The sequence below is a fragment of the Halictus rubicundus genome, chromosome 11 (genome assembly GCF_050948215.1).
Source record: "Halictus rubicundus isolate RS-2024b chromosome 11, iyHalRubi1_principal, whole genome shotgun sequence".
NCBI lineage: Eukaryota > Metazoa > Arthropoda > Insecta > Hymenoptera > Halictidae > Halictus > Halictus rubicundus.
The window spans coordinates 1,266,745-1,338,833 of record NC_135159.1 but is presented as its reverse complement, the minus strand read 5'-3'; positions in this window follow the sequence as shown (position 1 = coordinate 1,338,833).

The following is a 72,089-nucleotide window of genomic DNA, read 5'->3' as shown; positions in this document are numbered from 1 at the left end:
TTGTGTAGAATCACTTGAAGAAGCCACAACATTGCATATTGTTACACCCTGTACACATCGTCGTGTCATGTACTGAGATAAGTCATTGAAAGCAGTAGATCATTAATGGACAGAGGATTTGATATAAGAAATAGTCGACGATTATGCGAAATGGAAATTTTAATCAGCATTTAAACGATGTATTATATGCATGGAACTCATTATGTCAAAGAAAGTCTTAACAGTAATGTAGCGTAGTGAAAATTTTAGATGAGGGAAGCTGTTTATTTAAATATTATTGTCAGTAAATGCTTACACAAGCTTTGTAAGATTATTTATGTATGTATTATAGACATATATACATCTATACATATAGCAGTAACATAAAGTTTAGTAAAATATAATACTGCTAACTATCTATAACTTAAAGGAGCATAACCACTTACGATATGCTACTTAGGCTAGTTCTTAGGAATAAGGAGTATGAAGAATGTTTCCTATTTCTGAAACGTAAATGTATATACCAATAATTAAGACATGCCTACAAGAGTAGCACTAACCATACAAAAATATTATTATTACTGCCTAAAGAATTTTCACTGCTTTGGTAATCTAGAAGTCATTTTTTCGCATACATACATATTACAAGACATAATCTATGCAATCTGACAAGGATAATGAAAACACACTTCAGCTTTCAAATTTCAGAAAAAATTTGTTGATTTTTTTCCGAAATTTTTCTCAATTTTTTCGAAAACCGTTTGTTTTACGAAAAAAAGTAATAAGACATAAAAGACGCAGCCTGTCCAGATCCACAAGTTTTGTTAAACATATTTTTCGATATAGTCAATAATTTAGAAAATATTCGAGAAAAACGATTTTATGATTATGTAATTAACTATTTTAACATTTAAGGGTCCGGGGGCATGTTTTCCTGTTATTCGATCAAGCTTAGACTTTGCACAGATGTTTTTTAGTAATTGCAACAATCCTGGGGGGTGCCATAAAAAATTCAAAAGTCGAATATAAGAGCCACCCTATAGTCTTTCGATATTAATATCGAATATTAATATATAGTATAGTCTCTCTTTCGATATTAATACGTTTAATTTCATAACAAGTTTGTTATAATAACTTGACATTACAGTTATCATGTAATTTGATTAGAATCTTAATTGAAATGTTTTAGTACATTTTCACACATCATTTCGATTATTTTTTGCGACTTTGGTCCAATTTCTAAATAAAATGAGAGTTTCTCTTATTATATCAAGAAATGTGTTATCGCATTACCGAATACTGCTTCGGCTAATGATAAAATAATTTCTGTAGTGATGCTTTGAAATGTCTTCAGAAATATGCTTTATATGATCGAAAACAATAAAATATGTGCTTTTGCTGTAAATGATTTGAACGTAGAGAACTACAACACGCAGACGTTTACATGTTTCAAGTAAAACTGAATTCAAAAATCGTTTTACGCTTATTGTTAGAGATATGCGATGTATGTGTAAATTGTTTGGTCCAATACAATTTATATAAAAATCAAAGTTGATTTTTACTCTTATGCTTCGTCTGTTCCTTATTTTAAAAAAGTAGTAGTTTAACATTTGTTAAATGTTTCGATTCTTCACTGTTGGACACTAGATATATGTATGTATATATGCATGTACGCATTTTCACGATATTTAACTGTATACATAGGCTACAATATTATAAAACAAATGTGGTACAATTTCGTATTATTTTAACGTCCTTTATAGTAAAATTCTTTATAGTGAAAACAAGTTCTATTTCATACCGACATTTGAAATACTCTTTTTAGCTAAAAATTTAAAATTAACATGAACATTCCCACTCCATTATAATAGTTATGTATAAAGTTATTCTTTTCCCGAAATAACTAATTATCTGATACGGAAAGTAATTTTAAGTTTTCGGGTTATTTCACTTTAGTTAATCGAGGTTGTGAAATTTATGAAATACGTTATTTTATACTAACGGCTTAATGGTGTATGAAATTAATGATATCACATTTTGCTTGCAAATAATGTTTGCGGTGATCATGCGGTAAAATGTTCAAGTTGGAATATACATCTTTATGCAGAGAGATGATTATAAAGCATGTTGGAAGATTAACGATCCTCTGACGGAAAGATTCGATAAATCACTTTAGAGACATTGTCATCATCTACAGTTGAACTTTATTGACATAACCTCACCACTAATAGTTTTCAGTTTCATATTTACATGCAATACGCTACAGAACTATATGATCTCGAAGTAGATTTGTAGATTATTTATTAAAATAAAGTTTTTACGCTTTTCTTGTTTGGTACTTACTCTGCTGGTTAAAAGATAATCGCGCGTGTATCATTCATACATGTCGAGATATTTAAGTGCTTTGTTTCGAACCGAATATCCTTTATGTATAATATATAGAACTTTCTTTCTAAAATTGGATATTAACTTCGACAGCATTTTCATTGCATAACAAAAATGTTAAGTTTGTTTATAGCGAAGAAAGAAAACTTTGTTTATCTAATTTGTTCTATTTGTAGCACATTTTATAACATATTACGGATAACACATTTTAAATAAAATAGTATTTTAGCGTTGTATTTACATTCGGACACGCGAATGATTATCGATATTGTTAAAATGTAGTAAAACGCCAACAAAATATAAAACGTTATTTATCGAGTATAAATTTGTTGCGCAGTAATCGGACTCTGTAAACATATCCGAGAAATAAACCATTAAAAAAAATCAAATTCAGGCCAATTCTTGATCTCAATTTTAATAATAGAAAATATAAGTACTAACACTGTTATTAGTACTATATTCGATGTTTATTATTTTAAATAAATAACTAATAAATTATTTTAAATAATATATATATATAAATATATAAATTTTTTACACGTATTTAAAAAATAAAAATAAAATTTTTATGAAAAGTAACTGTACAAGCTTTTTGTAAAACGTCACATCTACTTGGCTCACCCTTACTTTGACGTACGAACTGAACTTGATGTTAGAATTCCGGATATGAAAGATGTACTGTGAGCGCATATACGTTTGATATGTGACTGTAACCTTGAACTTATTATTATAACTCTGGATCTAATGCAACCTTACTTTGAACCGAGGGAGAGCAGCAGTACTTTGTGCAATGTAGGTCTTACTTGTACTTTTTACTTTTCCAAATGTAGAATCTCAAAAATACTTTCCCGAAATATTATGTTTAAAATCATCGAAATAGCAAAGTTATGACGATTTCAGGAAAACAATGCTTCTGAATAGTGATGTCCCAGCACAGGGTGTATAAAAAATAAGTATCGTGATTCCACAATTATGAATCGGTGGGGATTTCTATAAAATTTTTGTCACAAAAATTACTGACCTAGATTTTTACGATTAAAATTCTTTATTGCGTCGTATAGTAATCGTCGCGGGGAACAAAAGTCTCAAAGGAACCATAAGTTGCAAATGAACGGTTCTCTTGAAAAACGACTTTAAAGTTTCGTAAACTGTTTTATTTCATATGTCTACAGGGTGTCTCAGTATTCAGTGAAACCATGGAGGGGAAAACTGCATGGGAAAATTAGTCGAAAGTTCGGAATGAATTTTTTTTTGAGGCTTTGTTTTCAAGAAAATCGACTTTGAAAATCAGTCAAGTTCGCGTGCCTAGCATTTGGATGAAGTAGAACCGGTAGGTTCATGATCAGACACATCAGACAAATCCTATTCAATAGCATACGCATTTGCCGAATTTATCATACTTTTTAATTAAATAATTGTCGAAAAAAGAGTGAAATTTCAGCATATGCAATTTAAGCATTCGCTATTTTGCCAATTTTCAATATTAATTATTCATTTTGGGAGGGACAAACATACTGATTAAGATTCATCTTGATATTTTGTTGAAGTCTTCCCTAAGATTTCTAATCGTCTACGCTAGTAAGATGCGATTTTTAACACGTTGACTGCCACGTCACCCATATGTGGATGACGGAATTATTTGTGCAGGTTTTAAAATGAATTTTTACGTTGATATATTCATTGTGCCAAACTCGATTAGGATCTGTAACATTCAAGAAAGTTGGAGGACTACTCAGTATCATACATTTAACTTTTTAAAATTTTTATTCCATTAAATAACTTACTTTGATTTTATGGAATTTTTGGGGTTTCTAGTTTGGTGGTGAAAGCGTTAAACATGTAGTTTTTACAAGCGAGATAGAACGAAGAAACAAGCAATTAAGACTGTATCAAAAATTGTTCTGCGTGGTGAAAGGGTAGCTAAATCAATTGCAATAAAAAAATATTACAATGTAAAACATACCATCACTTTGAAAGAAACTCATGAAAAGTGCGGTGAATTTTGCAGCGTTTCCACGAGATTGCCACCTAGAATGCACTAGCTTCGGACATCCACAAAGTTTCGCACTTTTGTCCTTTTCTTAGGACATGGCAGTAAGTAGAATGTTTGTATAGTAACTGCACTGCATATACAGTTTTATTATAGATATTTCAATCCCTGTAACACACGGGGTAGAAACTATAAAGCGTTACAGACGAATATCTCCAAAAATATTGATTATATGCAAAAATGTTTCAGATCAAAGTTGTTGAGTATCGAGGGGAACATCATGTGGTGGGACTTTTATTTTTCCCAGTGGGCACCCCAAGGTGAGATGAAGGTCAACTTTCTCTTTTTTAAACGAAATTATATGTTTTTTTATCCACCATCAAATAATGCGTTTTAAGATCACTTCTTAAACTTGCAGGGAAATGCAGAAAAAGTGTGATCGTTTTATATGTACTTTAGTTCGTGCCTTCGAACATTCACACCAAAAAAATAACATGTGTTCAATATCAGCATTACTCAGGACAACATCAAAGTCATGATCAATGAAATGAAAAAAAAAACGTATTTATGTAATTACTGTGCTCTTCTGCAAGATAGTCAGTTTACTTTCATTACTATTCGTGCTAAGGTATCCTTCGCTGAACGATAGTACTGAAATAAGTGGTGAAAATGGAAATGTATGAAAATTGTTTGATATGTTTATGCTACACAAAAAAATATGTTTATGGTACATGAAAAATTACTGCTAACTTGTATGTACTACGCTACCGAGATCGACCATCAAAATCATATATGGCATTTAAAAGACCAGAACAACGTTTTCTCCGTTCAGGTTCTGTGCAGGTGACAAGAAATCGACCTCGAACACTGGCTAATGATAACGTCGTTACTGATGTATTGACACGGGTTAACGTGGATCCTCATTCAAGCATTAGACAAATTGCAAGAGAACGTGGAATTAGTTATACAACTGTATTGAACATTTTATATTCCAACAAGTTCCATCCATACCACATAACATTGCATCGGGATTTGTACGGATCGTCAAACGATCGAAGAAGATAGTTGAAGATGTTTCGTTTTTACCGTTACATTTTACTTTTCGTTTTAATTTTCTGATGAAGCAACATTTACAAATACTGAAAATGTAAAAAGGCATAATATGCACTACTGGGCAGCTCAAAATCCGATTTGGATGAGAACAACGACGTTTCAAAATGGACCCTGAACGTATTGTGCGGCATTATCGAAAATTTTGTCATTGGCCCGCACTTTTCCGAAGGACATTTAAGTGGGCAAGTTTATGTTAACTTCCTAGACAACGTACTACCCCAATTATGTGAAGAAGTACCTTTGAATAAAAGGCGTATTATGTGGATGTAATATAACGGTGCGCCTTCGCATTATGCACTGTGCTCTTGAACAGCAACGAATGAAATCTTTGCAGAATGGTGGATAGATGGTCCTGTAGCCTGTCCGTCCCGTTCGCCGGATTTAGCACCACACGACTACTTTCAATGGGGTCACAATAAAAACTGCGTAATGTCCATTAAGCCTATGACGCGTGAAAACATGAAAGTCAGAATACGCGAAGCTTGTGCTAATATAGTTGTTGAAATGTTGAGCAAAGTTGGAGAATCATTTAAACAAAGAATTGTTAAGAGCATTGAAGTAAGAGGTAATCATTTTGAACACATACGAAACAAAAGTACATTTGACCTTGAATGACCTTGAGTCATTGAACTCGTTTTAAAACGCACTATTTGATGGTAGATACAAAGACATATCATTTCATTTAAAAAAAAGAAAGTTGACCTTCACCTCACCTTGGAGTGTCCACCGGGAAAAATAAAAGTCCCACCACATGATTTCCTCTTGGGTACTGAACAACTTTCATCTGAAACATTTTTGCGTATAATCAATATTTTTGGAGACATTCGTCTGTAACGCTTTATAATTTCCACCCTGTATTTGGAATATCCATTGTCTTAAAACAGTGACCATCGTTGGAAACGTACTTCAATTCTTTTTTAAAAATTTGTCAGGCATGGACATGATATAATAACTGTATGGATCATTACAATAAAAAGTTCTTGTTTGCCTTAACGTAAGTCGAAACTGGACTTTATACTGTTTTTACTTTTCACGCGATACCTCATTTTTCAATAAGATCACAAATTTTTGCAAGAGTTCTGTTTTTTTACTGTGAGAGTGATAGAACAATTTTACGTCGGGTTCGTGCTTCAAGAAAGAAACTCTATTAGGATTATCTAGTTGATATTAAAGATTAAAATTCATGTTGGAAAGTGTTATCAGTTAATTAAACATTCAAGTAATAGAACTTGAAGAAGTATAATGGGATTTGCTTCGACCTACGGCGCAATCTAACGGCAGAGTTTTCCTCGTTTCTAGGTTAGCGGACGACTAGAAATCTTTGCCTTCCTAGATAGATAATACATTTCTACATTGTATAAGTTGTCTTCAAAATAGAAAATTATAAATATAGTTATCACTTTTACTTCTAAGGAGTAGTTACGTTTTCCATAAGGAAATATCAATAAAAGGAAAGTGTCTCAATAATTATCTAGAAAAAAAACTTCAAGGACACTGTCTTGGGTGACGAATAAAAGGTTTTAGTCGTCGTACGTTTTTCATACAAAAGTTATTAACAAAAGAAATCCCAAAGAGAAGGTATAGTTGAAGTTGGTTGGGGTTAGTGTAGCGAGGGGGTGACTACGCTTGCAATGTTCCGCATTTTGACCTAATAGCAACCTACCCTAATAGCAACCAACTCTCCAAGTCGGTGACGTTGTATTGGGTTGTCCAGAAAGTTCGTGCCGTTTTTCTGTAGTTGGCATTATGATAGGTCTGAATATGTCAGAATGATTGAAAACAAATGGTACGTGTACACAGTCTAAAAAGGTGATATTTCAGGCATTTTTAGAAAAAAGTTTGATTAGGATACATTAATTTTTGTTAGTTTTATACACTCTTAAATATAGAAGGAAACAGAGTGAATTATAGGCATTTGATGTTTTTTTCTTCCGAAAGCTGTTGGAGCTTGGTTGGGATGTGCTACCCCATTCGCCCTATTAACCAGACATTACACCCTCAGATTTTCGTCTCTAAAGAGACCTAAAGGTAAATACAAAATTCCCATAATGACAAAAACTTTCACTCTTTGGTCGACATAAAAAATCATATTTAAAAATGTTTCGCCGAAAAACGCAAGTTGCGTGAAAGATGGAGAAAGATTATGGAACAAAATGGCACTTTTAATAATTCAATAAATGTATATCAAAATTTAAATGTACTGCGTTTGAGTTTCCCTTAAAAATCGGCACGAACATTCCGGACAACCCAATAGCTTTTCTATAAGTTCACCATGTACAACACGTATACACCACATGCTGACTCTTAAATGTGTACCCAGTGTTGATAAAGTATGTTCTATATATAAAAATTATTTTGTTAATAACTGTTTACGGAACAATGAACCACGGCTAAAACTTTTCGGAGGTTACTTTGAAAAGTGTCCTTGATACCATAATGTCAAAGTCAAGATCACATACCCATATGTATCTACAGGAAAATTGCAATGTCGTCGCATTGATATATTTCTGTTAGTAACCTTTTCAAAACATTCTGAAGGTCATTCCGGAGGGTGAGCTTGACAACATATGTGAAGGTCGAGGTCAACAGAGATGCTTCCTCTAAATTAAACATTTATCTTTCCTGCTCATGTATGAGCCATTACGCACTGTCAACCGGTATACGAGATCTTTCACATCCGATCGCGGCGACCATAAAAACGCAAATGACACACAAGTGATACACTTGTCCCCGCGCCATGACAATTAGAGTGTATTGAATCAAATGTAAGTGTTCACGCGATATGCGATAGATGATAGACTGTTCTGGCAGACCAGACGTAATAACTTACTCATATTCCTATTCTTGCTATGTTTTTATTACACACGACAGCTCGTCAAATTATCTGATCAACAGTTTTACAAAATGCCACAAATAGTCCTTTATTGCAGCGTTCTTATAACACAGAATACACCCAATACCTCCTTTTCTTTCTTGTTTTTCGAAAGTAATTTCATAATTATAATCATTCCTTTAATACCTGTTCTGGCCAATAGTTCTAAGTACATATTGCGTTTTCATCTTCTGTAATTCGTTATACGAATTACGCGGAGTTGGAAATCATGTTACTTAATAATTAAATTAATCGAAACGCCTTATTGCAAAGAATTAAAACGTAAATTTGGTCAACTGTATATGTATATATACGGTTTCCTTTATCAGCAGTTTATAAAAATGTAAATGGTACATTTTCTTTTTTCATAAAACAAATTTCTTTTTCGCGTATTTTTTCGTATCTCTAGGAACGACCGTTATATTAAGGTAGCGAATATAAACGAAATACATATTCCGTGCGTGCTGTAGGTTTTACTAAAAAAATACTAAGATTGGTAATCATAGTCTGAAATTAAAAGTTTACTGTCGTCCCCTATATGGCTGGTAGTATAAATGGAAAACAACACGTCCAGCAAATTATGCAGCGGACGTGTGTGTAAAGCATAGTTCTACATGTTCCGTCAGTATTAAGTAATTAGCGAGACGGCGTGGTTGGAACACTTGTTACGTTACTCCCGTTGATGCTCGAGCACATCTCCCGTATTATAATCATCACAGAGCACAAAAGTGAAATTAACATCTATGGAACGAAATTATTAGTATGTGATAGACCTGTTTTTGAAAGAAACGGAATACAAATCGAAGCTTAACCATTACTAAAAATGATACAATAATTATTCTTACTACGACTTTTAGATAACCTTTCAATGATGTTTTATCTATCAGAACATCAGCCTTCACAATGGAGAGACAAAATTTTAAAATACGATTTCTTGTTATTGAAAAACAGATGGTAAGCACATAATATTTAAATATTATACATTAGTTGTACGTGGTTCTATATAACTTAATGGTATTTATTTACAAGAGGGGATTCCCTACTGACTTCCACGACCTTGAAATATGTTGTTGCGGGCATAATTCTGAACAACTGTTTCCTATACATGTTACCACCAGATGACCTTCGTTTCCGAGATATAATTTTGAATTTCATCTACTTAATTTTGCTATAAATACATAAAGATCCACAGTCTAGTTAATAGCTTTTGTAGCCGCGTGGTCGGCAGCGTATTCTTTATATTATAAACTAAAGCTAATTCTTGTCATATATAGCAGTGGATTTATATAATCTTACACTATTAAATGATAAGTAAAGTAGTAGAAGCTTATGAATGGGAACAACATTGCATGGCAGTATTCATACTTCGACCTTATCTAGTATAAAGGACCATTTAAAAGATCCATATAATATACAGGGTGTCTCAGCTGAAGGAGGCCACCTAAATATGTCCATTATTTCTAATGGCACAACAAATATTTATGGCATAATTTAAATGGTATCGAAAGAGGGATATCATAGAAGAATAATTTTTTTGTCTGGTTATTTTTTCATAGTTTTTCAAGGTCATTGTTATTTCTTATCGGGAGAACTTATTTTTTTTTAATCCATCTTGTAGCGGCTGAAAAAATTCATTTGAATATGCTTAAGTCATTACCTTCAGGTGACCTTGAGTACTAAAAAATGTGATAAAATTGTAGGATAATATTAGGATTACATTTGAACTTACTGTTTATGCTATAAGTGCTCAAAGTGGTTTCCGTCGGCAGCGATGCAGGCGACAGCAACAAATGATATGTTTATCAATTGTTAAGACCTAAGTCTGTCTCTTAGTTAAGTGTAGAGAGCTCGTTAGTAATACGTAAACGCGTCCCACGGCTTATTATATACGGCTCTACACAGAACGATTCCCTGATCGTAAGTGCCCATCCCGTTCGTCGTTTTCTAAAATAATTGAAAAGTTCGAGCAAACTGGTCCTTTTGACAATAAGAAACCTCAGAGATCTAAAACTGTTACGCATGAGACAAATGTTCGAAGAGTTGTTGCTGCTGTAAACCAAAATCCACGCATTAGTATTAGGCAACTGGAGCGGGACATTAATATTAACAAATCAAGCATATCACGTATACTAAAGATACAGAAACTTCACCCATTTCACTTATCGCTTCATCAGGATCTTCACGGCAGAGATTTTGAAAACCGCCTCTTCTTCTGTCGATGGGCGTTACAAAAATTGGAAGATGAAACGTTTTCTCAAAGAAGTCCTATTTACTGACGAAGCATCTTTTACCAATCACGGCCAGGTAAATCTTAGAAATATGCACTACTGGTTCGTAGAAAACCCACGGTGGATGAGACAAGTAGATAGACAAAGACCGTAAGCAGTGAATGTGTGGTGTAGGATTTTAAATAACAAAATCATTGGCCCTTATATTATTAACGGAATACTAAACGGAGATGGTTACGCAGCATTTTTATCCGGTGATCTGGATAACTTGATGGAAGATGTGATATTAAGTGTTCGTGCGATTATGTGGTAATCATGTTCGTGCGGTTATGTATGTATCATGATTATCCGGCTCATTACTTACGAGCAGCGGTTCAAGTATTAAATAGAAAATTGCCCAATCGTTGGATTGGACGTAATGGTCCCACACTTTGGCCAGCACGTTCACCGGATTTTACTCCATTAGATTTCTTTCTCTAGGGAAAACTAAAAGAAGTTTACCAACAGCAACCTACCACTCCAGAGGACATGAGAAGACTGATGGAATACAAACTGAAGACTAAAGACTCGCACGCAAAGATGGGTATTTAAGAGATGTGAAATTAGTGGTGGAGGTGGTAAATGGTAGAGGGAGAAAATTGGGGGTGAGTAGTTAGAAGTTATCCAGACGCTGTCTTAGATTGTTACGTGCCGGAAACTCGCGGAGAAAATGGGACGAGTCCCGTCGTTTGGGTCTCAAGAGTCTTGGACCCTTAGGTTAATTTATTGCCTCTAGCAAGGGTGATCGAAGTGGTTGGGACTCGGTGTCAGGTTCGAGAGACCCTTTCGTGGGTCCCGCATTGCGTTGCGTCTCAACAGAAAGTGTATTGCTGCCGACGGATATAAAGTAATAAAGTCCAAATGTAATCCTAATGTTATCCTACAATTTTATCACATTTTTTGGTACTCAAGGTCACCTGACTTAAGCATATTCAAATGTATTTTTTCAGCCGCTGCAAGATGGAATAATAAAAAATAAATTTTCCCGATAAAAAATAACGACGGCCTTAAAAAAACTATGAAAAAATAACCGGACAAAAAATTGTTCTTCTATGATATTCCTCCATTTAAATTATGCCATAAAAAATATAAAAGGTAATACTGCAGCTTTACTGCTGTATATATACAGTAAGGAGCAAAACTGAGCCCACACTATTTGAAACAACATAACTTTTTTAAAATTAGATCAAATGACTTGAATGTTATTGAGAAGTTAGAAGGATTAGTTAATTAGACGAGGTGTAAAAAGTTTTTGAAAAAAATTTGAATTGGTCGGAATCGCAAAAGAAATAGTAAAAGTTGGTTTTTTCAGCTTTTTTATCTAAGCCTCTATTGAAAATTTAAAGAATGTGTTTGATTCGCTCGAATAAATTATATCCATGCTAAAAATTCCATCGATATTGGTTAATTCGTTTACGAGTTATAAGCGATTTTAAGTCGAAAATCGTGAAAAATGGTAATTTTCCCACTTTTAAGCGTTTATAACTCGTAAACGAATTAACCAATATCGGTGAAATTTTCAGCATAGATATAATTTATTCGAGCGAATCAAACACATTCTTTAAATTTTCAATACAGGGTCAAATAAAAAAGCTGAAAAAACCAACTTTTGTCATCCAAAATCGTTGCCCGTCCGAGCAGACACTGAACAGTTCTGCTTTAAAGTTAGAGATTTCAATTTAAAAATTCATTATGTCGTCGCTGATTTTCCAAATGCAATATGTATATAATCATTTATAATACTTTCATTGCAGGCACACCAATTACAAACATATTTCCAACGGTAACTGGAAACCTTTGCAAATGATGCGGAAATTCTCATATTAAATGAAAATCTCGAAACTACAACAAAAAAAAACCTATAAACGTACACGTCAATATTGTTAAATTATATTTAGACACTGAACAAATGTAGCAGATATCTATAAGATAAAATTATTTTTCTATAAGATAAATGTCTTTTGGTGTATTAGCCACGAGGACATTTTTACGAACTTAAAAATAACTCTAATACTAATCCAGACTTAACATTTAAAATGAAAACGTTTAAAATGAAAATATTTATTAAAATCATTCTGTTTATATACTTATTGTCATTCTTCGACAGATTATTAATAATACAAAATTTAAATCAAGCGACTAAAAACAACTTAAATTGACAACTTTCGTGATGAAAAAAAGTTATATATGAAACTTTACGCGCAAAAATAAATCATCCCGCAACGTATTTTTACCTACAGATTTTTCAAATACTCAGAGTTGTGCAAAATTAAAGAGAAATTGGCGCACATTCCAGACAGTAATTCAATGAAATTTTATTTAAACGGCAACACAACCTTTTTCAACAATAACTTCACATCTAACTCAATCGTACGTAACACGTGCTAGAGACACTTACACGTGTAGTCGCAGTTACACACAGTAGCTCATTTCTTACAATATAAGTTCTAGTTACTACCATTATAAAAATTATATGGATGTTATTCGCATTATTCGTCATGATCACATTCAATTGATTGAAGAGCCCAAGAGGAAGAGACTAAACAAACGAAGAACTGTAAATGTATTGGAATGTAGGTAGCATTAAATTGTATGAAACATATTACAATAATCATATTTGTACGTATTATTTAAAAAAATCTTCGAAAAATAACGGAAACCTTGATAATTACTAATTTTAGATTTATTTCATGTAAAGTGATTTATATAATTTCTGTTTTCATTAATTCAATTATACTTCAACTTTTTCATATTACGTTCATAATTTTCTCTACGTGGTAGTGAGCTCCTTAGAAAATATATTCATCGATAGAAACTTTTCGTTTGTATAGTTTAATGTTCTTTCTGGGCAAGGTGAACCTTTCTCAAGAAAAGAACAAAGGAATTCGTAATTCATGTTGGGCGCCCTGCACTCACTATGGCACCGGCTTCCGGACACTCCCACCTATCATTCAACATGAACTTTTACGCGGGGCGCGGGCATCCGCTTTAAAAGCAACTATACTTCCGAGTTTCGATACAAGGTACGCTTTATGGTTCATATATTAAAAGAACGTTCCTAGATGATTGGCACGATAACTTACACTGAGGGAGACATAAAAATCCTTTATTTATATCCTGTCTGACCTAATGTTGCATTAATCTTCTAGTTCCAATAAAATAAAACTATTGCATCTCTTAGTTAGTGATATATCTACAGCCACTGGCATTAATATTCGGACACCCATAAAAAGACAATCACTTTTTTAATATTGGACCGTACGACTTGGGTTTTTATGAGAAGTTAGAACAATTAGTTTACTACATGACGTGAAAAAAATTTTGAAGAATTTGCAGTTGGTCGGAATTGCAGAGAAAACACTAAATGTTGCTTTTTGCAACTTTTTAGTTATAGTAAATTATCATTAGTGCGGTCAACCTTTTGAACGTACCATCACATGTTTGTACACTTATTTATCTACTCTCTAAAAAAATTTATTTTTAAAAAATTTGATGTATGTAATGCCACGTATGCTTGGTAGTAAGTTATAATTCTGTACCTGTGAAAAAATTTCGTTTATAATATATAATACGGACCGTTTACTTTGAAAATGGCGTAAATCTAGTTTGTGAAAAACTTGAGGAAATGAAAAATTTAGATATGCATTAATGTAAACTTCTTATTGATAAACATTGTATCTTAAATCGTACATTATTCCTTTATTTTAACCAATTGAAATTTGGTTAAGCCCTCATCTTGAAATGTTTATTGCTCATAGCAACGTTGACCGATTTGCATGGAATTTTCACCGTATATACATAATTCATGTAGATGTACAAAACGTTGTAGCGGCCAGCTGCATATAATAAAGTTGACACGTACAATGCAGTTGCTGGAGAGGTTTTAGGACTCAGGCGACAATTGAAGCTATTTTTGAGGAAACTGTCAGGTAGAGTCATTAAGACGCCCTCTAGGGTAGCAATTAGATTTTATTAGAGACAGCCTCAATAGCCCTCGCAAAGAGTCATAAAAAACCCCGAATTTCTAACGGCCCAAGCCAATGGTACGGGAACCCCGCGAAGACAAAGGGCCCGTTACCTGCGATGCACACAGCATGTTGAGGGTGTGCGGCCGATGGAAATTCCGTTACAGTGCGATTCACCAGGGTGGGGGTGCAAAGACACCCCCACCTATGAAAGACCAAAATGTTGTATAAAAGAGGAGATCGACTTCAGTCAACAGCTCACTCTCGTCAAAATAGTCAGCCAGTAGGCCCGTGATAATAAACAGATTGCAAGTCCGTCCGGGATTCCATTGATGACTACCGAACACCAAGCATCCTTCCTAAAACGTATTTATTAAAGTTTCATTACAGGCTCAGATAAAGAAGTTGAAAAAATTGACATTAACTTTTTTGTTCGCAATTCCGACCAATAACATTTGCTCATAATTTCTTTTACCCGTTACTTAGTAAACTAAGTCTTCTAACATGTCAGGAAATCTGAACTCATTTGGTTCAATTTCAAGGAACTCATGCGATTTTTAAATGTGGTCTCATACTTTTGGCTGGTAGTGTATTTGGAAAGTAGTGTAAGTCCACGTTCTGCAACTTTGTAGTCTGTCCAAACAGTCGTAGCACGAGTAATCAAAAACACATATTACCAAGTATAGTTCTCACCTCTTGTATCTGACATAATATTGTATGTACGAATGTGAAAAAGTTTAACAACTTCTATATCGCGTGAATCACATACGCCCCGTTATGAACTTTCTGTTCGAGACATTTGAAATTTTCGCTATTAAGTGATAGGGAACCTGTTGGACTGTGTTTCGACAATAATTTGGTAGAACAAAAACTTTTAATTGATTCCATACTGAATTTAAACTCCACACTTTTTTATAATTATGACTTCTGCGATATTATAAATATTGTGACACATGTGTCATAGAGCAAAACTAATAACAAATTCTAATAACGTGAGGCATATACGACAATTTCACATTTTTCGAATGCGATTAAATATTACTTTTACATTTATGTCGGATCGGATCGAAGTGCAAACCTAAGATTGAAGAAAATGTGACATTACGTGAGGGAGCCTGAATTGTAAATTGCAAATTTAATGTCAACAGGACAAAGGCGATTGCGAAAATTTGACAACCCCATATTAAATGTAATTATAATTATATTTCATAAAACAACATGCTGCAGTTATACAGTTGTATTATGACTATTTTAAAACACTTCCACGTAATATTGCTACAATATGCGTACAAGCATATTGTAGCATTAAATGAATATAATATTGAAACTAAACAGCAGTGATTTGTTTTTCCTGCTATAATTTATAAACAAGGGTGGACCAAAACATATATTTTATATAAATAAAATTCAATGACCATTCTAAAAAAAGAGGTAGAAATACATTTACGATTCTGAGAACAAATACATATCAGTCTAGTTCCAGATTTAAAAAAAAACTATTTGTACAACTTTACGTTTATTGAAATACATGAAAACGCGGATATAACCTAAATAGACCCATCAGGATTTTACAAGGCAACATTTTTAATGGCAAACAGTGCGAAGCAGAATTAAACCATTGTAATCATTTCTCCAGAAAAGACATAATTCATTACAGTGTTTACTCTATATATGTCCCAAATATCTAGCCGATGAAAGTCCCAGAACTAACCCTACTGCCGCGGAGTATATCCCGTGAGAAACCATGAACCGAGGCCTTTAGAGCTTCGTTGTCCTTTTCTACGTTCGGCGTGGATCAAAGAATAGTATCTCCTGGCCGATATATGTCCCTGGCTAGATTCGTGTTTTGGACATATATCGAGTAAACACAGTATTCGTTTATTAAAACAAAGTGATACGAAAATTCAAGGAACATATGATTTTACATTTATTTCCGCTGGCAAATGATTAATATTTTCATTGTTTTCCACTGATCTAAAACACTAATAGAAAGATATTGTTACGAGCCAGAAAGGATTAGTGTAGTGAATTAATCACTGATAATAGTAACACAGTTTCCTGGTTTCCAACAAACTTAAGCCCCATCTTACTGGAATTGACTACGCGTGAACCGCATTCTGAACCGACGAGAGTAAAAATGAATGGATTTAGATGCCTTCAAAATGAAAGAGGTTACTGTTTAGAGTACTTAGGTTGGGTAGGATCACGTTTCCATTTTTTGTCGTTTCACATGAACCCAAACAGTAGATCAATTTTTATATGAAGGGTTAAGCTGAGGTATTCTAGGGCGTTTCCTGCCAGAGAGAATCTTGTATATAACAATATATTTAATATTTCGTCCAAAGATCTTTGCTTCAGGTGTCAGCAATAAGAAGACCAAAAGTGTTTACCTGCATCTGCGAGCCATAAGGTACCAGAAGTGCAGTCAGTAACTCTTTTTTGTAGAAAGCACTAAACAAAACACCTTAGAGCAGTGCTGAACACATTTTCCTCAATTGTGGCAAAATCGCCCCCAGTTTAGCGTTCATTGTCCCTTCCAGAAGCGATGTTATCATGGAGAAAGGATGCGTTTCGCCTGTCGCGAGTAGCCATGAAGCTACGTACGGTGGGGCAACGAAGATATGAAACATCAGCGAACACGACGAAGATGTGCGTTGGAAAGGTTGGTGGGGGAAGCAAGCGTTCGAGAGGCCCCAACCTTGTCCAGGTCTGCCTTAGAGTATTACAATGAAACCCGTTCAAAGAATGTTAAAAGTGAGGTACTTGTTATATTGAGACATAGTATGTCAATCCGTAAAGTGGCGAAAATGTGTGCAATATCAGAATATAGTGTACAAAAACTTCCAGGGAGTTCCGGAGATAGATTAAAAGTTTGAAATGACTACTTGAAAGATGGTGTTTCGCTCATGGGGGTGTTTTACAAGTATGGCGTTGGATCACTGTGTTATATTAAGGAACGAAGAAACCAGTAGTCGTGTAAAGAAATATTACAAACACAACTGACAGAGGCAACTGAAAGTATGCCAGTCAAAGAAAATTACATTGATTTCCAGCAAAACTGGGATCCGAAACACGTATCAAGAACAGTCCAAAGATGGTTCAATTTTCAGCTACTTAAAGTTCTAGATTTTCCAGAACAAAGCCCAGACTTAAACTAAATCGAAAATTTATGATCTCTCTTGAAGAGGCAATTAAAGCAAGAATATTATTCACCGCCATCTTTACTGAAATATTAGTGGGACCAAGTAGTGGAACAATGAGGGTCAATATCTCGTAAATATTGTAAGAATCCAGTAGCAAGTATGCCAAGCTGACTCACACAAGTCAGAGTAATTAAAATTTCTTTGACAAAATATCAAGTATATTTTTCTGTTTTCTCCAAATGTAAAAAAATTTAAGAAATATTAATCGTTTCTTAAGCTGAAATAAATGTAAAACCACATACTTCTTGATTTTATCGTTATCGTGCTTTAACAAATAAATTAATAAAGATTTTCTGAAAAATGGTTTCATTGAATCAATTTCGTTTTCCACCGTATATATTTATTAGATTTATTGATAAAGCTTACGTATATGGAGGATGCTCCAATAGCCACGGCATATATTGGCAAAGACACAGTCTTGATAAGTAACAAAAGGTTTTAGCTGTCACTCGTGTTTTTATTAAAATCTTATCACAGAAAGAAATTTATTGACGAAAGTCAGATTGTCTTTCTTGCTAGTTTGACTCGCGTGTGGAGTTAATATTGGTAGACAGCTTGGGAATTACGCTGATCCGAAAAATGCGAAAATAAAATATAGAACATTCTTTGAGCGGTCGAAATTGCAGTGACAGATATTGCTTTTGTATTCTGCAGATCCTAGAAAAGCAGTAAATCGACTTTCAGTTGTTTGTTAATAAGTTTTAAGGGTAATCATTTAGAAAGCTGACACCATTCTGGATTTCGATGATTTCGATGATTAACAGAGGAAGAGATAATGTACGAACGTACGACAGCGTGGATAGCGCTGTCGTAGCTTTGTTCGAATAGCCGTGCCGCGGCACACTAACACACCGCCTGGTCGGCGTGCACGTGTGCCTACGCGGATCGCAAGGGTCCGGTATGCCTCGAAAAATTTCCCAATAGTGCAGAGACGAAGGAGAGGGTAGTTCTAGGAGAGAGAGAGAGAGAGAGAGAGAGAGAGAGAGAGAGAGAGAGAGAGAGAGTGAGAGAGAGGCAATTTTCACTTCTGCTCATTGCAATATCGAAGCTTACAGACAAATTTTGTGATCGGATTTGAAGTCAGCGTGATCAAATCTACGATAAAATATGTACAGAATGTCAAGAAAAATCTAACCGTGCATGGCATTGGATAAATCACAATTTTGTTTAAATATTCCAAGTTTATTTTCATAGTTAAAACATGTTTGTACCATAGTCTCTCTATTTTTCCCTTATTTGGCAATATTTTAACTTCTAAAAAAAATCATAGCTCTATCTCATTTCTATCGAAAGTTCTTTGATTTTGACAGAAACTTCGTCACTTTGTCAAATATAGTGTTACGAGTATCGATATGTTACGATATCGAGACATCGCGTCGAATGGTCTTCGTTGTATCGTCGTCACTAAGACGACGCGGCTAACTTCTCGGTTTTATATATTGTATACATATATAAAACTTTGGAAAATGCTATAAACTTTTATATATATATATATGATATTATTCAAGTTTATTTTACGTTTAGTCTATAGTTGTAAATTTGTATTTGTTTGTTTCTTGACTTCAGATTTTATATCTAAAGTAAAAAAAATATGATAATTGTTGTTTAATTTTTTATGCGCTTCGTGGCATAAAAATTTCATTTTGAATAAAATTTTATTTCTGACAGGAAGTAAATTCCGGCTCATTTTCTTTTTAAAAGAAGTCCTGGTAATATATGTATAAAATTATTTTAATGTTTAGAATAAACTGATTCAATATAAATCAAATGATTTCCTTAGCTTTTGTATACACGTGACCGCCGTTCGAGTTTCATTTCAGAGATATTAGCGAAAAACTGCAAAAGTAATGTGACAACGAGTCCTGCATACATCTACACGCCCGTAGCAATGTACGTGTTAGCATGTGTTGGTCGGCTGAATCGGGCTCATGCAGATATCAGTTTCACGAGACGCTTGTACATTTACGGGTTTGATGACATGGCAACAGTGAGGCGATGATATGTGGCAACCATGTCTAGTCGCTAGCTTTCTCTTTCAATTTTCGTTTCTCTCTTCCGCTACTACTCAAGTCGGCATTTCATATATTTTTTTTTACCGCTATGTCGTAGACGCGACGCAGTTCCACAAAAAAAATTGTTAACCATTCTATAATCAGTTTTCCCTACTGAAAACTGACAAAAAAAAAGGAAAAAGAAAAAAAAACAAGTCAAAATTGATTTTCCTGATGAATATGAGGTCAAATTCGAGTGTAATCGAACAAGTTTCACTGATACGTAATGTTGCGATAAAAATTACAATTCCAAATGATGTCGTGTTTGGACTCATTTTGATCGGGATAAGCTCTACAACTCATTCGTACTAACAATATTGTTCTGATGAAAAACATAAAAGCGTAAATTGCCAATAATGCACGATTCTCCATCTGCATTGTAAGCTGTTAGTAGGTCGCTGGTCTTTGAAGTTCCGAGCTCGTAGAGTCACGAGATATCGGTGTGAAACAACTACCAATCCAATTGCAAAACTTCTTTATTTTTCATTATTTTTTTATCGGACTTGCGCCAACTAATTCGTGGCATTCTCCTGATTAAAATGACACTAAACGCGGTACAAATTGGACTGCATTTAGTATTTTGCCAGCTCGACAAATAAACGGCGACGACGCCCGACGAGCGCCAAACGTCGAAGACCCAGCGACTGCCAAACGGCATACAATGTAAGCGGATGGAGAATCGTGCATTATCGGCAATTTACGCTTTTATGTTTTTCATCAGGACAATATTGTTAATACGAATGAGTTGTAGAGCTTATCCCGATCAAAATGAGTCCAAACACGACATCATTTGGATTGTCTTTGTAATGTTTATCGTAACATTACGTATCAGTAAAACATGTTCGATTACACTCGAATTTGACCTCATTTTCATCAGGAAAATCCCCTCCATTCGCTCGTCAAAATTTGATGAGGATATATTGAAAAAACTAAAAGTTTAAACTTTCATTCGTGCGCGATTCTCCATCCGCTTACATTGTATGTCGTCTGTCGTCGCTGGGTCTTTGATGCTCGGCGCTCGGCAAAAGTTATTCGAAGATTTATTCGAACCTTCGAATAACGAATAAAAAATTTTTTATCTTTTATTCGTTATTCGAAATTTTTATTTAGATAAATATTTTGCCCAACTCTGGCCTCCATGGCCAAATTTTTCTACAAAAATCTAAATTTGGTTACTAATGCATATGCAATGGTAATTAGTCACAAAAAATTAAATTTAACAATAAAATTAATAAGTTGAAAAAAAAATTATTTTTATGCATAAAAAAAATTGTTAAATGATTTTTAAATGAATAATAATATGCATTTCCTGCTAATAAAGAGTTCTGCCAAAGGAAATTTTCGTGCATCGTCAAATAAAAATGTAGTGAGATGTGTCGACTTGTCCGCACTGTGTGCCCTGCCGTGAGGGCTGTCCTCGCTATTTCCGTATCCGAACCCCCGACCCCTTTCGCGCCTCTCGTTCTTCTCGCGGTTTTCGAAGGTTCGACTCTCGCCCTCAGACTCGGCCGAGGGCAAATTTCTTCCGTGTTTCGCGTGGCACCCTTCCGGTGCCTGGCGCCCGAGCAGAAGGCTCTTTTTCGGCTTAGGAAAATCTTCGAGAACACGTTAGTACCGGGAGGACCGCGTATTCGCGGCCGTACACGGCCCGGCCTCAGTGCTCATAAATTCCCGGAGTTGGCCCCGTTCCCGTCTCACTACGCGCCGAAAAGGGCCAACGTTACAATACGTAATTGAACTATACTGAATTATAGTATACCTCTTCAGTTGAGCTCTCCTTCTGCTATAGCGTCTCGTAGAAATTCGAAGTCTCTTGATTCCTGTGCCTCCTTTGGCCGAACGCTTCTTCTCCATTCGTCCCGTGTCCACCGACGAAATGGTTGGCTTCATTTTCAATACAAAATACACTTTCACAATACACTTTCCAATAGTAGTTATTCTTATGACGCAGGAACGAACGCGAATCTACGAACTAACTAACGTCGCTTTCATCAGAGTCTGGCATCGTTCAGAAACCAATTTACGTTCGTTCTGCGCATCTTCGCTCTTATTGGCTCCCTTCCCAATGCACTACGCATGCGCGGAGCGGACTGATGTGACGCCATGTCCGGCAGCGGCATTCGCAACCAAATACGCGGTGTGTCAAAGTATTTCGAATTTAAATAGCGAAAGGTTCTGGCAATCGTCACTTAAATGACCTGGCCCTCAACCCGACCTCCTATGGCATGCACTTGGGAAGGATGGAATTTCCGCGTCCGAAAATTCCCTCGTTCCCACACACCATGGTCGCTTCATTTACATTTTTCAACTAAAAACGTAAAGAAAGAATTCATTTACATTTTCCGACATTATACAGTTAATTATCGAGGTTGAAAAAATTATATTACTATAGTCCAATCCTTTCTAAATAAAACAAAAAAAAATTTAGCGCAATCGGACAAACAGTTCCTAAGATAAAAATTCGTAAATGAAGCCCATTTTCGCCACTCATTTCCTACCCACTTCTTCTGCCTATTAATCTGTACTTTTGTTCTACCGCGTATATTAATCTCGCAGTCTACAAAGTGGGGACTGAGTAGTGGAGTAGGGAGTCTGAGGAGCTCGCAGCGCCCCCAACGTCTTCCGGGCTGCGCGAAATAGTGCCAGACTCTGATGAACGCGACTTTAACGCGTTCCTGGTCATGAGTAAACTGAAGAACGACACCAATGTTGGCAGATTTCTCGCCAGCATCCACCCCCACCACCGCAAAATGTGTCAGCTAAAGGCTCGTACAGACCTGAACATTTCACAGTGCAACATTGCACTGTGTGTGTAATTGTTTTTATTGTGTGTGTGTGTGCTTATGTGTGTATGTATGGAAGAATCTAGAAGAAATAATTGGGAGTATGGGAGAGAGATGGAATGAGTGAGGAGTGGGAAGAACGGACAAAAGAAAATCGAGGAATCATCGTTCGTGGGTTTTTCGGGAGATTGAATGTGACCACAGAAGACTGTGCACGTGCAATGGAGTGTGAAAAGCAAGTAGAAGAAGTGGCCGTGGTGCAGCATGAGACGGCGGCGGCGGCCTCCAAGGCCGTCGTCGAAGCCAGGGTTGCCTTAGCTAGGGCTAAAGAGGCGGAGGCGGCCGCGAAATCGGCATTGCAGGCGGCAGGGGTGGAAACGCAGACGAACGTATGGGAGCGCCTGGGACCGGTGAGTAAACGTTCCAGAAATCGGACACTTTTTGGAAGAATGTTTCGGATTTTGTTCAAATTTGAATATATTGTAGTCTTCAGTGACCTACAAAGGAATCTCGAAGGATTTTTTGATATCTTAAAAATTGTTCGACTACGACATATTCAAATTTGAACAATATCCGGAACATTACACCAAGAACTGTTTGATTTCGCGTGAAATGACCCCAGTACATTAGTACATTTTTAACCATTCGTACTAAAATCTATTATTCCCATTGTCCCAAATATAGCGTCCAAAAAAAAAGCGGAAATGTAGAAACGGGAAAAGTGTACACGGAACATGAGATGGTGAGTTTCCGAATATGATTTTACTAAATCTCTAAATGTCTATCATTTGTAGGCTCTATTGTACTAATTCACTTCTCATATGTTACAGAGGATAATGTTGCGGAACCAAAAAAACAAAATGTATGGACGGCACCAGTACGACGGCAGTCGGAGAGGCAACCCGCGGGGAGGCCGCTGGAGAAGAAACCATTATAAAATAACAAAACTATTAAAATTTATAAAATGTATTGAAAAATTTAATAAAAAATAAAATCTTTATTTATGAAAATTGAAGTGATTAGTTGTGGTCTCTCTCTCTCTCTCTGTCTCTCCTAAAACTACCCTCTCCTTTGTCTCTGCATTATTGGGAAATTTTTCGAGGCATACCGGACCCTTGCGATCCGCGTAGGCACACGTACACGCCGACCAGGCGGTGTGTGAGTGTGCCGCGGCACGGCTATTCGAATGAAGCTACGACAGCGCCATCCACGCTGTCGCGCCGCGCATGCTCCTATAGGCCTCTGTTTTACCGATACAGTAACTGCTGACGATGAGAGAGATCGGGAACAGAGTACAGCGCTCGTAGCGAAAAATGCCGGAACTATATTTTGCTGAAATATCCAATTTTCCTCAATGATGCAATGTTTGTGGGTTCCCGCAATTATTTGATTAATACGTAAGCATTCAACGTGATTGGCGTTGCATTGAGATCCTATATGTTCCCGCTAGGCGGGAAAGGTACTACGAACTCCATACGAGCTCTAAATCTCTCGATATTTACGATAATGTCACTCGACAACACACGAAATCAGCATGCTGCTGATATTGCAAATTACGACAAAAAACGCAAAAGTAGGACTTATGAGGACCTTTGCCGCCTAGATTGAACCTTTATCTAACGCTTTTGACTACAAAACAGTATTATCTTTGCATTATTAAGAAATGAGAGCGGGCCTCCCGTACCCTTGCAAATCTCGTGTACGCGTACGGAGTTAGGGAGGGGATACACGGCGGGGCCACATCCTTTTAATAGGAGTTTAAAATTTATGCGATTCCTTTAACTGTCTCGGAACTGCTCTGGCAGTTCGAACTGCGCCACGAAGTAAGGAAAGTCATAAATAAAGTATTAAGAATCAGTATCGATTCATACGGCAGCATTTGTTTTGACGTCTTCAGCTCTGTAGTCCAGTTTCGACGCACAGCGCCTATCTATGCTTCGTGCTTAACATTTTTACGACTGCTTTAAATCTCCCGTGTACCGTTCGCGGCACCACATGCTCTTACATCTGTCTCGAACACGTTAAATCGAACTGAGAATATCATTCTAGGGGAATGAAATTTTGACATACATTAACTGATAGAAATACATATTAGAAAATTATATATACGACAACGGTACTACGTACAGTGTTCCGTCGCAAGGAACGATTCAATTGGTGCTTGCCTTCGGACAATTATTTGTGATACGCTCGTGACTAAGTGATCACTTTCCACGATTAGGTACGGCGCAACATGTGGCGACCAGTCACAACCTGCCTTTCGTTTGTTTTCACTTCCTATGGTCACGGGACATCATAAATTAGGTCCTACGAAGGACCACCCAATCAAAAAGGCACTGTTCTGCAGTGTCAAGGGTCAGTCTTGTTGAGAGACCGGCATCAGCTTACGCTCTCCAGGGCAAGGCCCATCCAGCTCATCCAAACAGGGTGACAATCAGTCAACGATGCGCTGATTGGGTAACGCAACATTCAGCAGGACCAATCAGTGCACTTCCTCTTCCATGAGGACTACCCTCTCAATACATAGAGGAGTCTCACGAGACGGAAGAACTAAAAATCAAACGCTCTCACTAGTTTGATTCAGACATGAAACATTCAGTTCCAAGTCTTTTTCGAACATTCAGTTCCAAGTCTTCAAACGTGAAACATTCAGTTTTGCTAAGACGGGGTTCCGTCGTCGTGCTATGCGAGCCAGGCGAGCGATCAGCTTTTGTCCGAAACGATTCTCGTGAGGACGAGCGGTTTGTGTCAAAAACGATGCTCGTGAGGACCGCTCGATCTGAGCCCTCTTCTGTTCTTGATCGCATTGCGATAACATCGTGCGTCGCGCGTGTATCCAGAGTTCGACATATTTAAACAAGCAGGGCCCGCTCTAGCGGTTACGACGCCCCGGGCAAAAAAACAAATTGCCGACCCTTTTTAAGCACTAAGCACCGCGCTGAACAAAATGACCTTTTTTTTAGCAAAATTGTCTGGCAAGGGTAGTCTGAAATTTTCTATTAATTGAATATTTAAAACATCAATATTTTTCTCACACTTACAGCCAAAGCCAAAATGGCGCCCCTAAATTTTGGCGCCCCGGGCATATGCCCGGGTTGTCCCCCCCCCTAGAGCGGGCCCTGAAACAAGTTTCAACGTGAAACATTCAGTTTCAAGTCCATACAAAAAGACGGATCTCCTACAACCAAGATCCGACCCGAAACGCTCTCGCGATCGAAAACAACGACCAAACACGAGACGAACCGACGCGTCTAACGCAGGGCCTGCTAGATCAGCCTTACCGACGAGTCCTCTAGCAGGTCTGGGACGAAACGCGCTTCCAATTAAATTTATTCGATCAAATATTGAAACGGCTGTCCATAATTAATTTGGCGGACAGTATTCCTCGGCGGTATCGGGAGTGACACGTCCGCGATCCAACCGGGCCCAAGATATACGACCTTGGGCGGAACAATCGTCCGCGTTTCACTTCCAAAATCCGCAACCGAACATACAGTGACTCACAATAATATTCGGACACTTTTAAAATGACGATAACCTTTGAAAAATGGAACCAAACAACTTGAATTTTTTCGAAACATTAGAAGAATCAGTTTACTAGCTGATATGAAAAAAAATTTATTTTAAATTGCAATTGGTCGGAATCGTGAAGGAAATGTCAATGGTTATTTTTCACAATTTTTTTTATCTGGGCGTGTATTGAAAATTTAAAAACTGCATTTGGTAAATATGTGTCAGTTATTATTTATCCTGAAAATTTCATTGAAATTAGTCGAGACGGAGAAAACATCAGGCATCGAAGGATGTAAAAATCTTTCGATTTACTAAGTTACTTACAGGCCGATAAATGTGAAAAACTACGATTTTCACCATCATTAATTGTGCATATCTCATTGCAATGTTCACCGATTTTGATGAATTTTCAAAACGTATATACTTAATAGAGATCTACAAAACGGACTTTTTAAATTTTGAATATAGGCCTACATCCGCAAGTCAGACCGATAGCAATTTGTTCAAAATTTATTTTCTCTTCATGCAGTAAATTGATCTAACTTCTCAAAGAATCCAAGTCGTATGGTTCAGTCTTAAAAAAGTTATGGGCTTTTTAATAGTGTCAGAATGTTACTATAAATCACTATATATTGGTATACTCGTGCGAGTATTTCGTTAATAAGTAATTGTTTTATAACTAAGATTTCTATTTTATTTGTCTCCTGTTGTATAAAAAATAAGTATAACCATTTTAAAAATTTAATTGCATATTATACCACAAAATGGTGTCCGTACTTGTAAAGTGATTTTCCATTTCCAATTCCTAAATAAGCTTAACAGGTCTACAACACAAATTAAAATATTAGGTACGTATTTTGTGCTTACCATCATACCAATGTAAGAGATTAAACACAAATTGTTGAATATACATACATATGTGCTTAATTATGGTATTCTAATATTTTCAATTTATGATTATTGAGATTGAAAAGAAATTTATTTCTTTGGTTATACATATATTATAAAAAATTGGCTGAAAATTTGAATAGATTTGTTTTTGTTATTTTTATAAATTAATGCAAAATAGTCACTTTTTGCGCTCCGTAAACGTTGTATTAATAACAAGGAATATAAAATCAAGGAAAACTTCTTAGTAGAATAATTTCTTATCTAGAATTCATAAAGTGCCACACTGTCTAGCAGAGTGTTAATAAACTGCCTTATTTGTATTTATAATTCTCGGACACGTTATCGTGTTAAGGAATATTATTACAATGGACCATACTGGTGGAACATTGTCTTATTGTTCTATTGCAGTTTACATTTATGATATTCACAGATACGTATAACAGAATTACGAAATGAATTTATGTTACGGTCTATGTATGCTTATTACAGTTTCTGTTGTGGCTGTACCTTCTGATTACACACGCTTTATGTAAGTATGCACAGGGAGTGCTTTGCGTAGCACTAGATTAGGTGTCAATTGTTTACTGTCATGATATCCTTTGTTGACCGCAGAATCCAAAACTCTCTTCATGAGCTGGGGTAATAACCTTACCGTGCTGAATGCTACCTATGCATGTAACTATACCACCTTCTATTTGGTTACAGAATGTATAGGATTAGGGAATCAGAAAGTATTCGATACTACAATAAATTAAAAGAAATAAAAAAAAGTCTACTACAAAAGTATTTATGAGTAGTTGTAAGAAATTGTATCGACGAAATTTTAACAAAATTATGTGAGATGTTGCTGTCGTCCATATCACTTAAAATTTTGTAAAGGTTTTCGTGACTTCGTGATTTCATTTATGCATATCGATAGACGTATTTAAGAAAAACACAATTCAGATGATATTGCGATTAATTCTTTTCATTTATGACGTTCATGCCGTATTGTTTTGCACGCTATTTGCAAATAAAACTATTTTTATATGTGTACAGGGTGTACCAAAATGATGTGTAAAGACTATCACAGTGGGATTCTGTACCTTTGGATCAGTGAAGATCTGTTAAAAAAGTTAGGTGTAAAATTATCCTTAACCGGTTTTTCAAGATCAAACTTTTATTGTTGCATTGTAATGTACTCATCGAGGGGATAAAAAGTTTTATACAAACCATGGGTCTCAAGTCAACCGTTTTCTTAAAACAACACTTTAAAGTTTCATAAACTAGTTTATTCCATATGTCTACAGGATGCCCCAAAATGGCAGAAACGTGGAGGGAATGATTCTACATAAAAAAATATATCGAAAATAGAAAATAAATTTTTTCATTTAAAAAATGAAGTTTACCTCTAGGTGTGGTATGAGATGCCAATAAATAGTGACGGAAAGTCACATATTGTCAAAAAATAAACTGCTATTCATGAAGTTTACCAATTGTTGTATACGTTAAGGCAGACCTTTTTGAAATGTGTTATTATTTTTGGACGCAAATCAGTTCATCATTTTTGGTAACTAAAGATGTATGAGAGTATGGTGAAGAAAAAATGCGGATTTAAACATTAAAAATATAACATCGACTAACAAATGCAATGGCAGGTAATTAATGGTACTGTATATATGTACAGTATGGTAACTATAAAAAGTTATTTCCTCTATCAAGAGAATAGTTCGAAATTTTATCAGAGTCTTTAAAAGTATTTAATATTAAGGCGTAGGCTAAATACTTCTAACAATAAGATTCATGAAGCATGTCACATGCGAATATTTTGAAGTGTCTATATTCATATGTATGTATATATGTATAAATGACATGTCAAAATTCTTATCGTGAAGGGCGATACGCGGATGTCCAAAGAGTCGTGAATATGTAGAGATAGCTTCGGATTAACAATTACGGAAAAGTAGACAGCGTTTGACGTGAAATTGTCATTGTTGCGCCTTGATACTTCTTCACTGAGATTACGGAGTTTAAGTAACTTATATCTATACACTCGTTTATATCCCACAAGATCGTACAGTTATTATTCAAATTTGACAGAATATTTCGCCCAAATAAAGTATGGAACCAACTGGGTCATCTGACAAAAATATTCACTCCATTCTATTTTATTTAATATGAAAAGTACGAATTACCGAATCAGTAATCACAGGAAGCCTTGATATTGAGATACAACGCGCATTTAAACTCATAGACGCGGTGACCAACGATGTTTAATGGTAAACTCGTAGTTGTACAGTTGATTTCATATAATACTAGGTTACCTGCAATATGTAAATCCGAGCTGCGTGAGGATAATACCCTATCATACTGTGAGTGCCGCATAATATCATATTGCAATATGCTATGCCTGTAGTTGCCACCCAACTACCCTTTTCCTCCATATCGTGGGTATTTCTTCTTTTTACTTATTAATTGCACCGAGATCCTTATCACTCTATTTAATAAATCCGATATTTTGCCACTGCTCTTTGTCTTTCAGATCAAAATTTCTTCCACGCGTGAAACAAACTATATCTCTATATTTGTTTGAGCATAATATCGATATAAATATATTCTTGTAGGAATCTGAAACATATTAGAAGTGGCGACATAATAATGGTAATATTTTATTGTCAAATATATTACGGTCCGTAATTCTCTAGACCCTTACTCCTTCTTTAAAAAACTTTAAATTCTTTTCTCAAATGACAATCGTGGTCTCGTATTTCATTCATGTAATGGTACCTAATATGCAATTTATACGAGATCGAATTAAACAGAAAACTGATATTTTCAAATTCAATTTGAGTAAATGATTTTTCTTCAAAAGATCTGTGTTTAAAATTCTATTGCCTGCTAAAATGTGATTACAGTTTATTCAATCCATGTCTATTGTTAACAAAAATATTTGTAAAAAAATTGCGAAAGCATTGTAACCGTTAATGTTACTTTTGCGAAAAATAGTTTAATTTATAAGGAAATTGAGAATATGTTCCCGTCAAACAATAGCTCTAAGAAGGAAAATGATTTCCATGGGGAATTCTTAGGAAAAATCACTGAAACTCTGTATCTTTGTTTATAGAAACCTCCATAAATATTCAGACCAGACACACATAGGAGAATTCACATCATAGGAGTATTTGCTTAAAATATCTTCTCAATCGTCTCCTTTCTTTGAGCATAGTTTATAGTGTGACCTACTTCTATTTCTTGGCATACCTTCGTTTCTTTAACATGTTCAAAGAACTACGGGTAATCGATAAACGATGACAGAGAATATAAAGGATCTAACAAGAAGAGCGATATATGCCATATTTGTGTGATAAAGAGAAAAGCACTTTAGTATTAATAAAGTATAAAGATTTCGATTGGTTGACATTATCAGTTGAAGTAAACAAGTTGAAATTCGAACTGCTTTATTGTCGAGATCGATGAAGCTGAACATTCCAAAGGAAAATCGATCCGCTTGAATATTCGATACTAATCGACTTGAAACGGTTCGGATTGAGCCGATTTAAGCGAAAAAGAGTTCAAGCTTTTTGTACTGGTGAACATAAGTTATAAATTATTGAAAAGTTAAACTTTTACATTTTGAAATATAGGTCAGTGAAATTAGTAAGAGCTAATTGTCGACATAACTATAAATAGTTATTGTGGTCACTATATTTTAGCAAAAATAATCTAAATACACCTCGTGAAAATCTACTTCAATACCTGAAAAATCTATTTTGACTGAATATACCTTTAAATAGATTCATTCAAATCGATTCTAAAACTTTGGACAGTGTTTATCTTTGCTTTTGTTACTTCTGTACATAAGAGTAACAAGAAAAGGTGGAAGGATATTGTGGGTTTAGGAATCCGTCAGACTTATTATAATATCTTCTAAACCAATGATTTTTTGCCATAAGTGATTTAGTACTTTTATGTAGGGAATTACGAGTAGCATCGAGTAGTGGATTAAAAAATATACAATTCCATTTAAAAAACCAAAGTTGACCTTCATATGACCTCTACGCGTCCACATAGAAAAAAGATATTTACATCGGAAAGTGTGTCCCATGGTTCTGTTTAAATTTTGTTTGAAATGTAAGGATGGTTTGGTGTTCAGTTTAATGAGTTGAATACCGGACGTACTTTGAACGATGTTTATTTTCAAGGGCCTACTGCCTCACTGTATGACGAGTGAGCTGAAGACTTTAGTCTGTCTCCTCTTTTATACAATGTCTATCGCACATATATTTTAGTCGTCGATAGGTGGGGGTGTCTTTGAACCTCCACTCCAGTGAATCGCACTGTAACGAAATTTTCATCGGCCGCACACCCTCAACATGCTGTGTGCATCGTTAGGTAACGGGCCCTTCGCCTTCGCGGGGTTCCCGTACCATCGACTTGGGCCGTTAGAAAATCGGGGTTTTTTTATGAATCTTTGCGAGGGCTATTGAGGCTGTCGCTAATAAAATCTAATTGCAATTCTAGGAGGCGTCTTAATGACTCTACCTGACAGTTTCCTCAAAAATAGCTTCAATTGCCGCCTGAGTTCAAAAACCTCTCCAGCATTTGCATTGCACGTGTCAACTTTCTTACATGCAGCTGGTCGCTACAGAAACATTTTTTTGGAATCAACAGTTTTGGAGATATTCAACTGGATCGATTTAAATGGGACACCCTTTATAGTTATATTATATTCTTGTGTTATGAAAATTTAATTGTGGAACACGCTCAACACGAAAATTTGGCGTGGTAGTCAACGTGTTGAGAAATATTTTTATCCGTGTAAACCGCGACCGAACTGATGGAAGAAGTGGATAACGATAATGATATAAGTACTAGGCGCTGATACCTAAAGCCGTTTTTGGGGTGTAGAGGCGGTAGCTTCCCTTCCAAGAAACAGGTAACTATCGAGCGGTAAATGACAAGTACAGTACACGTTCCTTGCCGCTTGCCGGATTTATTTTCTTTTCGCGATATACAACGATGCTTCACCGAATTTAAACACTTTGTCAATCTGCATTGTTTGTAGTGATGTAACAAGAGTCTATTGAAATGCCCTAACTTTACAAGAAATATTTACGCACAGCATTGATATTATTTCGACTTTAGATGGACTCACACTACGCTATTGGTAAACGTTAGTATTTATTCATATCATCGTGTTGAATAATTCATTATTTATAAAATGTACCACGTTTATCTGTTATCACACAACGTCAATGTTTTTAAACAGCGTTTACTCTCTTTCTAAATTTCTAGACTTAACACCTTTGGACTTTCTTGTATAGGATCTTACAAAAAGCGTTTATTGAGATGAACTCCTGGTTATAGACTGTTTATACGAACGTATATGACGTGTCAAATGTTGTTTATAAACAGTTAAACGAAAACTTCAGTTTGTCGAAAAAAAATTACAAAAAATATTGTTGAAACACTCTATATAAATTATATAGACATTAGTACAGATAATAACGGAATTTTACAATTATTCACACTAATACTCGGGCACTATACTAACTCTATAATTGTTGCCATGTACAAGAGGGAGAAATGTTTTAGATATTACATTGCTTACTTTACAAAAAGATAAATCATTTTAGATTGAAAATACAAAAATAATTTCTTTCTAACCATAACATTTAATTGAGTAATATCTCTTTAAAAACAAGATATGAAATTTTCACGTCATATTAATTATGATAGTTTGATGACCTCGTGTAACCGTTTAGGACTATTAAAAATCATATATTTAAGTATTTTGAAGAAGTAGAATCCCATTCTTCTTTTAGTCTCGTTTGCGATTTAATTCTTTAATTTATTCATGTTTTTCTGATTCTTTGGACCAATTCATCCTATATATTCTGGTTTCTGATATAATATGCAAATGTCTCTAAATATCCATTCTTATATGAAATATCTTCGATAAATACAGTGTTTCTCGATATATGTCCCAAATATCTAGCCGATAAAAGCCCCAGAACTAGCCCCACTGCCGCGGAGTATAGCCCGTAAGGGGCCCAGAATCTCGAGAGATCTTGGTCGTCGAGGAGTATAACATAATACGGGTCGGGCATATCGATGTGAGACCAGGAGACCACTACTAATTTAATAACAAAACTTCTTTATTTTTCCAATGAAAATGATACCAAACGTGATATAATTCCGATGGTATTTATTTTTGTAATGAACGATTAAAGTTTCGGACGCAAAGAAGAACAGTGTATGGGAAAGAAAGAGACGCGGAGAGTCGAAACGTTCGGGAAATATGAAAGACTGCCGTGAGCTCAGGCCTTTAAATAAAAAATTGAACTTTTTTATTATTAATTATTGTTTTATGAGACTTTTATCAATGTATTTGTGGAATTTTTCTGATTAAAATGATACTAAACATGATATTTACACTAATTTTCCGTTAATATAATTGCAATGGGAAGTCACTTTCATCGTTCATTATACAAGTAAATATCATCAAAATTATATCATCTTTCGTATCATTTTCATTAGAAAAATGCCACCAATATGTTGGTGAAAGTCCCATAAAAAAATAATGAAAAATAAAGAAGTTTTGTTATTGGACTAGTAGTAGTTCGCAGTGCTATACCCGACCGAGGCTACTCCTGCTTCGATGTCCTTTTCTACGTTCGGCAGTGTATCAAAGAATAGTATAATATTCTGGAAAACAATTGACTCTGCCAGAACCGTCTTTTGGACATGCATCGGGTAGATACGTATGTTTACACTCCTCGGCGACCGAGGTCTGTAGAAATCCACTGTCCTTTTCTACGTTCGGCGTGGATCAAAGGCCGAAATATATCCCTGGCTAGACCCGTGTGTGGACATATATTGGGAAAACACTGTACTAGTTTATAAAGCAACAAATACAGAAATCGCATTGCGTTCGAATAATAATGTAAACAACTGTACTGTATCGTTTCCAAATCCTATGATTTTATTATGTCTCCGATAGTATGACTTATTTTCGAAAAGTTTCGGACTTTCCTTACTAATCCCCTTTCATACACGAACACGTATCTGCAAAGCATAATTCCAAAATGTTCGAAAATTTCGAAGGTAATAAATGTTACCACTATGCAATAATTTCATAATTCATGAATAATATACGTAGCTTTGGATCTGGACAATCAATCACAATAGACTCGATGATTTATTAACGGTGTAATGCAATTGAAATGAGATCAGTTTGTGTTACTTATACTGATTTCAATAAAGCATTTGATTCCATAACCCAATTCTTCTAGCAAATCCAAATGGTCTCGATTCCATGAAAAATGTATACGCTTGATTAATTGATTTTATAGTTAATAGATTTCAAATAATAACCTGCACATATTATATGTACCTCAAGGATCTCGGCTTAAAGATCAGTCGCATTTAATTTATTTATTGATTATACTGCAAATATCACTCAACTTCTTTTTCTGCATTATATGTATTATATAATTTGTAAATTAAAGTATTTTCCGATAATGTGTTGCGCATACTTATCACTCAACTTTTCTTTTTTCTGTATTATATGACTCATTTTTTATTTTTTAAATTAAAGGATTTTTCCTTGACGCATATACATAATTCATTTAATTTCACGAACTTTCTATTAATGTAATTGTAGTATTTTTCTTCTACAATCTCTCTCTCTCTCTCTCTCTCTCTCTCTCTCTCTCTCTCTCTCTCTCTGTCTATATATATATATATACATATATGTATCTAATATTATATAGTTTCTTAACAATATAAATCAGTAAAAATGGTTTTTTGAAAATGCTGCTTTTAGATTATTCAATCAAAAATACAATTAAATGAATAATCAGAGAATTACATTTTTAAATACGGTATTTCCTCTTGCTGGAAAAAATCTGTCTCAGATCTGTAGAATTAATTTTTGTTTCATTCAGTTACTTGAACTAAAGTGATTAACAGATTGGTTAACGTTTACAGTATAAGAAATGGAAATAACAAGCTATAACAGGTAGTTTCCACTACTATAAGCTTTGCATCTATTGCGTTGCCAGCTCTAATTTCAGTCTTACAATCAGTTTACCTCATGGTCAACTTTGGCGATGTATGTACTGCTTTACGACTTATGCAAAGTATTGACTGATTTTCGTAGGAAAATATTCGATAAATTGCGGTTTCAATTACTAGATATTATGTAATAATTAATCAAAGTTTATATAAATCATGTGAATGATTACATGAACGCATCAAAACGAACAAATCAATAAATAAATATTGACTGTCTGCGACTTGCCCCATGGGTTACATAAAAGTAGATAAACATTTATACGAAAATAATCCAATTTATAAATGTTCTCTATTCCTCTCTTGCAGAGCACTTCAAAACAGATAAAAATTAATACTAGCTGTATACTTAGTAGTGTCATATTATAGGGGAAGCAATAAAAATCCGTTCGGATGTGTTGAAAGTTGATTAATGGATATTGTGCTATAATCGAATAATTGATATTATTAATAATATTAATATTAATCCCATCAAATGAAATGTGTAGTAGATCAATTAAACAACAAACTTCATATTCCTAAAACTTTCTATCTGCATTTATAAATAAAATTACAGGCTCCGTTTGCAACTATATTACGTGTTTATAATTATTACTCTCAACTTATGCATATAAAATGAATAGACGCATGCTTAAATTAAATTGTGAATTTATTGAAATATGAGAATATTAATAATTACATGTTATTTACATCTGCTTGTAGTACAAAATGTACGAATATTTCCAAATCTGAACGTTTATGTGCAAGACTAAACTGGAAAATCAAATAAAAATAATTAATGCGCAAATACAAAATTGAAGGTAAAATGAATGTTACTCAAGGTTTAATGATAATGGAATGAAACAATATTTTGCTTTGAAAAGCAGCACGCTTATTTGAAAGGATGAAAAGGAACACCCTTTTACACGAATATTTTCTTTTTCACTGCCGTTTTTATCAACGTTCTTTTCACGAAAAATGCGGTTCAATTTATCTCTATTGCACTCTCTGTGATAAAGAACATCTTAATAAAAATTATGTAAAACGAACTATAAAAAAAATCCAAAAACTAAATTTTTCGTCACTTAGATTTCTGAAATAATCTACTATATTGTATCCTGGGATATCATCCAAAATATGACACAGTTTTTGCATCACGATTGAGGTTGACATTGAAGTGCGACATTCTGCATAAACTTTTATTCGCGAATTAAAATACTGTGCACAGAAATTATAACAATTTGTACATAGAACAGTGCGTATGAATACCTACAATACTTATTTGATATGGTATAGTCGAAAAAAGCTACGTAGCGAGTAGAAAAGTCGTGACAACATTTTTTCCCGAAAATGATCAGAAAGTTAAAATTACAGTTCGTGCGTGGAAACGGGGGATTGTACTAAGCATTTCTTCGAAACGGCACGACTTTATGGGACTTAATATCGGTGTTGCGACGATAATTTCACCCTCTCTTGTTCATTACCTTTCAGAGCATTTTCACGAGTATACCTAAAAATTCGAAGTTCCGATAAGACCAATTCCATGCGCAGGCAGGTAGCGTGTCGTGACAAGTCGTGATCGGCGTGTAACATGTGCGGACTCTAGAAAATCACGATTCTACTTCCCAAGAATGAAGTGTTAATCTTCTCCGAAAGGTTTTAACGTGCGCAGTAATGTTTTCTTTTTATTAACGGTCATCACACCGTGCAATACAGATGCGTATATAACGCGGAAGAACGCAAATTCGTTACGGATATTAATATTTATTTAATTATCTTTATGTTATCTCAAATCTTGTGACAAGGGCTTATCGACATTATCACTATTCTAAGCCTTTGGCACCCCTTGTCTATTAAATGAAATTATTTTTAAAAGAATGTAATCGAAAGTTTATAATATTGTATTGCTTTATTCAGCCTTACAGCCAAGAGTTGAATTTCCGTTTACAATATCCTATATTTGCAAAACTATCTTATCCGTACATTCGATTACTTCTCTTTCTTTCTCTGTCTCTCCCCCTATTAGTACACTATCTATTGTATGCTTTCCTATTCTCGTCTCTGTTTAAGTTTGATTGGATTTTCTTTGGTGCTCTGAGTTATGGTTCTTTTCTCTTCTTCTTCTTAACTTCTCAAGCCACGCTTCGACGTTTCTATCTTACCTCCCACTCACTACATCCTCAATCTTGATACTTCCTTCCATTTCCTTGCAGTCTCTTGTTAAGCGTTTCAGACTACTAAACCTGTCCCCACAAAGGTCGCACCTTCTCGCTTCATCTTCCAGCCAATACTTGTTCCAATTTTATATGTTTCCGCATCTTGCTTGCGCTAAGAGCTTTTGATCGTCCCTTCTTCCCTACTTAAATATTTCGGTAATTCTGCTATTCATATAAACTTGTACCTTTCGTTATACTAGACTGCTGTATTCTTATATACTGCCCTTGCTGTTGTACCTCAATGTCTCTACTCCTTAAACTCTTTCTCTCTCTCTCTCTCTCTCTCTCTCTCTCTCTCTCTCTCTCTCTCTCTCTCTCTCTCTCTCTCTCTTTTATTTTCATTACTTCGCCCTGCTTAGCACAATCCGTTTCTCTTTAAAAATTCCTCCTTTTAATTCCCGCTGATTCCGAAAAAGGAAGTGTACTAATTTACGTTACGAATTACTAACGACTAACTAGAACTATTAACAGTTATTATTAATGAATTTTATTAATAGACGTTATAATGATTTAGTAATTTTTGGTAAACTTGTAGAAAAGTGTCCTCCGCTCCGATTTCAATGAGCTTTAGATAAGGTCATCATCCTGAACAACATTTTCGTGTAAAGTTTTTGGCGGTCAGCTTTAGTTTAAGAGATATTCGCAAAATACCTTACTTGTAAATTCATGGATGTTCTTGATAGCGGACACCGTACAGAAACATCGTACGCTGAGTATAATACAAACTGTTTTAGGTTAGATTTGGGGACCTAGTCCAGAACTAAACCAAACCTAACCCAGACCTGAATTTATGCATTTACAAGTAAAGTTTTTTGCAATTATCTCGTAATCTGAAGCCGAACGACAAAAACGTTAGAGGGAAATGTTGTTCAGAATGGTGACCTTGACAACATACTGCAAAGTCATTGAAATAGGAAGGGAGGACCCTTTTCTACAAGTTTACATCACTTTTTTATTATATGCGTGTAAAAACTAGCGCAATTTCATTTATCAAGCTGAGAGATTCATGTACATAAGTATCATGTTCATTGATAAATGAACGGTTAGGATCTGCGAGTTTCTCCGGGTTCCAGATTATACCTGAACTAACCGCCAATATTAAATATAACTTTGAGTTGTGATAGTTTGTTTCTTCACTGTGGAAACTACTTTTTCAATAGACGTGCCGCACTCGAATACCCAAAATCTCTGAATTTACTAAAGATTTACCACAAGTTGTAGCAGGAATAAATTCTTATGTCATTGTTAGGTATTCCAAAGCCTTGATTTGTATTCTGATTCATTCGAAAGTAGGTCGACCGCATATTCATAATTGGGTTACACGGATATTAATTTCACTTTTGTACCCTGCGGTAATTATGTTAGGGCAGATACTCTCGAGCATCAACAGGAGTAACGTAACAAGTGTTCTAACCACGCTGTGTCGCTAATTACTTAATACTGACGGAACATGTAGAACTATGCTCTACATATACGTAGTACGTACGCTGTTCTTTTCTGAACGGTTGTTTTTCACTTTTGCCACTAGCCATACGGGGGGACAGTAAACTTTTAATTTCAAGCTATGATTACGAATCTTGGTACTTTTTTTTTAGTAAAACCTACTGCATGCACAGAATATTTCGTTTATATGCGCTACCTTCATGTCACGGTTGCCTCTACAGAAAACTGCGCTAAAAAGAAATTTATTTTTCTCGGAAAACAAATAATAGGTACTATTTACATTTTTCTAGCCTTGCATGGAAGAAAATAACACTGGTATACACTCCATTTATCACAGTTTTTATAATACTAGCTAAAAATGTCCTATCCGAATTTGGCGTGCATAGATGTGTAACTTTATTTACTGAATATTGTGTAACAAATGTTTTTCGAAGTTTTCGACGAAATACATATCAGCGTTCAAAAAACGAATAACATCAAAACATTTTTTAAAATTAAAAAATATTCACTGCACCACTGTTGCAAACTTCGATACCGAACAAAAATAAAATTTTTAATTCTCTAACCAGAGAAACATAATCCTTCCCGAGTATTAATTCAAATAATGAATTGATGATCGGTTAACATACATACGAGCTGCAAGTGGTTCAAAATGGTATAAATCGATGCGTGACGTTTTTTTAGGCTAATTAATTTCGATGAAATTTTCAGCATGTGTATAACTTATATAGATCTACGAAGCGCATATTTTAAATTTTCATTACGGGCTTAAATAAAAAAGTTTCGAGATGTGCCCTTTTTACTTTTTCATGTAATTCTTAGCAATTGCAATTTTCTCAAAATATTTTTTGCATGTCATTTGGTAAATCAATTTTTACAGTTGCTCAAAAAAATTCAGGTCGTTTGGTCTGATTTTAAAAAAAGAATACTGTTTTAAAGGGATTTCGAACACTTTCGTGAGCCACCGTATTAGTAATAGGCCGTGAACATTCTTATTAGAATAGAATATAAAAAATGTGTAGTTTCCAGTACGTATGTGAAAATGAGAGTGAAAGAAAAAATGAAATTTAATTGTTTCATAAAATGTCTCAGAAATGATAGCAGAAATTCTACGGAAAATACAAACAGTGACTTGGCGAATATTAAGTGTTATTTCGCAGTAATATTTTATGGCCACGTGAATGATTGTTACGCACCGTGTTAAGAAAACGCAAGGACAAAAAAACAACCGCACTCCCTGTCGGCCCTTAAAACCACCCCGGTATGAGGTGAACGTATACTCCCGAGGGTGCGATATTCATATGAATGACCGGGCAGTCAAAGTGATAAGATATAAGTTGACGGCTGGTAGCCATCCACGGCTATTTGCATAATGTAGGTTCTCGTTATATACGCCCATTAACCTCCACGCCCCTTATGTCCCGTCGTCTTCCACGGCATCCGCTCTGCTAACCATTTTCCATGCGTGGGCCACTCGAATAAGGAGTTTACACCTCTGCGCTAGATTTGCCCAACATAATATTTTATTGCCCGTTACTAATTTTCTCAACTTATTTTATGTCCAACTATATGTACACATTGTACACAGCGAGAAACAAAATTGAAACAATCAATTTTCTTTTCCATTTTTTCAGAAAGTCTACATTTAGTCTTACTAAATAGAAAGTCTACATTTATGTGTTTATTAAAATCGGGTCACAGAATACTCAAAGGACACATGATTTTATATTGATTTTTCTCAATTTTGCACCAGTCCAAAATGTTAACCAAAAAATATATTTAACACTTCATCTAAAAACCTCTGATTGCTCTTATAGATGCAAATCGTTTTGACATATTTGTGACTAGATTTCTAAAATATTCTCGGGATTTTAATTCCCACTGTTCCTCTATCTAGTCCCATAATTGTTTTAGAGGAATAGGTGGAAACTGATATTTTTTATTTAATTTCCACTTCAACAAAGTCTATATCTTTCAATTGTATTTAACCCTTCGTCTGCATACTGAGTCGTTTATGTTCCCTAATTTCTTACTGCTCTAGGTTTCGAAAAAAACAATAAAAATTCTGGAATACGTATAGAAGTCCCCATTTTAATATGTAATCGTTGAAAAGAATGTAATATTGGCAACGAAGAAACGGAAGAGCGAAATTTCGCTCCAGACATAAACGACCTAGGTCGCCAACAGAGGGTTAAGTCTTGGCTTTGTGCTGGCCAATTTAAAACTCTGTATAGCTGAGCATTTAACCATTGCGTGGCCACTGGTTAGTTCGTCCTTTAACACATTACACTGATCCAACGTCATAATCTTTTACGTTCCATTTTTTTCAATTTTTTCTCTCATTGAATAATTTTCGATCCATCCATCGAAAAATATGCAAATATACACATAAAATAAACAAATATGCACTGAAGTGTTCACTAATGTATATGGGACATATAGTATCTTGTACATTGTAATTAGCGTTGCAACAAATAATAAGCATTTTTTCTAGATGTTAATTGATGACCATCGTCTGTCAACATTAATTTATATGCGGATCATGTAATCGAATCGTACATTTACACTAATAACATTGTGGCACGATTATGCGTCTCTACACTCTCTCCAATGAGACAAAATACACGAACTTTTTAATCATTTTAAAAATCCAACATTCTTTTCCATCACATTCACTCTTAATTATTAGACTTCTGGAATTTTAAAAAAATTCAAATGTATGTACTATATATTGTGGTATAGTATTGGTAATATATGGTATATATTATGGTGTATATATATATTATACCATATTGTATGCCATTAAAAAGGACTTAATTATATTACTCATTATTTCACACGAATCCTGTTAGCTATGATAATGAAACTGAATTACTCGAAGTCTAAATGCAAACTGCTACAAATAACACTTGCAAGTTTGAAATTACAGAAACATGATTAATAATTTGCATTGACTATGTGTTGTTACTGTTCTATTAAATATCACAAAGTAACAGACAGAAAATATTTTCATAAAAAATTGTTCGGTTGTGGATTTTGGAAGTGAAACGCGGACGATTGTTCCGCCCAAGGTCGTATATCTTGGGCCCGGTTGGATCGCGCGGACGTGTCACTCCCGATACCGCCGAGGAATACTGTCCGCCAAATTAATTTTGGACAGCCGTTTCAATATTTGATCGATTAAATTTAATTTGGAAGCGCGTTTCGTCCCAGACCTGCTAGAGGACTCGTCGGTAAGGCTGATCTAGCAGGCCCTGCCTTAGACGCGTCGGTTCGTCTTTTGTTTGGTCGTTGTTTTCGATCGCGAGAGCGTTTCGGGTCGGATCTTGGTTGTTGGAGATCCGTCTTTTTTAATAGACTTGAAACTGAATGTTCACGTTTGAAACTGAATGTTTCACGTTTGAAACTGAATGTTTCACGTTGAAACTTGTTTAAATATGTCGAACTCTGGATATACGCGCGACGCACGATGTTATCGCAACGCGATCACGAACAGAAGAGAGCTCAGATCGAGCGGCCCTCACGAGCATCGTTTTTGAGAAAAACCGCTTGTCCTCACGAGAATCGTTTCGGACAAAAGCTGATCGCTCGCCAGGCTCGCATAGCACGACGACGGAACCCCGTCTTAGCAAAACTGAATGTTTCACGTTTGAAGACTTGGAACTGAATGTTCGAAAAAGACTTGGAACTGAATGTTTCATGTCTGAATCAAACTAGTGAGAGCGTTTGATTTTTAGTTCTTCCGTCTCGTGAGACTCCTCTATGTATTGAGAGGGCAGTCCTCATGGAAGAGGAAGTGCACTGATTGGTTCTGCTGAATGTTGCGTTACCCAATCAGCGCATCATTGACTGATTGTCACCATGTTTGGGTGAGCTGAATGGGCCTTGCCCTGGAGAGCGTAAGCTGATGCCGGTCTCTCAACAAGGCTGATCCTCGACACTTTTGAACAGTGCCTTTTTCTTTGGGTGGTCCTTCGTAGGACTTAATTTATGACGTCCCGTAACCATAGGAAGTGAAAACAAACGAAAGGCAGACTGTGAATGCGAGCCTGAATGGTCGTCACTGCTGCGCCGTGCCTAATCGTTGAAAGTGATCACTTAGTTACGAGCGTATCATAAACAATTGTCCGAAGGCAAGCACCACTTGAATTGTTCCTTGCGACGGAACAAAAATTAAATAGTAGAAGTTACATTAAAATCATAGGTGCTCAAATAAACAAATCCGCAACAACAACCGCCGGTGAAAATTTCATATTTCATCAAGATAACGTCAGCGTGACACCGTAACGTGTGTAGTAGACTACCTAAATGAAAAAAAAAAATAAGTGTTTCAGAGTGGAAAATTAGTGGGCGACACTAACATGAGGTGTTTATGAAAATTGAAAACAGCTTAAGATAATATTACAGAGTTAAACATGTGTATCAAACAGAAATGGATTCAAATCGGTCGTAACTATCTGAAAAGACTATTGACGTCGTTACCCAAGCGTTGGATGTACAACAAAGTTAGATATGCAAAATATTAAAAATTACATTTTTCCATTTTTACCGAGATTTTCACCAAATATTATATTATTTCTATATATACCTAAAAATTAAGAATTTTTCTATGAATTTCTTGTACTGGTGCGTAGCATTTTGCAATTACAGTACCTATATTTATAAAACTAAATAAATCAGGTGTGCTATTGTTTCTTTGTCACACATGATACCGTTCAAACGGTTCGAACCAACGAGATATTATCGAAATAATTTTCCATATGCATCGACCATATTCGAGTAAGGAGACATAAGTTCGAACACCTACTATGCAGCTTCCAGGTAATAGGTACGCATAGAAAATTATTTCGATAATATCTCGTTAACTATTACATCTAGGACATATTTTGTGTTCCCTGTATCGAGTGCATCACCGAACAGGCAGTAGTACGTTAGGTAGTCGTAACAGAGCCAGTTTTTCCTGTAATATACAATTTAGTCAAAAGTAATTGTGAGTAACATTGTATTTTAACCCACCATTCAAATGCAGCAATTCTGAATTGAACGTTCCCACAAGATACAATCTTACCGCTAGATTGTATCAAACGTAATATTAAAGTTACGACGCCATTACTAACATATCCCAGGAGCTACCTGATGTCGCATCATGTTCGTCCACGCACCTACTAACAATTAGAAAACTATATACCTTTATAAAACGCTCACCAGCCACTTGCGCTACCGCTCGACCCAGGCTCGTAACATCTTATTGGAAAATTAAATTTCTTCTTATTGTAAGGAATATATCATCTGTTACAAGGTTTCAAAAGGTTTTGCGTTCAATAAATTAAAGCAGTAGCACACACTAGAAAGCGTTCAGATACTTATTAAAATAAACTCTCCAAAATCTCAAAAGACACGATTTTACGTTTATTTCAACTTGAAAAATTATTAATATTCTAACTCTGTTACATTTAGATTACTAGATACAATATTTTATTCCCGAAACCAAAATACTAACAAAAAGATATATTTAATATATTGTCCAAATATCTTTGATGTAAAATATCAACAGTACGAAGGAGTGGCGTGTTTGTACATATCTGGTAACCATGAAGTTCTAGAATTGCAATCTGTACTAGTTTTGTATAAAACACTGAACTTGAATTGACTGTAATGAAGCGTGTTGTACAAAATAGAAAAAGAGTTCGAACGCATAGAGTGTGTTGAGGCCCATAGTTTTAATCAGCTCGGCAATTTACCACATCATACCATCTCATGCCAACTCGAACCAGTGTCGTCAGACCGGAGAAATTGAGGGGAATACAGTTACCCTCTCTCTGTCAGTATCGGATTAGTCATATGATATGGTGATTCATGCACGACAGAGACGAAACGCGTCACGTGATCGGGCTCTGGCGGAAGCGTGAGGATGCTCGCCGCCGGGTAATGGGGGAATGGCGTTATAAAAGGGGTAAGGTAGAGTGGGAGACAAATCTTAATCTGGCGAAACTGCCTCGAATCAAGAAGCGCGCATACCCACCTGCCCGGTGCAGCAGAATGTCGCGTACTGTAGCCATTGCAGCGATCGCTGATTGATCGAAAACGTAGTCCGAGAAATCATATAAAAGCAGCGCAAACCAATTCTCTCTGTCCGTCAGAAACAAAGGTTACACAAAGATTAATTTCTATACTAATAAACGCACGAAACACACAATTGGAACTATAGATCAACCATCTTTCAATACATCGATCGAACGTCGTTAATTGTAAGTTGAATTGGATCTGGATTAGATTGACTCCTCCGCGGTTTGTACTTGAGCGTCCATCATATCGGTCTCGACGATCGGACGTCTCAACAGTGAGGTTAAAATTTGAGAAATATTCCAGTTAAGCGGACAAAAACATCGGAACAAACATTTGAATTTTTCAGGGGTATTTTAAGGGCAGACAAAAATTTTAAACAATCAATCGTAAAGGAGGTTAGTTGAGTATATTCAAAAAGAGGTGGCAAATTAGCCTCAATGGCAGCAAAAACATTAGCGGAAGACCTTGATGGAAAATGTAGTAGATGTAGAGGCATAATGGTGGTATAACGATCAAGTTAATGCATTTTTGTTTTAGCTGTGTAATGACAAAAAAATTTGAAAACAATCAGGTATAATTTTTTACAGCGATTTTACTAATTTATATTATTTCTATGCAAAACTTTAGTTATGAAAGTTCAATAAACTTTCTCGAAAACTGCCTGAGGAGGTTAGAAAATATTCAAGAATTGTAGATTCTACAATATTCCCTAGTCTTTTAATTTGAAAGGAATGAAAAAGTTGTTGTATCAACTATAACAATTAATATTTTAAAATTATAATAGTCCTTTAAGTAAATAACTATACTAGCCCCTTTCCAAATAATATGGAGGAAAAACCTTCATAAACTTCGTCATACAGTTTTAACCTATCATACATGTTACAAATGCAGTGAATTTTCGATATATGTCAAAAACACGGGTCCTGTCAGAGTCATGTATCGTCCAGGAGACATACCCAAGCCGTGTTATGTTTACACTCCTTGGTGTCCGAAGCCTCCCGAGCTTCGTGGCCTCTCACGGGATATACCCCACGGTAGTGGGGATAATTCTGCGACGTTGATCATCCAGATCTTGGCGACATACATAGAGAAATCATTGTGCATATAACTTAGAGCGTCAATAACAGTAAAAACTGAAATTGTTTTCCGATTTAAAATGCTTTATACATATTAACTCTTTAATGTAGAGAATCAGTAAAAATAATTTTATTTTGCAATTTAAATAATTTCGTATATGGTCAGTGAAATATAAACGGAGCGGATTACATTTAAAATAATAATGTAAACAAACTTCTCCTACAGTTGTATGCACCAAAGTGTAGGCAAAAATTAATTCAAACGCAACCGGCTCAGCGTACAATGCAAAAAGTATTCAGTACGTGAGATCTGACACATGTATGTGTAGTTTCGAATTAGAGATAAAAATCCGTATTATACACGTGTACGTATTTTATCATGTCCTGCGGAAAACAATTGCTATAGTGCAAACTATTTTCTGAACGTAAGTAGAACTTGTCTTCAATCTGGAAATGACGAGTAGGTACATAAGTATGAAATGTTTTTCGACTAATATCTATGTTTTCTTTTAGATCATTAAAATTATAGACTAATATACAGGGCGCGCAGAGATATACTAAACAGTGTTTTTCTCTTACACGGTAAGTAGGAGAAAAAATAATAGACAGAAGTTTTACTATGTTCTATCAGCTGTGCAATGGGGTATATTATATTAATTTTTTGTGAAGCAGACGTGTCTTTGTGGTTTTATTTAAATCTTTTCCTTTTTTTATAATGTCCTGGAGATAAGACAAAATCAATGAATAATTTATTGGGTTAATTAAACAAATTTTTCTCATATTCGATTAGAATGTACGAAATATTTTATTTTTTAAATGATTAATGAACAGTACAATTAATAATATTATCAGCTACTAGCACCGTGTTAAATAATCACGAATAATATTTCATAAAGCGAAAAACCTCGTTTCTGTGTGTAATAGTTATGCGGCCCGAAATTGGAAAGCCTCAATCAATCGATCGCACATACTTTAAATCAAAATAACTTTCTTATGAATAGACCAACCGACTTCAATTTTTCGCAAAGCTAGGAACTAGTTTACTTGATAACGTGTAACGAAAATTTTGGAAAAATTATATTCAGTTGGAATCCCGTTTTAATAGATTTGATAATAATTTTCTAGAAAAATGGTTTCATTGGTTAAGTTTTGCTCCTCGGCATATCTCATGCTTTAGACCAATGTTATACAGGGTGTCCCAGTATTGATGGTACAACCATAGAGGGGATGATTCTTCACGAGAAAATAAGTCGAAAATATGCAATAAATTTTTATCGATTGAGGCTTTGTTTTCGAGAAAATCAACTTTGAAGATCCGTCAAGTTTGCGTGCCTGGCATTTGTAAGAAGTAGAATCAGAAGGCCATGATCAGACACGTCAGACGATTCCTATTCAATAGCCCGTGTGTTTGCCGAATTTTAAAATTCGATTTTCTCTAATACGAGGCTTCAAATGAAAAATGATTCATTCCATATTCTCGACTTATTTTATCATGTAAAATCACCCCTTCGACGGTTGTACCATCAATACTAGTACACCCGGTATATTGGTTGGCTACTGCAAAACAGTTTTGTTAACATCTAACAACGAGTTTCTACGTGGTTAAATGTAACTGGCTAAGCTTCACATACATAATTACGAAATAATAAAACCGAGTCCAATCAGATCAAACGGCATCCAGATGTAACTCCAATGCAAACACGATTCGTTTAACAGAGCAAAGCGGTATTAACACAATCGTCATCTTCGCTCTATTTAATTAGTGGATTCGTACAGAACGCAAGCATTGTTTGTGGTAATTACTTTTCAGAGAGACACAGCAGAGGGAAGATAAAGTGGAGAAGCGAGAAAAAAGGGAACGTAGGAAGAAGGTTCAGAAGGGTCGTAGAGTAAAATCTAAAGCGGAGCGTGGTAAAGAGAGCTCAGAAAGCATATAAATAATAAAGCCGTTGACTTCATAACTCTACTCATTTTTGTGGACTTCGAGCTCCCATCCCCCTGTCCTCGCCCTGTCCCTGTCCCTGTGCCTGTGCCTGTGCCTGTTCCCTACTCGTTGCTCCTCTTGTTATGTTGAACAATACCAAAAGAAGCCCGTGGAGGAGGGGTGACTGAAGGCTGGGGTTTAAGCGGCGAGACAACCGTGTCCGATTAATTGTGCCCGGAGGACTTGTACACTCAAAGAGGATAATTCACCCATGCTATTTTATTCCTATTAACGCAAGCTTTACGGCCACGTCCAACCAGAGATGGGGGATTTTTCAGACTTTTCTGATTGCATGTCGGAGGGATTTAGCAAATCGGACTAATTCCGGCCAACGCGTGAAAAGTCATGGCAATCTTTCAGTTTGGCACAAAATTTATTTCAACCACGAGACATAGTACTGTGACGCTTTCTTTTACAAACTGCACAAATTGTCGACAATTTTCACAGTTTAACGTCAACAATAGCAAATAATAGACAAGTATAATTCTTTTCATGAGTAGATTCTTGGTAATACTAAACTTAAACTTGCTAAACTGTTCCAATTTGAATACATCAGTTATAAGAATACGCGATAGAATATATGTATTAATTATGGATTGTGTTTCATCTTGTAATATTTCGCGAAAATTGTTCACATGTGTTAAAATGTGTAGAAAAGTTACGCGCTCTTTAGTAATAATAATATTTTAGTCGTAATAATAACGCACGGTTATTACTCCTACGAAGAAGAGATATTAGACGATATTTTTGTAAATAAATACATGCTATCACTAACATCAACACTAAATCAACCAAGCATTAATAGTATCTGGTAAATATTGCCTTATAAAAATGGCATCCCTAAATTTATTAAGATTGTCCGTAATTTTCAATATAATGAACAATATAATTGTCCGTAATTTTCAATATAATGAATGATTGGATATGAAAATTTATTCCACTATTTTCCATAAATGAATTTTTATCGTGGTAGATTTAGTGTTAACAGATTAAATTGAGATCTATACACGCATCTCTTTGTAAATAGGGATATAATGGTTGGCAACAATATATTCAGTTAATACAGTTTGAACAAAGTTACTTTGCGTATTTATTTCGAGAAAATAGCTTACGTAGTTAGTTGGCTATATTAGTTTTCCTCAAAAATATCATCTGTGAATTTTGATGAGATAATACCACGATATTACAGTACCAGGAAAACAAAATTTGTAAAGAAAAATATATTAGCAAAAATGGGTACTTTGTCCAAGGAAAGCACATTCTGCAAGGAAAGCAACATTGTAGAAATATATATCTGGAAACTATAAAAATGATAATTACAGAATGTGTCTTTTTCTTCTAGATTCTAAATTATTGTAACAAAGATTGGAATTATAGCTTTTTATGCAGATCTGCCTTCATTTATAGTTAATGTAATTGAATGGCATTTACTTAGATATCGTCTATGTATGCTAGACAAAAAAATGTTTCAAACTTGACAAAAATTGTTTGTTTTGGAAAAAATTTTTACGAAGTATTGTTAAGGTATATGTACATTATTCAGTTCTGGTGTAAAAAGTAAATCTCAGAATCATCCAGACTCTTTGACAGATTGATTCCGCTTAAAGTCTTAACTATGTAGGATTGCGAAGCTTCGAACGCGAAACTGCGATTGACATTGATTTACATACGTTTCGTATTGCTATCTGGAAAGTTCTCACCAGCAGGTGGAACTACTAACCGCTTATCTGCTGAGGACAAAGATAAAACCAAAAGACGTGAGATCAGCACTTTTTTACAAACTCTCGAGCCCCACTATTTTTCAAGAATTTATGTCAGTCAGGATTCATTCATTTTCAACGTATTTTCCTTGCAGATTTAACCAGTCCGATCTAAAGGGCGCCGTTAAAAAAAATATTAAAACGTTTGTTAGAAAAATACTAAAAGTAAGACGAAAATTAGAATACGCCGAAGAGAATAGTGTGTTAATTGTTCAATAGTTGATTGTGATCTAAAACAATATTTCTAGAAAGTGAATATATCACTTGTTTTACATCCTATCGATCTATATTAGAATACGTGAACAGTTGTTAATTAAGTTTTTCAAAATAGTGAAAAATTCAATATTTAATTTGAGGCTGTGCTTGCGCAGATAATCAGAATGTAATTTTGTTTGTATGGAAAGCACTAAATACTACGATACCAAAAATGTGTATTACACTACTTTCATAGTAACGAACACGTAAGTAATCAAGGTTAAGGAAGAATCTCCTCAAATCGAGGTAAGAATTGGAGAATTCTCAAGAACACATGTTACGATGAAAAAATTTATTTCAATGTTATTTTTTCTATGACTTTTTCATGCGTTGAATGTTTTATTTTTTTAATAAAATCATGTATTTTTCAATGCACTTTCAATGCGATTCTCTATATATTCGAAGTCAGTATTAAGCTGTATATGTCAAACAGTTAATAATTTTGAGAATACGAAAATATAAAAATTAGACGAATTTCTGTATTTGATCTAAAAAACAGACCTATAATTACCAACATCAGGGAAGTAAAATATTTTATTAGTACAGTGACTCCACTTAAAATTCGTACACACTTTAAAAGAGAATAAAATTTTTTCAATCAAACCAAACGGGTTGACTTCTTTTTAGAAATTACAAAGATTAATAACTTATCACACATCTAACTCACTAGATGATGTGTAAAACAATTTTAGGAAAATTGGAAATGATCGAGATCACAGAATAAATACTAAGGCTCCTTGTTACAACTTCTTCTTATCTATGCCTGTATTGAAAGTTTTAAAAATACGTCGAATAAATATATATTAGTTCTATGTATTCTTAAAATTTTTGTTAATGTTGTTATAAGCTACAAATGGTTAAATATAACGAAAATTGCAGTTTTTCACGATTTTCGTTCTCTTAAATGGACCTACCTACTACGCACTTATTAATAATAAATAGGTAGCGAACTATATGCATGTATGACAAAAATGAGCAAGTGTAATTTAAAACAGTAGAAACCTATTAAGCATATTAGGAAAAAGATAAATATTTATTTCACTTCATTTGTTACAATTCAGAGAGAAAATTTTTATTTTGCATACAGATCCGCTGTTTAGTAATAAATCTAAAGATTCTTACATCTTTCAATGCCTGTCGTTTTTTTCTGTATCAATCGATTTTTATGAAATTTTCAGAATGTATATAATTGACACAGATCTGCAAAATGTAGTTTCAAAATTTTCAACATAGGCCCACATAAAAAAGTTGTAAACAACAACTTTTAGTATTTTTTCTGTAATTCAAACCAACTGCAGTTTTTTAAAAATTTCTTTTTCAGATCATAAAGTAAACTAATTGTTTAAATTTGCCAAAAAACCATGAACCAATATTTAAAAAATTATCACTATTTTACAGTATTGAACTTTGTAGTACAAGTAGCTTTATAATTTTTATGGAGAATATCGAATTGAATAGATTAGTACGTTAACAAATATACGATTCCATTTAAAACGGCATCGATGATCATGTCATAATTTTGTTATGAGGAGTTTCTTGATAAAACAATAGTAACAAACATATGGAGCTGATGCTGTTTAAAAATATCACTCTCTGATATTTAAAGGTTCGTGTTTCAATAAAATTAAAAATACACGTATAGGATACCAATGCGTCATACTGCTTGAGTGTATCTAAAAGAGTTAAATTTACAGTTCCTATTAAAATAATAGCAATTATTCAGAAAATAATATGTGCTGTTCCGCCCTCTATGTATTCCGGGGACGAAGATGATGAAAGAAGACTCACCACTGGGGAAATAGTCCAGACTCTGCGGAATAATATGTGTTTTCTTACCAAAAATGAAGTTAAGCCACTTTCAAAGTTAACAACCAGATTCGTTATAAAATTTGAAAGAGCCCAAGTCCATTCGACATAATTTAAAATGCTACAAATTGAAAAAACAATGCTCAATTTACTTTATATATCTTTACAACAATTCAAAAACACAATTTATGCAATTCAGGTCATTTTCTAACTACATAAATTACATACATAACAATTTACTGCTCATCTACATTTTGTGTATGCGGGAGGAATTTGAAGAAGCCATGATGCTCCGGTGGTATGTATCGTAGTATGTCCATCATGTCCTTGTATTTCGCTGTTGTAATTCGTCTTATATTTTTATAAATTGGTGTCAATGTAATATTTTCCAATTTTCTTGGTCTACCCCGACGTGGTAATAAATCCAGGATTTTAAACTTTTCATTATCATCCATTGATATCTTATAGAAAACTTTATATGGTTTATCTCTTAAAAAACGCATCCAGCATATTTTTAACCAATTTATTGTTTCTCCGTCAGAATTCTTTACTCTTTTAAAAATTGCATCCTCCAAAAATTGTATTGATATGAAATCCTCTTGTTTCATTTCATTTAGAATAAAGTTATTACCTTTCCGGCACTTTTTGATAATATCCATAAATGATAAGCGCATAAAGTTGCGCCTTTCAAACAGTCTGTTGTAAGAATTTAATAATTTACCGTAATCACCGGAGATGAAATCAATATTTTACTGTTAAATATTACAGTTAGGCGAGACCGAGGAAAGTCGATTTCTTCAGTTTTCGGTTCCTGCAATTTTTGTTTCAATCACTTACATTACATGAGAAAAGGATGCTAAAATATTCTTTGAACTTTACTTTTTACATATTGTAAGTGTAACTTTTAGAAAAATACGTACAAAATAAGGTATAAAATGTTTACTTGTACATCTCTATTTTTTATTAACATATTTTTTAATTCTATATTTTACCAATATATCTCAATATTATAATTCCATCTATGTTATATTATATATATTTGCACATTGCATCAGTGACATTGAATCTTCGTTCATTGCGGTATAAGCTTTCTTGAAAATATTTTTTCGAGAAATAGGAGAAAAGAATCCAAATTAAAAAAAGAAAAATAGTCAGGGCAAAATACGCCGTACCAATGTACCCCAAAAACGAGACGAATCATGTACCCCATCGGAACACATAAACAAAACGGCAAAACTTAATTACTTTCTCTTCAAATTACTTCCATAATAAAGATTCCATAATACTAAGAAAATGTGTATATTACCAAAATGATATTATTAGTACTCTACTCTTCTGTGTACATTGATCATATACAATTCAGTCAATTCATTTATGCCGAACTGATTAATTAAATGTTACCGTAACATTTCGTAATTTGTTATACAACTATTACTTACGTGATACAGCTTCAATGCGTAAATTAAATGCAGCACTCACCTAAAAAGAAATTTAATATTAATATTCATGTCAAATATTTTATGTTCATGATTCGGACAGAATCGTGGAAAAGAAATAAAAGATCTGTGGTAATAATTTTGTTGTAGTTATTATAATAGTATCCTTATTTGAGGTACATGGAATTTGTAGCGTGTTAACCCTTAGCACTCGAATGGCGACTGTAAGGCGCCACTAAAAATTGCTGTATCATTATTCAAAATATTTTTTACATCATTAAATTTGTTTGTATATAATAAATTACTAAACATTTCATTACTCTACGAGTAAATTGCACTATTTTCGTATGTATAGTATGAAAAATATATATAAAAGGGAAATATTCTAGATCGGAAGAAATGTTTCGTTTTAGAGTTAAAATGGCTTCGAGTGCAAAGGGTGAATACACTGATAACTCTGAAATCATTGTTAACGAGTGCATCGATGCTCATCCTGCTTATACAAACCGACACATGAATGCCAGACATCCCGAAAAATAAAAGCCTATTTAAATCCATCTCGCGACAGCAAACAATCGCATGTAGTCATCTACGCCCCGCGTATGCGCGCCTGACCAATTGACCGACCCAGAATCAAGACACTGAAAGCCATGCCAGTTCATAACACCCGCTATATGTATTGTATGTGCGTTTTCAAATGTTCAAGCCGCCGCGTTCTATTAGCCCTCATTAGCTTCAAACTTTCTGCACCAAGCGTCTTCTGTAACAAGATTTCAACAACCAAAATCACTTCGATCACGCTATGCTAGGTGGCAACCGCCACTCCAGAATAGGGTTGCCCTCACTTCAAAAACTACAATCCGATTCGTAGCGCCTCTACCCCTCATTTCTTCGAAAGAATATTTAAACTAATTCGTATTAGTATTTCTCTCGCGATTCTAATAAAAACTCCGTTACTATGAAATACACACACACACACATACCCTCCCTCAGAGAGAAGGGGGAGATAGAGAGAGAGAGAGAGAGAGAGAGAGAGAGAGAGAGAGAGAGAGAGAACTACAGTAAAATCAGTCAAACGAATAAGCACACATCAAAGACAACAGGTGTAGTAACTCCTTCCATCCCAGAAGGTGATCCTTCGAGCGTGTTTCGAAATACAGTTTTATTTCGCTATAAATCGATGGCTCGAGACGGCTTTCGTCGTATTGCGAATGAGGGTGCCTATGCGGCTTCACTTTCTTCTCGAGTAGGCCGAGAGAGAGAGAGAGAGAGAGAGAGAGAGCACGGAGAATGAGCGAGAAGCGATGCAACGGCAGACCAAAAAGTTGTCGGCCGTTGAATATGACATACCCTCTCGTTCTGGCACTAACAAGGAAATATCGGGGACTGATATACTCCGATTTTGATGAATAGACTGCGGATGTTTATGCACATTTACCATTTTTGTAGACGAATTTCAAGGAAATGGAATCAAATAAAATTTTATTTTCAATGCTAGCAGCCTTCGCAGATCTGAAATAAATAAAAGTCGTATTAAATTCTGTCAAATTTTAAACTCCGGCATTTTTTGAAAATTTTTACAAGCCGTAAATGCACAAAGATCCGCAGTCTATTGATGAAGCTTTGCATAAATATTTATTAGACCAATCTAGGAAGATAGCTGTGATTCGTTCGTGTCCGTTTTTCACTTTAAGGGAGACAGGTATAAACCCTTTTGTCCGAACCACTCTTTTTGTATACGTGCGTATAAATCGTAAACAACAAAAGATATCAAAAAATGGTTGAAATAAAAGTCGTACCGTTTCTTGAGATCTATAAAGCTGTGTGTACATTTTTTTCAAAAACAAAAAAAGATTGGGAATTCAAGTTCCCAAAAAGAAAGATTTTTTCACAAAAATTTATACGCAGCTTTATAGATCTCTTATTTTTTTTATATCTTTTGTTGTTAACGCTTATATAAACGCTTCGATCGGGCTAGAACTTATTTGGATTGCATGATAATTTTTAGAAACAACAGTCAGTATAGGTAAATATTGACAACATACCAAACAAGTAATCAATACAGATTTAACCGACAAGCATTTCAAGATTTCCGCGGTAAACGCAAACACGACACTCGATAATGACGCCCATGAGAATGAGTCAACCGTTAAGGGGTGGCTGTCGACTTAAAGAGTTAAAGAGGAAGTATTCACATTTACAACCAGAAGCATGATCTACGATTAAAAGCATGCGCAAATCATGCGTAAGCATTTGTTATATCAATGTGCATCATAATGTGCAACAAAAATAAAACGGTATCAACGGTATTAACTTTAGATAAAAATAATACATTAATACAATAGTGATTTTGATAATAATTACGTCCTGTTTTTAAAACTTATTTAAAAACATAAATGATTAAACGTAAAGCATAAAACAAGACTATAATATAGAATATTATTAATATAATTAATACAGAATAGGCATGCTACAATTTCTAATTTAAAGTAGTTAGGACACAAAAAGTGTCAACAACACTTACTACTTCTCTAATGATAGGCGCGTTTATTACTGAGGGTGTAGATTAAATGGTAATGGTAATGGTAAATGGTATTTTATCCCTCTGAGTGTACGACGAAAAAGAACTACATTTTGTTCTCTAACAGCAACTAATGCAGCTTGCTGCAACAATATTTGCATCTCAGACAATTTACATTTTCAAATTAAAATAATAATTTCTAATTAATATGTTTCAAATATTACTAATACCACTGTTCAATCAACACTCTAGCAATGAGTTCGTTAATAGCAAAAATATTAGTAACTTCTGGATATAAAATAAAGTTCATTGTTAAATCCGTAGCGCATGAAATGTTCAAAGTTCAAATTGTTTCTACAGTACGAAGTTCACAAAAAATTCTATACTGCATAAGTTCAAATTTCTAAAATTATTGGCCAATAAATACTTTAACAAAATGAAAATGGAAGACTTCGACACTGACTATACAACATTCAAAATAATAGGAGAATAATTGAAATATTGAATCACGTATTATAGAATACAAAAATATGGAAAAATGATAACTTATCGAGATATTTAAAAAATATCTTTACCGAAGTGGATGCTCGAACGCTTCTTCATTACACTGTAAAACATTTGCAGAGATGATGCTTTTCAAATGTTTTCATTGTAAATCTTCTTCTTTTCTTTAACTCTTCATCTAACGTATCCGCCTTAAAAGAGAATACCTTTTTAAACGTGGACCAAAAGAAATGAATTTTTTCAGAAGTTAGATCAATAAATTCACTGCATGACGTGAGAAAGAAGTTTTTGAAAAATTAATGTTCGTCGGAATTACGAAGAAAATACTAAAGGTTGCTTTTTACAACTTTTTTTATGTTTTACAACATAAAGCTTTACTGAAGCTTTCATAGAAATCGATTACCGTTCCTATGAGCTACAAACGATTAAATATGGTGAAAATCGCAGTTTTTTCAATATAGACACCTACATAAAAAAGCTGTAAAAAGCAACCTATATTATTTTCTCTGCAATTTAGACCAATTGCAATTTTTTCAAAATTTCTCCTTCGCGTCATGTAATAAACTAATTGTTTTCGCTTCTCAAACAAGTTCAAGTCGTATTGGTCGTCTTTTAAAAAAGGTGTTCGCTTTTGCAGAGGGTCAAACACTCATGCGAGACACAACATGAAACTGCTGCCATTTCTACGACTGATTGAATTTCTTTAAAATTCTACGCTACATTTTAGATAACATCTTCTAAGGATATTAAACATTTTTATTTCAGACGTTTTAATTTTTGCTAAGTTAAGAGTTATGTTAATGTCAATATAAAAAGCTGGAGTTTTTCACAGATTGATTATCTTTAAAAAAAATTCTTGAAAACATAGCACCTGTTTTAAATAGTCAAGGTGGTCTACCTCCTTAAAAGAATTGCAAGCTGCGTCTGTTAATGCTTTCAATATAATTCTGCTGAGGAGCATTTTACCAAAGTGTAATATATACTAATGGAGTTTAGATGTACTATGCAATAGAATAGTTGTTGCAAAATATAAATTAAAAAACTGCATTCTCAGAGCTATAAAATTCACAACTGTACCGTAGTTATGCTATATGAAACACTGTTTCATGTTCGAAATGGAAATGTAGTTCAAATAGTTTGCTATGCGTTTCGAGTTTGTTTCATTCCTAATGCCATAAATCAAAAGCAAATCTGTTTACCCTACACTGTACAGTGTTTACTCTATATATGTCCAAAATGCCTCGCCGATAAAAGTTACATACGGGATAAAATCCGGTATTTTAATCATTTTTGTAATGATTTTCATACTTTCACATCATAGAGTAGGTATCCTCCTTTTTTAAAGAATTTTTCTTAAAAAATTACATTCCCCGATAAAGTTCGCAAAATGAAAGGTTTAAGTACCCTCATAGTACCCACAGAGAAGAGTACAAGCGTCTACTTAACATAGGTTCTAAACGTAATCCTTTCCCCGTAAAATTAATTTTTATTATTTATTAGGGTTCCATATCATGACTTTCAACACAGAGAAGTTGGAAGTATTAGTTCAGAGTTGTAACCACAAGACACACATAGACACAAAATTGTAAACACAAGACACACATGGACACAAGATTGTAAACACAAGACACACATAGACACAAGATTATAAGCACAAGTCGTAATACAAATTTTCAGTTACGTCTTACGTATACATTATACGTTATATACGTTACGTATACATTCAATGTGTTGCGAAGAAAACCAGTTATGATATGGAACAGTAATAAATAACAAAAAGTGATTTTTCAAGGGAAGGATTGCTTTTAGGACCTATGTTCATTAGACATTTTTTACTCCTCTCGGTGAGTACTGTAAGGCCTATAAGTGACGGACCTCTTTTTGTTATCCTCTGTAACTGTAATTTTTAAATTATATTCCACACTTTAACCGCATTATAAATATAGTCCAATAATTCGGCATACTTGATCCGGCACTGCTGAAGTCCCCAGCATGCCGGATTATCGGAATTCTATTTTACATGGACACCTTTAAATACCAATAGAAATATGATTAAAATAAACACCGTGGCGCCAAACAACATAACCAGGTCAAGGGATCTCATGCAAAAAACAAAGACGACAAAGAGAAAGTTTTCCATTGCTAAATTATCCATATTCAACTCTTTCCTACTTCTGTGCGTGGTCAGGGCACAATGGAAGGGCATGTCACAAGGTACTCCATACTTTTTGATCTGCATTAGTCGTACCAGAACCGAACTTTATTTAGTCGATTCGAACAGTGTAGAATAAAGAAGACGAAAAGGAGCGATGAATGAACCCGGCCTTCTGAATATAACAATGGCTGTACATTCGATATGCTGAATCTCGAGCTTTCTGTCAGACTGACTGCTCGCGGTCATCTCTCTGATCGGTCGAGTTTAGGGTCTCAAACCCAGGGTCATCAGGAGTTATCGAGTGAAGATGTGTCAGGCGCAGATAGCCGCTGTTTTAATGAGATTTTATAATGTGATAGAAATAAGACCAGAAAGAAAAGGATAATTTTATCAAACGTTCCTCCAATTATTCTCCATACTGCAACAACTGAGAAAGGTCATAAGTCAGGATTAAAATCGTTTTCGGCAGTATCATTCTTAAGAGCTGGTGTCAGCAAACAGGGATTGTCAGATATCATGAGTTTCCGAAAACAGATTTATATTCAATCTAATGACACTGACTTTCTTGAGGCCCTTCAAATTTAATTTAATAATTCGAACTTTTGGATTTTCATCTCTTCAGGTATTCTTACGTGTTTCCTCTGCAAAGAAGAAGATCACGCAGCTAAACATTGTACTTTGGCAACAACCGAACCGGAACTTATCACAGCTTCAACAATTCCCATTACGTATCTTCCAAAACATTCCAATTCATCTACAGTAACAAGAGTTACCTAAAGTGAGAACATCTCATTAACCCTTCTGATGACACCTCTAAATACCAAACCTGGAACTAAAAGAGTGTTACCTTGTACTTCCGGCGTATCGAACATAAAACCAATCTATAATTAATGTTGACATTTATGACAATAATTCCAAAGAACACATTCCAGACAGTTACAGTGATTTCCCTATATATATGTATACCCCGTGAGGGGCCACGAAGCTCGAGAGGCCTCGGACGCCATAACCCATGTTGTTGGCATATACCAAGACATCAAGACCCATGTTGTTGACATATAAAGAGAATTGTACATACAAACTAAAACCTCCAAGAAAAAATACAGAAATACTTCTCCTTCTTGAGTTACAAAACCAAACATTAATGAACTACTTGACTCAATCGAAGTAATAATGGAGAAGAACCCACAGGGATTTTCATTAAGCTTGCTGTAGTTATGCAGTTATTTCAAGAAAACTGTCGGATCATCTAAGGTAGCGGAAACAGTCTTAGACGATATTATTGATCCTCTACACCAAATACATCCAAACCTCAGAGTTCCATAAAAAACAGAACAACTCGACTTATCAATACACTTCAATAAGCAAAATAACTCTAAAAATTTGGAATGCGAATCTGATACCACTTTTGAAACGGATTATTATACAGGGTAATCCCGTGGACGAAGTACTCAAAGGCAGTGTCCCCATCAAAAGATAAAAACGGGAAACGCGTCATTTTGCTACACTCAAGTGTCAGCGAAGAGAACTAGCTGTGTGCGTGTACACGTATTCTCCTTTCCTCGGACTTTCTAGTTTACAGATGCACGCACATAGCCGTCTCCCCTGCAGTAGTCATCGCTTCGTGTACCACCAAGTGCAGTGTTGTGGGATTAAGACTTGTCTCCCACTCCTTATCTTACCCTTTCTACGACGCCATTTCCCTACCCCGGCGGCGAGCATCACCACGCTTCCGCCACGGCCCGGTCACGTGACAAGTTTCATCTTTAACACTAGGTTTACGGGACCCGTCAAAATGACGGGTTCTAATATTTTTAATTTACGATTATTGAGATTGTGAAGATCCATCTACGTGGAATTACTCAACAAACATATTCATATGAAATGATCATATGAAAACTTGGATAGACACATTCTTCTTATTTTTATAAAGTAATGTAAAATACTCACTTTTAATGCTCCGTAAACCTAGTGTTAAATGTAATGAAAGACGGAGGGTAACTGTATTCCCCTCAATTTCCCCGGTCTAACGACACTGTCCCAATTATGGAAAAGCGATATCGGTCTCTTCACCGACACTTGAGTGTAGCAAAAAAAAACGTGTTTCTCGCTGTGATCTTTTGGTGACAGCACTGCCTTTAAGATCCGCTATATCAGAGCCGGACAACTCCTTCCCCGCCGTCGCTGTGCGACCCCCACCATTAGTTTGACGGTTCTCTCACTATTCAGCATCACTCCTAGCTTGACTTTATCTCGGGAGCCGGGAAACTGGGTCCCGCGAGCCACACGGTATTTCTTTAATAGGACACCAGTCGAATGGTGGGAGAAGCTGGTAGGCACTGAGAACACGGAAAAGAAACAGTGTACGGCCTATGGGCCGCCAGTTGCCCGGCTCTGCACTAGGTCATCCTGCACATTATGACCAACATCATCCAATTGAACGTTAATGGTTACATACAAGGTGTTTCGTTTTCCTGAAAACGGAAATATCTCGTGACGCACTGAAGTTACGAAAAACATTTGTTTACAAAAATTGTTCAGTACCAAGGGAACAATCGTATGGTGTAATTTTTTTCACTACTCGAATGGTGGGTAGAGGGAGGGAGAGGGGGGAATTTAAAAGTCGAATTAATTTTTTAAAATTGAACTATATATTTTTTTGTCATAAAACCGTAGCATTTTCCGAGACGAATTCAACGACATATCACATTATGTTATTTACCGTTACAAAACATTAGAAATTATAGTAACTTTTTAAGTAGGCAATGGTAGTATCTGGTTGCCGGCTATTAGGTAAACGCTGTAAACAGAGATCGCGAAGTTCACAACATTCACCAGTGACAGACTACTGGATTTTCTTCAACCAGATACCAAAGTCATATAATAATATGGAGACTTCAATAATCATAATCCCCTTTGGAGATCTAATTCACTTGACTATAGAGGAAAAAAGTTGAAAGATTCCTCTAACTTAACGCGCTCTGTTTTACGTAACACTAAAGAATACATGCACTATAATGTAGCAAGCAATTCATACTCCGGTATTGATCTCAATTTTTGTAACTCTGATATTAATAATTTAAGTAACTGGCAGGTATCGGACTCAACCTGGGACAGTGAGCACTTTCCAATAAATATCCACTTTGATTATCCTAATCTCATCCTCTGAATTAACTCTAACGATACAAACTAGAACCGTAGAAACATAAATTGGACCCTCTACAAAGAAGAAGTTCATAAGAATAATTTCCGGCGCTTTCAGCACCACTCCTACATACATCCAGTCTGCATAGTGAATTAAAGTTGGATATTACACGTAAAATATTATATTTATTAGACGCTCTCTGTTTCTCTCTCTCTCTCTCTCTCTCTCTCTCTCTCTCTCTCCTTCTCTCTCTGTCGCATCTATACTTAAAAAATCCGTCGTACGACTACATTTTAGCTAACAATACATATATACATCGCATTAATAGAAAAAGCGCATCTAAATCACTTTCTGTTAGAATCAATAGAAACAGGAACTCAATATGTCATTTCCTACTATAGAAGAACGTAATCCTTTTGTCTATCCTCCGTGAACTTCGTTTGACCTACCTTCCGTACAGCTTTTCGACAACTGTAATAAGGAAGATACCAACAGGGAAGTTTTTAATGTTATTTTCCAAGATTTTATTTCACAATAAACTTCCGTTCCTATTTATACTGATTGGTCAAAACCTCCTGAATCATTGGGATATGCCTTTGTTACAGAAAATTATACCTATCCGAAGACTACCGAACAATTTCTCCTCTTGGTCCTGTGAACTATCAGCAATATAGAATGTCCTAATTTATGCTCAAAACTCCAGTATCACAAACATCACAATCTTCACCGATTCTAAAAGTTCCCTCGAAGCTATCAGCATTCGATCGTACTATTCCTCTATCCAATCCATGCAAAAATCTCTTACAGAACTTAACAACAATAACAAGAATATTAAATTTGTATGGACTCCCAGCCACATTGAACAGATTGGGAATGAAGCAGCTAATAAAGCCGCTAAAAACTCTACGAAACTTGTTTCCTATGATACATAAAAGAGAACTATTCGTATGTGTTTTGTAACAGATAACATTTTTTTAGCAACATTTGGAACTATAAACACTGTAGTAGATATGGTTAGTTGTTTCTAAAATAGCCAGAGGAGATGCTCGAGGTATTAATGTGACGCAGTTATACCTAATCATCGACTTTGTGTCTACTGTAAGTCGTATCAGGGCCGATCACTATAACTTGGCTGTCTCTTTGATCCGCATAGGTATTCTTGAGCACACCAATTGTAAGTGCGGTTATGAGCATGGGGACCTAGGCCATGTTTTGTGGCAATGTTGCTTGTACGGTGTATATAGAACCAGATTAATTGATGATTTGTGCAGGATAATGTTCTTTTTGTCTCTCACAGCTGATATGTTTTTGTCCGACCCGACATCCGGGCGTGCTAGCGCACTCTTTTTCTTTTTGAAGGAACGTAATCTGCATTCTACATATAATACACTTAAACATTATAACTAGTTATGTTAAACAAAATTGTTTTCACTTCCGACACTTCTTTTATACTTATTCCTACCACGAGCGGTCGAAATGACCGGTCCTTATAAGAAGTTATTGTTAATATAATTAAACGTAGATAATAATCAATTTGTTGCTAAATGAATTAGTAGACGAACAACTTACATAAAATGACGATACAAATTAATTTTTATATGATTTCAATTATATAAAAAATAATGCGATACTCTCTCCTCGATTTTCAAAATTGTACTGTGTCGTACACCGTTGCGGTTTGGATTTATTTGTCATGAAACGTGCGTAGTTTGATAGCGTTACATTTAATAAGGCGGCTCATTTATTTTGGGTTGGTCATGCCATATTGAGATTAGCCTTTCTTTTATACTGCTTGTTTAAGTTTAGAAGAGCTATTTAAATACCATATTATCTCGTGCGGTCAAATTGACCGGCCGCTGTAGGGAGGACAGGCTACAAATATTTCTTGAAAAAAAAAAAATAAATTGTATACATATTTCAAGAAAAGTCTTAAAGATAAATAGCGATGTGATCATGTTGTATGTACGAAATTATACGCAGAAGTGTGAAAAGGTCAATTTGACCGGCCGTGGTAGGTTTAGTGTTAAACTATATTTCGTAACAATGTAAACTACGTTCAGCTGTATAAGCCTCACTCAGGGGTTTGGGCAAGCTTGAATTAACCCATTAGCGCCCATTGTACTTGCTTGAGTACAGGATAACAAGATTATATTTGTTTGCTTCTAGCGATGTTTTGTCCATCGTTTGCAAGTACTCACTAAACATGTAGAAAGCTGTATTACTAATGGTTATCTCTGTTTTACCGACCATAAATGAGATATTCGTAACATATTTTGATTCTGCAGTCCGGTATACTGCGAGTCCCTGTACGCTCTGTTAATATCCGTTCAGTACAGTGTAGAAACGATAGTCATATGAGGGTGAGATGGGCATGCATTAAGTGTAAGGTTACATTGTGTACTGAAAGAGACTGTTTATGTATGAGCGATATATATATATATATATATATATATATATATATATATATATCGCTTCCTGTTATTTTTTTTTCTATTACTGTCATATATGGATTTACTTCTAATAAATATCTAATTACAGTTATGTGTGTTTTATTAATTTTATTAAAAAAAAATTCTTGGGTGTTAATGGATTAAGAAAGAAAAGTAATCACGGGCGCACCGCAGCGTACGGGACAGATTTTTGTGGCTAATACTGTCGGTGCCTTTCGTGGCTGTAAGTCGTAACTGTATATTTGACCTGCATACTTTATAAAAATTAATCCAGAAGTAAACACATAGAAACAGACATGTTCAAGTAGATAATTCAAATGATTTCGCGTGATCTGTTTTTATGAACATATGTTCACAATATCACAGTAATACAGAAAAGAACAGAAAACGTTTGCATACTTCAAAAATCGGATTGCAACACTTCGACGAAATTGTGCTGGTTACAGTAAAACAGTCTGCGATGGTCGAGAAGAAGAGGGACAAATTCCATAAAAAGATATAAAAATATATATTTCAATCCAAACATGGGCTTTAGGAAAGCCATAAGTTAAATCTAGAAAAATTTTAAATTTGATCTAACTATTGGCTGTGGAGGTTTAAACAAACGCACAATATTGTACCGAGGAAAGCTCGATTGCCAATCATTCACTTTAAATATGAAAGAGACAAAGTAACTCTGCTAACTGCTGACTAGTGTAAATATGTTGGTATGCCTCCGACGACCACGGCAGTATTGAGAAACTATTTAGACAATTTACACATATTTTGAAACGTTTAAGGATAGTGATAGTTGCAACTTTTCAAGATTTTCGGTCTACTCTAATAAGTCTAAAGATTCTTTCATCTTTCAATGCATATATTTTTTAAATTGTAAACTAGTTGTTCAAACTTCTCAAAAAAATCCAAGTCGTATGCTCCAATATTAAAAAAGTTATCGTATATGTGTATGTATGTGCATATGTGTGATGTATATGTATATGTACGTGGATATATATTTACATATCTGCGTGGATGTATGCGTAGGGGTGTGTGTATTCGTGTATATATACAGGGTGGGGGACCTGATATTACGACCTCGATTTACGTCACTATTATTATTCACTGCGAGGAATGTTTGGACGGAGATTAAATGGTTTCAAGAGATGAACATACTGGTATTATTACCTTTTTTATAGGCAGACGCGTCAAGGACTTATGAAGGTCAACTTTGATTTTTTAAATGAAACCATATATTTTCTTATGCACCAATCGATGTAGCTTTTCTGTACAAAAATATGTCGAAAAATGATTAGCTTAGAAGTTATTGAAAACGGAAAAAGCTTCGTTGCACCGTTACGTACTCTTATTGAAAACCTGTATGCACAGTTTCAAGTTTCACTAAACGATGTTGGTGTTATGATGCCCACCGTGATGAAACATTTAACTATCATAAAAAGAATAGTACGTAATTCTTAACGCTGATTTGCGCTAAATAACTCGAACTTTTTTATATTGTCTTTAACCAGCCATTCCGAGGAAATAAACCACATCCTTTCAAGAAGGAGCAATTTTATTTTGTGCCAATCTATTATATTGCGCTGTGCTAACCCCTCAGGCTGTTTTAGTTGTCTGCTGCAATCACACGTTAACTGTCCGTATCCACGAGTTCTAATATTTCATATCGTACTCTTGTTTTATAGAACACGTGACTTATTACTTGTACTTCCATATGTGTACAACAAACAAAAGAATATTGTCACAATTGCCGATTTGAAAGAGAACATCAAAGACACAACAACTATGTTAAAATGTTTAAAGTTCTATAAATTACACTCCCGACAGCTTCTAAGTAGTAATGAAAGAAAGAGAAATAAGTAATAATTTTTTGTAAGATAAAAATTTCAAGGTTAATCATTTGCATGCTGTTGAGCAGTTTAGAGTTTTCCGCTCAAAGCGTTAGGAGTCGTGTATTTGTGAATTGGCAATTGAAACTGTAAGTATGAGGAAAGGTTTCTACACTGGGATCGCAGGGAATTAGCATAAGAAACTGTTAATAATTGAAAATAACTTTTCTTCATCTACATAAAGTACACGTGAATTATGTTTCCTGTTCGTTAAAAAATGTATGCTGTGATTGGAATAGTCACGAAAGCATTATAATGAAAGCAGATTGAGCAAAACACCATTTAGCGTACATGTCGAACGAACTGTCAAATATTTACTTTCTCTTATCAAATGAATCCTACAATGTTACGTACACATGAAAAATGTAACACTGCTGTTCTAAAGATAGAAGACTTGACTCCTCTGGCTACAAGAGTGCTTCTCTTGGGAATTTCTTGGCTAAATGGATTATCTGAACCCATCAGCGAAACGCGCCGTCTTAGATGTTTGACGGTAAACAAACTGTTCTGCTGCTGCACTGTTCAGATAATTATTAAATTACAATTTTGTGAATTAAATTGAACGAAAATTGACATTCAATTATAGGAAACACAAACTTGCTTAGAATTTATTTATGTTTGCTTGCAAAGTCAAAACCTGTCTACAACAGCTGACGGTTGGTAAGTCTGTAAATTGGTATCCAAACGTGTAATTAATTTAAAGGTAACGATTTTATATACAGGGTGTTTCAGTTCATGTAGTATAACCGGGCATAAGCAATTTCCTTATGAAAAAGTAAATCGAAAATATAGAATAACAATTTTATGTTTGCGACTTCGTTTTCGGGAAAACTACATTTGAAAATTCTTATAATTAAGTATTATTCTTATAATTAACAATGTAAATATAATTACGCAATAATATTTAATAGTCCATTTTCGCAGAATTAAATCGTAAACTACTGAAGAAACTTCTGCAACCATTTTTCATTTTACAGTAAACAAATTGTTGTTCGTTGAACAAACTGACGTCAATGAATTTTAGTTTCGTACTTGCTCAAACGCAAACGAAATGCTTCCTTGTAATTGCTTACAGTTTTGTACGCTCTTCAACGCAAGTTTTTTTAATGCCACACCATAAAATGTTTTAATCTCACTAAAATGTAATATTACTTAGTATCTCTCATAACATTATAATGCGATTGGTTAGGTAGAAACCGTAGCAAATGCACGCGTTCGCAAGGAATTTTCAAACTTAATTTTCTAAAAAAGAAAAAAGAAGGAAGCCGCAAAATTGTTACTGCATATTTTCGATTTATTTTTGCATGAAGAGTTCACTCACGTCCGGTTGTATTACCCGCATCGAAACACTGTATAAATCCAGGTACGAAAATACTCGTAGCGAATAAAAGCAATTTATAGTCGACGGGTATCATACAGTCATGGCAGTCAACGTGTTTGTGCTAAATGTCGCTCCATATGTATTTCTAAGAGCCGAAAAGTAGGGTACATGCGTGTGAGCGAACAATACGCGTGAGTGAGACAAGTTCCTAACGGGTATTTATGTGACGGGTACCGATCGAGCGTATTAACCATTGTAATTCAATTTAAGAAATACTCGTAATCAATTTAATCAATTTAATGTAATCAATTTAAGTACAAAGTTATAATTGAAAGCAGAGATTTGTTTTTAGTAAAATTAATCGAAACCGTACATGGGAATCGACGTGGTTCAATATAAGAAATTTGCAGAGCAATCAATGTGGTAAAATTGAACAGTAAATGCATTTAAAAAACAATTTCGCGTAAAACGTTCTCGTTTCCACGGAAGCAATGTCTGGGCTATGCAATCTGTAAGAGAATGGCAAGGACATACATCTACACGTGCAAAACGTGTCGGTAAGTATCCGGCGCGGCGTATAGATAGACATGTCAGTAAATAATTCAGCATTGTACGCCGCCCGGCAGTCTGCCGCCCTGTCTGTAAATCCGCAATAGAGCTTCTCCCACGTGCTCCTGATCTCTTTACCCTTCCTCATTGCAAAACGTGAATCAATTACAGTCCCCAAAGCATACCTGCGCACACGTCCGTAATCGGACGAATCAACTGACATCTGCCCGCGTTCTGTCGCTGCTATGACAGTCGAAATTTGTGGCCCAACCCAGGAAAATGAATTGGCAGTGCCTCGATATTCTTTGTAGATCCTCGAACACGAATAGATTTAATCCACGCGTCCCTTTCCGACCGCGATCTCGCCGTTATAGGAAACTAGGTCAAATGGTTTTCCGTAAACGTGTTACACGTCGATATTGCACAGTAGAGAACTGCATTGGGCGGGAAAACCGGGCGACCCCCCTTTTTCCCAGAACTTTTCTACCGGCCGTGGTCGCGGCCGCGGTCGCCTCGGTTGACGGCGTTCAAGTAACCACCTTATCTCGAATATCTAACCCGGCAAAGGGTCTGTATGTCCTATTTGGTCCTCCGTGTTTTGTTTATCGGGCTCATGTTACCCTAGAAATGATGTTAAAACAACACACTGTATACATACTATGCGCTCGTATGTTTACATTTCTCATTTGGCATCCGCGTGTTCGAGTTGTACGTGTCTCTCGTATCTATGATTATCTCTAGCTTGCTTATCGTGAAACAACGTTATCTACCAACAAGTGTGCTACTAAATCTGACATTACCTCTCAAATGTTTAAAATATTTTTATTTATTTAGTATTTGAGTACTTCAATATTTCTGTTGAGAGCGAACAAGTGGAATTGATTTTTGAATGATTTGCTACATTGCCTTCTAGGGTAGACAATAGTGTTGCCAGATGAGGGGAGGGAGAACGAATCTCTCTCTCTCTCTCTCTCTCTCTCTCTCTCTCTCTCTCTCTGTGACACATGCACGATAGAGTCACGTGACCGGGCCGCGGCGAATAGCGCGGTAGAAGGGGAAGTTAGACAATGATAACTACATGCTACGATTGTATAGAAAATATCGACTAGCTTTTATTTCAAAATAACAAGGTTATTTCCCCTAACAAGGGACATCACTCAACACAAATGTTCAAATAATATTCTTTACGTATCTTCTTAATGATCATTGCCCGTTTTTATATTTATAAAGAGAACATAGTACTGAAGGTAGAAAAGGGAAACCTATTTTTCCAAATATCGAGAAACCAATGAAACAATAAAATGTAATATTTAATATATTGGAATCATTAAAAATTTTGCTCCCTACTTAATTCCTAAGGAAAAGAGGAACAATTTCTTCGTTTAACATTTCTTCTATACCCAGCGATTTTCAAGATATTTCGTAAAATATGCCACCACTTAAAAATAAGTAATAAGTTATAAGTAATAAGTAAAGTATATCATTGTAAACGGCAATTTCAACTTCAGCAATGTCTCTTGGAAAAATACAAGAATATTTTTCGGATTGTTAGAATGTTACTTATTTAGTACGTTCCAAACAAGTTAGCTAACAGTTTTTAGTCGATGTGTTCGGAAAGCATTTTGTCTTTCATTAATTTGCAAATATGACTACAACAAAACGGTTTTCTATTGTATTACAATCAAAGCGAGAAACGATAGCCAAATTAAAAATTTCTAAAAGTGGAGTTTATAGAATTATGAAACGTATTGAAGATATTTAGTAATGCAATAACAAAACACGGTCCAGGCAACTGAGGAAAACAAATAAACGATAATCATCGTATCATTTTGTAAAGGCAAACAAATAGTAAAAAGTACTATATATATATAAAACAATGGAAGACTCCCAGTCCCTGAAATTCCAGCAAATGCTAACAAAACTCCTGCAAAGTTCATGTCTATATTCACAGATGGTAGAAGACTGAGAAAGGCGAATTCATTTGCATGTATTGCTACCCGAAAACCGCTACTACGCAACAACAACACGAAAAAAAGATAACAATGAGTACTTTCTTGGAAAGACTTCTCTGTAACCTGTAACAGATCTAGATGTATACAAAAGCGTAAAACACAATTTTAGAACTTCAGGCTATTCCGTCTAACTTAAAACTATTCGATAAGTTTATTTTGTACCAAAATACATAGTGTCCTAAAAGGAATTTATATGTATTGTTTAGAGGGAATTGGAAAGCAAAAGAGGCTCAACGAATTCTGATACACACGCAGTTGATCTCAACCCGATTGAATCATAATGAAAGGAGTTGAACAGAAAAGTTCAAGATCTAGCACAAACGATCTATCTCAACCGACCTATCTTCTTTATCAATTTCATTTCTTTTCTCTAGTGTTGAACACTCAGCTTTGAACATATGAAATGTAAATACAAATTCTTCTAATTAGGCTATATTCAATGCAATTGATAGAAAACTGATACAGTTTTGTTACAATATAAGGCGATGGCTCTGGGTCGGCTTTCACCGTATTTCGGATCAGGGTACCTACGCAGCTTGACTTTGTTCTCGAGTAGGTCGAGAGAGAGAACATGGAGAATGGGCGAGATCAGCAATATCTTTCGTTGGAAAAGTATAGAATATGACATACCCAGTCGTTCTGGCAGTAAGCGGTGTCGAGCGAACAACTTCAAAAGAAAAAGAGGGGATTTCGGAACAAACATCGCCGTCTTATAGCGGAACAAGACTGTATATTATAACGATCATATTTGTATGAATTGTTTACGAGGAAGCACCAAATACAGTACGCACAATACTTGTCGGCCGACGAGAGATGATAATGCAACGCACTAGCGTCTGGTTGCATTATCAAGCCAACCATGTAGACACAATGCCTCGACTTTAGGCTGCCACAAACCTCAGAAACGAGGAGTTTACCTCTCGGGATCTGAAGGTCGAGATCAGAAGGTCGATCCAGGGCGATTCGAAGTTTAGGGGACTTTACGGGTATAGCACGAGATATTTTATATTCATGCGTTTTAAAACATAAGCAGAACTATTCAAAACAAAACAAGTGTAGAACCAACCTAGCCCGAACCTAATTCAAATCAGTATTGAAATTTTTCTTATAAAAAGATCTCATCAGTTTATCGATTATTGACGTGAAGCAGTTAATTTTCAGCCGCAAATACCGTTAATCATTTTTGTATTGTGAAAATATTGCTTTGAATTTATATTCATATTTTCTGTATGTATTCTGTATTTGTTAATTGCTATGATGACACAGTCTTGTTTAGTACTTCCAAATGATAGGTTCTGATCTAGCTATGTACATATTAATGTATGCAATTAAAGTTTGGAGAACATTGGTTGGGCACTTATGGCCCTATTGCTTGGCCACCACGATCCCCCGATTTGTCGCCATTGATTTTTTTTTTATGGGGTCAATTACAGTCAATAGTTTATGCTGTTCCAATACAAAATAAGGAAAAATTTAAAGCAGCGAATCCGTACAGCATGCGAAGAACTTCGTTACGACAGTATCGTAAGAACAACCAATGCAAATTTACTACGAAGAACGGAATTGTGCCTACAACAAAACGGATTTCAATTCGACCATTTGATGTGACTTTTTTACGAAATTGTTTGCGTTCATTCAGTCAAGGTTTCTAAATTGAATGTAATTTCGAATCTTAATAATAAACACAAGTTATTATCGCCCATTCAAACAAATTGTCATGTTTTGTTGAAATTTTCATTTCTTCGCCTTCAAGGTCATCCCAAGGTCATGGTATACTAGGTCGTTGAATTCGTCTTGACACGGGCTATTATACTGTTAACTCAAAAATACAAAGTGCCATTTAAAAAAATGAAGGTGACCTTGACAATACTACAAAAAAAATGTTTTTCGAACTTTTTTTATTGCAATACATAGCCAATCGAAAACTGATCAACTTTTGTTGAAAATATTTTTTGTCAGATTATAGCAAGTACTTAAAAAAACGTGAAAACTGTTACGTGGGACACCCTGTATATCCCTCAAATATGTCCCTTATATTCACCGAAAAACATTTGGAAAAGTTATTCTATTCAAGAACCTATCCAAGAATCTATCAATCTATTGAAGAGATTAATCATTCTAGCTTTCCGCGTTCCTCAGATAATCGGCTGAGGGTCGTGTGACAGTATGGTGTGCGGAAACAATGATGCATATTGGCGGCGAGTGCAGGTCTTGGATCGTTAATTTTGACCGTGCCAGATCAACCTCAATTTGCAAAGGATCACCTATTCTCGATTTATTGTTGCAATACTGAAACGGAATACATGTTTCGAAGGTTTCTGGTTTAAATTCTATAAAGCACAGGTGTTGCAAATCAATATCATGAAACTGTACGATTTTATGATATGTAAATTGCTATTTCTATTATTGTTAATTCTCCGTTTTGAAATTTGGATTTGAAGCTTGCTTGACAATAAATGGA